This window comes from Centroberyx gerrardi, chromosome 5 (genome assembly GCF_048128805.1).
Source record: "Centroberyx gerrardi isolate f3 chromosome 5, fCenGer3.hap1.cur.20231027, whole genome shotgun sequence".
In the NCBI taxonomy this organism is placed as follows: domain Eukaryota; kingdom Metazoa; phylum Chordata; class Actinopteri; order Beryciformes; family Berycidae; genus Centroberyx; species Centroberyx gerrardi.
This window is the reverse complement of record NC_136001.1, coordinates 29,812,552-29,884,640: the sequence shown is the minus strand read 5'-3', so window position 1 is coordinate 29,884,640 and position 72,089 is coordinate 29,812,552. Positions and strand designations below refer to the sequence as shown.

The following is a 72,089-nucleotide window of genomic DNA, read 5'->3' as shown; positions in this document are numbered from 1 at the left end:
AGGAATCCGCCTCAGCTTAACCGGTGCGCTGTGGCTACTGAGGGGGCTGAAACAAACAAAAAAGAGCACTGTCCTGTAGTCCCTGACCTGAAGCTGCAGCACGCCACTGCACACAGCCTTGCATATGGAAACAAGTGGCATTTCGGAAGCAGAACACTTTATTTTAATGAAATAAATGTGAGCTTCTAACATCTTTGTTGACTTGTGATTTTGTATTCTCACATACACTGAATGTGCAAAATATCAGGGACGTCTTCCTGATATTGAGTTGCAGCCTCTTTTGCATAATCCACATCTCACTTATCTCAAAGCTTCTCTAACTCCTTCTCTAACTCGCCTGCTTGTCTTTATCTACACTTTGTGATTGGTACAGATTTAATAAGGGAAATCAATAAGGGATGATGGCTTTTACCTGGATTCACCCTACTATTTTGTACATTCAGTGTATATTCTACCAGAGTCAAAAAATGTCTTCTGCTGGGGATTCAACATGAAACGGTTATTGAAATGTATGTAGCTATTGATGGACATCATGTGCTTAATACAAGGCTGGAGGCCTTTCTCCAAAAAAACAGTCTGAAGCTAGAACAGTCATGTCTGAAGCAATAGTTGGATCCCTGAATGTTGTTCATTATCCAGTAAGATTCAACAATACTGCAGGCCAATGGGGTCAATGTGAACCGTCTATCATGCAACCGCTTATCCTTGAGGCATGTCTGAATTGGTGCGTACTGACATGCAGTAGCCTTTTGTCCCTAACAACTGGGAAAGCTTACATAATTGTTAATTCATTTCTGAGGGCCAAATGTCAGTGAACTACCACATCAGTACTGACGCATCCAAGAACCGGCATAAGTGGCATAATACGCATTGAAAAGTACAACAATAGCAAGGACATATGAGTAACAGCAAGGTCAGATCGCATCCTTTCTGTGGTGGCAGATATTTTGCCCTTTTGACACATGTAGATATGATTAAAATCACCTTTGAAGGTAGATTCATAGCACAGCATAGCAGGAAGGTGGCTTTTTGCCCTTCCTGAAGTATGGGTCAGAGCTTGCTGTGAGCAGAAGCTGGATGGAAAGGGCTCAGGTTCTCCTCGACGGTGGCACTGTGAGAGGAGCTGACCCGCTGAGACAAAGACATCAGAAATGAGCCAAACATAATTAGCATTGAAATAATCAGCATGTGGGGTGTTTTATGTGCAGAATGATACCTCATCAACATCAACAACAGCTATTACAGTTTGACGGAATGCCTCCATTGATGAGCACAGCCCAGCGTGGAGCGCACCGTAAATCACCGGATGATCCCTCTGAGGTTTAAATCAGCTCTTGCCTTCAGAGAAACCCTGCATGGTTATGCATATGACTTGACAAACACCTTAGTAAACATTGTAAATTCAGGTAAATTAAGTTTCCATATCCAAAAGGAGCTCTATGACTATACTGCATATTGCTGATACAATGTCAAATAAATTCTTGTTGACAAGGACAGTCTAAGAAGGGGAAATTCACCTCTTCAGAACAGCTTTGACTTGAAAATTTGCTGGAATTAACTTTTAAGTCTTTGGATAAGTGTGGAGGCTTTACCAGTGGCCAATGCGGCAATAGAGTTCTGTGCAGGAAACTGGCAAAAGTTTTTAGAGACAGGATTTACAACTCAAGGTACTTGTATTCTCACCTCACCAGACTCACTGAATCTTCTTGTATTGAGAGGATAAATCTAAGACACTATGATCCGTTTATGGCTCAGTGTCTCAGTGTTGCTGTAGGCAGCAGCAATGGGTGATCAGATAACACAGCAACACTGGTGACTTAGAAATTCTTGAATTTTAGACCTATGTCCAATCTCCCATTTTTGGCTCAAGTTCTAGAGAAAGTTGTGTGTAAACAATTCATTGCTGCAAAATGTAATTATAAAATACCTCAAACTACGTTCACACTGCCATCAACCTGGTTGATGGGTTAACAACTTTTGATACATTGTTGGGCGGTGCTGGAGTTCCCAACTTTAGTGTTTTGATTACTATTGACAACTATCCATTCTTATGCTAATTTTGTAATGTATAGGTGCTTTTTGTTTTGCTATCTTGTGCAACTTGTTGTTAGCTTACACACTGTATCGTAATCTGAATTCAATAGACTACAGTAATCACGTAGTAAAATGTAATATTTCAGCTCCAAATAAATTATTTCCCTCCTAAAAATAGTACACAAGAACTTATTATTAGCCCCAATAATGGAGGCCACTGATCTCCAAGCGTCGTTTTTAAATGTTTGATTCTTATATTAAGTAATAATAATCCAATGCGGGAAAACCCGATCACTGTGATCAACTTCTCATCATCCATTTTTTGAATTGGATTGCATTTATTTACAGAATTGTCGTCATGTTGGTAGGAAAAAGCTTTTTTCTGCAACTTAATAATGACAAGTCTGTAGTTGTTATTTTTGGCCCTTCAAATGCAGCTTCTACAATTCAAGAAAATCTTGGAAACCTAGCAACTAAAATTAACATTTAACATTAAATTCAGGTCAGTCAGTCAGTCAGTCAGTCAGTCAGGTAACACTTAGTGAGATGATGCGCTTTGTCAGATGGCCTCTAGAGGGCGTTTTTGACTGGAGATGCAGTGTTTCCCATACAGAGGCACAAACTCAAAAGTTGGTCAGTGTATATAAATGGTCTAAATCGATCTCTAATGCGCATCACGACATGTCTGTAATTTGGAGATGTACAGACAGCAGACCAGCAGACTGAACTCAATCCACAGAGTCTCTCGCTGTGAAAACAAAAGTGAAACTGAACATTCCACAGTCAGTGACGGGGATTTGCAGACAGTAACTCGTCTTCGGCGCCATACAAACTTTAACGGTAGGTGACGTCATCTTGTGGTATTTAATTAACGTTAGTGGAATTAGGTAATTTAACCGTGTTGCAGTGCTTCAGTGCATAGAATTGAACACGCGCCGTGGGTCTGTACAGGATCTGTGCTTGTTGATTTTGAGAAGCAAATCCAAACAGTTGTTCAGTCTTGCTTCTCTCAGTTAAGAAATATCTCTAAAATTAGATGATTTCTTTCTACTACTGACCTGGAGAAAGCCATGATGCCTTCATCTCATGGTGCATTGACAACTGTTATTTGTACCTGTATTCCAATTGAAAAGTTTTATCTCGTCTGCAACTTGTTCAAAATGCTGCGGCCAGGCTTTTTTAACTAGACCAATAAAGAAGAGATCATATTAGTCCCATCCTAGCCACCTGGCTTCCAGTCAATTTTAGGATTGATTTAAAATTTTTATTGATAGCTTTCAAAGCAATCCATGGCCTGGCTCCAGCATACATTTCAGAGCTGTTATCTCCTTCTGTGCAGAAAAGCCAGATTAAAGACTAAAGGGGATCCAGCCTTTGCAGTCTGGTCACCTAAACTTTGGAACAGTCTGGAATAAGTTTATCTCACTCTGTATCTTCTCTCAAGAGCCAACTGAAAACTCACTCTATTATGATTGTTATGATTATTCTGATCATTATTATTATTATTTTGATTGTCCTTTCAAATGCTTCTTATAACTTTTCCTATGTTCCTATGTATGTCTTATGTATGTCTATGTATGTCCTATTTGTGTATTTTGAGTGTGTTATTCTTTTAATTGTGAAGCACTTTGTACGTTGTGAAAGACAAGTGCTATTGAAATAAAGTGTATTATTATCATTATCATTATTATTGCTGTTGTTGAACTGCCATGTCAGCAGTACATATGGTAGTAGGTATTGCTGGCAGCCGAGGCCCATAAGCTACTGCTCCTCAGTCCATACGGCTAATTTTCCAATAGACTGCTTTTTCCCCTTCACATTTCTTTACAATTGATCTAGTCAAGAGGCGCCACTCTTGCTTTTCTGAAACGTCAATGAAATTATTTTAATAGCATGGCCTAGATAAATTGTGAGCACGAGTAGTGCCTCTTCACTAGATCTATTAACGTTGTTTTTTGGCTGCACCTTGGCTCTCAGTGGTGTGAGGCTGCCTTCAGTCTGACACATTGCTCTACAGCTCAAGCTGTGTGTGGAAGCGTTTAGCTAGTAGTTTCCTGATAAGGTAAGTAAGTCTTGTCAGTTTGTATACTGTGTCTTGTGCTTCTTTGTTGTAAGTGGCTTAATCTTTTGTTGAGGATGTAACTTTACTGTAGTAGGCCTTGCTAAGCGTATACAGTAACCTTATTTGTTAAGTTGTAGCAGTGCACTGTTATTGGTGATTGGTGATATTGGTGAAGACGCTCTGGATAGCACTAAGCTAGTTTTCACTTGTTCATTCAAATTCAAAAATTGTAAAAAACCGAGCTTTCTGTCAATAGTTGTGTTCTGTTTGGATAGGAACAATATTTTCTCAAAGACGCACTACCTTCTAAGCTGGTGTAAGCGTCCACGAGAGCCAGAAGAATGCCACTGTCTCCAAAAATAACTGCTGACAGAAAGCTCGTTTTTTTTACATTTTTTTTCAAGATAACATACTGACACCGGTATGATTATACTGTGAGCGTCGTGTTTTGCAAAACAACGTTTATCATAGTTTTCAAAGACTGTTGCGTATGCCCCTAGGTTTCTATTGCAGTAGAGTAGGAGGGGGCTTCCCGGTGTTACCGGGCGGGCGGAGCAGGCGGCTAGCGAAGTTATGGTTTCTACTAATAGGGATCATGACGGAAAACATGTTATTTGGGCCCAGGATTCAAAATACTGAACTATCCCTTTAATGTCTCACCAGAGAACCAAAGTTCGGGAACATTCTTGACATTGTTACCTGTCATCGACTGACCTCATTTCTCCTAAATTTTATTAGCTAGAATCCAAGAAAACATCTTGTATGCCAGCTAATTGAGGAAGTCTGAGGCCGGCCAAGGTTGTGTTGAGAAGCTCTTTCTGGTTTTAATTAATACCAGAGGGCCTCCGAAAGCTCTGAGTGAGAAGTCATGGAAGACAGGTGCTCATTCAACCATATTGTTACCGTAGTGTAAAATCCACGGACACCAGGCAGACTTATTGATCTTTGGTAGAATGTATACTGTATGTGTGCACCACATGAGTATGCTGTATTGACGCTTTGCTATAACACGTGATGTACTGTAGAACACAGAAAAGTTTTTCTGCCGCATTACACTGCCGGCTGCCAGACTCCCTTCATTATCTTTTGATGGATAACATCATTGAACACTTATTTCAGTAATTAATGCTGAGCCCAAATCATTTTGCAGTTATGCTCTGCCTTTTGTCCTCTAGTTGGTTCCATGTGGTTTCTTCTGAACAGACAAATGTGCTGTTTCCAGCAGGGTCAGCTATTCCATTAGCCTACTGTTATTTAGATTAATGTTGTTGGGATTGTTATTACCTGTACTAATGTTACGTGGGAGGGGGTGTGTGGGGGTGGAACTTACACTTGCGCCTCCTGGAGGTTTTTGTGGGCCTAATTCAACACAACATCTGTGATGGGAAGTGTCCACTTGTTCACCCCGGTGCCCTAACCCCGCCACCCACCACCATCTCCTCCACCATCCAAGCCAGGTTTCCACATTTCTACATAGGTTCTCACCGCATAGCTTAAAAACAGCTCGCAAAAAGCTTACAAAGGATAGATCTTGTGTTTTGGTCTGCGCAGACATATGCTTTGTGTCCAGGTGTGCAGTATTGTCTGCTGAATTTGGCCCAGATCAGTCAGCTTTGCTACAGGAAAATGTTTGAGACTTGAGGTGATGAGTGTCTCTCTCCCTCTCTCTCTCTCTCTCTCTCTCTCTCTCTCTCTCTCTCTGGAAACTTTTCAGTGACTGATTAGTAACAAGAGGATTTAATTGTCACTGCAAAGACAATAACAGAGGACCGCCTCCTGATTCACTCTATGTACAGGAGACTCATGTTGAGTTATTCTTTGAATTCTTGTTTCTCCAACTTTTTACTGCTAGAGCAACACATACAGTACAGACATGAGCAGAGATCATGGATGAACAGCTATTCTCAGCTTCACACAAAGCAGTGGGGCCCGAGGGTGAGTGTGTGCCCTTAATAGATGGGTGGTGATATACATAATATTTCAGTTTTGACAGCAAATCTGTTCTTAAGTTGCTGTGACAACCGCTCAAATCCATGCCAGAAACCTATCAAAAAGAATGGATTATTCTCTGCTTTCCTCGTCTACAAACCAAGCTGACTGGGGCTCGACACAGTTCCTCTGGCAGTGGTTTGTTGGGTGGCACGCTGCCAAGGAACAAAGGCCCTAGCTTGGCAGGGCCATGTGATGGAACAACAGGAACATCTTCATAGCCCGGCTCAACTTTCACACTTGTACAGGTAAAGAAAAACAGCTGTGCACAGTCGCAGCTACCGAGGATCACACTCTCACTCTGCACTTAGCTGGATGTGAGAGCACAGCTGTTTATTGTGCTCGGCACCGGAGTGAATCATACCTCTTAGCGTCCTCATGATCCTTACTTCCCCGCAAATTCAGACAGATGCTGCCATCGGCTCTGTCTTTCCCTTGGAAGCGCTCGCGTCTCCAAACATCAGCGTGTGAACATCTGAAGAGAAGGCCACCTGTAATCTTTGTGAGAGGCTCTCAGCTTCCTACACTGTTTATGCTTCTTGCTGAAATGTTTCTGCTCTTGTGACTTGTAGGTTACCAAACTGAGTCAAGGGACAGCGATGTCAACTTAACATTCATGGAAATACATTCAATTTAGTCACAGTAATCATGATGAAAACTTGCATTATTTTTTATCAAACCTCTGAAATGAAGATATTTTTGCCCCAACATGTTCCATCATCACCTTTAATACAAAACAATTTAATTAACATATGTGTTTCTGTATTGCTTCAATTCAATTCAATTCATCTCATCTCAAACTTAATTGTCCCATTAGGGAAATCTGGTGTGCACACACGGTTTACAGTACACATGCACAATAAAAACAAAATAAAAAATAATAAAAAGCACATAAGATAAAATACATAAGGATTGGCCACAACAACCATACAGACAAGCGTCAGTTGATCAGACTAGACAGGGAGTCACTAATAAAAACGTCACTTTACACATCACATCACTGCACGTGTAAATTAAGCGGTCTAATTGAATCCTTGGTTCTTTGGGTGCCTCCTAAAGTGGCACCCAGAGGGCATCAAGGCAGGACACAATAGCATTAGCCTTCCTCACTACATGCCTCTCGAAGACTCCAGTTACTTGTGCCTGGTTCACACCAGTAATCATATTGTCGATTTTCACCAAGCTCCCCAGTCTGTTTTTTATTGCCTAGGCTAAAGCAGCCAAACCAGGATACAATATTTATCAAATTCAGATAAAACAAGTTCATCATTTTACCGCACATGATAAAAGAGTTGGGCTTCTGTAGGAAAAACAAATGCTGCTGTACCTTGGTTCTCACAGAAAGCATCTGTATTTGTCTCAAAGCAAAGTTTGCCACCCACAACAGCTCCCAGATATTTATAGTCCACCAATTCAGTTTCCTTGGCTTTTATTACAGTGGGTTTGGGAACGGGTTGCAACCTTCTGAAATCAATTGCCATGTCCTTAGTTTTGGGAACTGTCAACTCAAGGAAGGGCTCATCTCACTATGGCAGAAAGGCATCAGCAGTACGGCCGTGTCTGGTTTCCCTCACCTGCAAGAGACTGAAAACGACTAACTCATCCGCAAATGTCTATTGGCATTTTAAAATATACAAGAGTGGGGAACCTGAGGGGATGAAAAGAGCTGCTCCGAGAGGATACACAGATCCGAACACACTGAGATCTGTCAGTATGAAAGTCCAGTATGCAGCTTAATAAAGCACTGTATTTATTTATTCCTCACAATTTTATCTAACTCCCCATAAAGGCTATAGGAACCATCTAGTGAGTCATCATCTCCACCTCTCCGACCAAAAAGCTCATTTCCAAACTTTATTGTGATGGTTTTTTTTCTTTGCTGTCTCTCTGTACAATTTCCTCCCTCTAATTCCAGCGGCTGCCTGCAGTGAATTAGTTTGTCGACGGCTGCTCGAGGTGTCTAATGGCTAATGTTTTCTAGGCAGTCTAATTTGTTCACATTTTATCTCTATCACCAGTCTTTATCCCTCTCTAACCTCCCTCTAACCTCCTAGCCCTTTCTTTCTACTTCTCTCTCTCCATCGTAGGGGGCTGCAGTGTCTGAGCAGCATGACTCTGCAGTGCTTCATAAATTCAGTGTTCATAAAGTGTTCGTCAAGTTCATGCTTAGGTCAGTGAAAGCTGCAGCATTCTTGTATCAGACTTGAATATTACTCTACCTACATTAGTGGTTGAGGATGCTCACTTCAATAAACAGTGACCACTGCTGTTGGTAACACTTTCTGCTAAGAGGATTATTATTATCATTAATTAAAGTATGAATTAATGCATGAATTATTGTGCATGATTTAAGGCATGAACTATCAGCAATTGATGTTGCTACAACATTAATATATGACTGACATACTGTATATATATATATAACCGATACAAGTAATACTTTGTCATTAGTAAGCAGTCGGCAAAAATATGTAATAATGGCCATGAATTAATTACTGATATTAATTCATTAAATGAATTAATATATTAACTACCTGGGGGCATCAAATAGGCCATGAATCCACTCTACACAGCAGAAAAGCCTATGAGCCCATCGTGGCAAATTTCAAAATAAATAGTAATTCAGGTTCCCTTAATGGAAAGTGTTAATTCACAAAATTAGTTAATCGTATACTGTATCTGTAAATGACTTTAGCCCTACAAAACCCATAGTATTTAAACATACACATGGCACTGAGTTAGAGTCGCATGACTAAGTTCCAGCTTGTTCTGTCAAATAGTGCCCAATAGTGACGACTGAACTATTAGTTTGTACAGTATAGTGGTATTCTACAGTTTAACCTTAAGATGTCAAAGTTTGAATTTCTCTCAGTTTTGGTAAGTTTGTCCTTCATTCCCTTCTTTATAGATCTTATTATGTTTTCTCTTTCTCACTATATATACATATGAGGTCCTGATGTGGTCATGAAAGATCCACTGGCAATAATCACAAGATCGGGGCTGGGGACTGTCGTGTCCCAGATATCCATTTCTATTTTAAACGGTTGGTAGGTCATATGCCCCGACCAAATTTAGCTACAAGACCATTTAATGTCCCCTAAAATTTGGACCTTGTGACACAAAGTGCATTTCTGTATCAAGGACCAAATGTGAACATGGTCATAACGCCGTGTCTGGAGCTGTCTCCGGCAGCAGCAGAGAAACCATATGGAATCTTCCATACCCGCTTGCTTTTGAAGTGATAAATCCCAGCAGGTAGCCCACCAGATGAGGAACCGAATTCTGTTTGATGCTTTCTCCCCCAACATCTTATGATAAAGTAAATCTTCGAAAATAGTTGTGTGGTGCATCCGTGGGTAGCAGATTGCTCAGCCCAAAATAAAGCTTTCCGTTTATTCACTTAGGGAGATGAAAACAAAGTGGGTCACAATCTCAGTGCAACGAAGGTGACTATATGATCAACTGGATAAAATATGCAGCTATACAAGGAGACCAAATGAATATGCTTTGATTCTGTGAGAGCTATTACGTTTCAACTGTAATAAACTTTTCAGGATTGCAGATACAATCCTTAGAGGTCCAGCGCATAGTGTTCCACCAAAACTGGTCAATGAATATGTGGAAAACACGGATGTGGACACTCAGACCATTACTGAGCCAATCAGGTGCTGTATTCTGTGCTGCACCGCAGAACCACAGGCCCCTTGCCCACTGAACTGCATTGCAGTGTGTGATGAAACAGTTGTCTTCCATCAATACTTGCAGCAAATATTTGCCCAGTTTGGGGTGAGGATTATTTCAGCATTTTAAATATGAATTCTGACCATTTTTGCTGCTTTATATTGCACGCTACTTATAGTGAACATAAGCTTTATGTAGCACCTATAGTTGATGCCTCGGCATTTTGATTTATCACAGGGGCCCTCATTTACGAAACGAACGTACGACAGAAAATTGGGCGTACGGTCATTTCCACGCAAAGCTCGGCATTTATCAATTTGGACGTGAGCGGAGGCTACGATCAAATCTCACATCAAGTCTCAACTCGTGTACGCAAGTTTTCGAGTCAGCGTGGACTTCTGGTGCAGCATAGTAAATCTGGCTGAGTCGGAGAACTGTTATTAGACCATATATTCTGACTGGCATCTAAGCATATGCAGCCACATATTCATCACTTAAAAATATGTAGCCTATGGCGAAATATTCTATTTTGTAAAGACCTACATCGACTATGTGTCATATAGCCTATCCCTAACATAAATAGGTATTTTCAAATTGTTTGAAGTTAACGGGGTTAACAGTTTTCTGGTGTAAGATTCATTTCTCTTTCATTTTGAGATAGCCTACTTGTTAGGCTAGGCTACTGGTGACATAATTACAAGCAATTAAAATTAAGCAATTAAAAGCAATGGGTAGGCTAACCGATTTGCAATGTGATAGGTTAGATGCTTATTCAGTCACCTATTTAAACAAGAGCTTTGACAGTCATCAAATCTCGGCAATGGCAGATCTGGCTCTGTTGGAAGACCTCTACGTGCCCGTAAGACGCGAGAGGGTTTTTCGGGACCGCAGGGATCTTTTTATGGAGAGTGATGAGTGGCTATTAAGTCGCTTTCGTCTCCCAAGGCATCTCCTTCTGGAATTATGCCACAATTTGGAGCCTCGGTCAAGGAGAGAAACCCGACGCTCGAATGCCATACCTGTGCCAGTGCAGGTGCTCTCCACGTTGGGGTTTTTGGCCACCGGGACCTTTCAGCGGGAGATCGGGGATAGATCCGGTATGTCACAGCCAACCATTAGCGGAACGATGCCAGCAGTGTTGGCGGTTATCAAGTCCCTTTCTCGTCAATACATCAAATTTCCGTACAATGATGCTCAGCAAACCGTGATTAAGAGAGAATTTTATGAGATTGCTGGGTTTGATTGTACCCATGTGCGTCTGAAGCCACCATCCATGAATGATTACGCATTCATCAATCGTAAAAACTATCACTCCATAAACGTTCAGGTCATTTGTGATGCCAGGCTATCTCTCCTAAACGCGGTGGCCCGGGGGGACGGACGACGACTCCATTTTGCAAAATAGCAGCGTAGGGACACGGCTACAGGAGGGCGCACTGCAGGGCCGGAGTCATCTCCTCGGTGAGTAACTACTGCGTTAAATTAATATTCTAAAAGTATTCCAATGACTAACATTTTGGTGTGATTCATGTACTAGGTGACAAAGGTTATCAGCTCACGGAATACCTGGTAACCCCACTGGCAAACCCTGCAACAGAGCAGGAGCGCAGATTCAACAGTGCGCACATACGCACACGGGCCAGGGTGGAGCGCTGCATCGGGTTGCTTAAGGGCAGATGTACGGTGGCCGAGACGTGTCGAACGAACTGCATATCCAAAACGCTTTGCAAATTCGAAAAACACAAGCGCATTAACGGAAAACACAAATGTAAAAATCACAACACAAATGCAAAAACCACAACGGAAGTGAGCAACAACGGATGTTGACAATGAAACGGGCCGACTATTATTGCCGGTGTTTCCGGTGGACTATTATTACCGGCGGACGTTCCACTTACTTCTCAAACGGGCAAGAACTTTCCTCTTCCACATGTGCAGGCAATAATAGTCCTCCGGCTAAGTGTCGTTGATGGCTAGAAGTGAGCGATTTATCTCCGCCATTGACCGACACATTTCGGTTTGTTTTTCCAGGACCTCTGCTGTCAGAATCCAGGGTCGTGGTGGGGCAGCACGGGGGGCGGAGGACACGCGCTCTCTCTCACAGCTCGCGGTTGCCTGGCTCTGTGGGGCTGACTCCGGGCCGGTTTGTGTAGCCGAAGGCTGAACAACACCACTGGTGCCTGGCTCTGATTTATCTGAAACATCATTAAAATGAAGAAATAAATAGATGAATTGTTGAATAAATGAATTGTTGTTCAACCGTGATCATTTAAATATAGGCTACAAAAAATACTAGTAGCCTAGGCTATTACATTTTTATCATTATCCAGCTTGGACACAGGTGGTGCGGCCACACGCTCCTCAGTCTGCGTCAATGCAAGGCTCGGGTCCAGCTAGCCTCTTCCAGTCAGCGTGGTGCTGCGCCTAAGGGCCGTAACACGCTTTTTGGTGGCGAGTTTGAGGTCTGACCATTTTTTCTTCACCTAAATGTAAAGAATTGCGATATAAGCTATTATATTACTATTATATATATAGGCTATACATATCACGGATGTATAAATGAAATATTCAAACCTCAGCTGGAGTTTGATTGTCGACGGCAACGCTGTTGACCGCAGCAGTGATTTCTTTCCATACTGCATTTTTCCGACTTCCTTTGATGCCACTTTTCAGGCTGCCAAATAGAACTAATTGGTTCAATTGGACTTGCGACGTTAGAGTTTCTATTTCGAGGTCGGAGAAGTTTCTCTTCTTGGACGTATTACGCATCTCCATGTCGTAAACTCTAGGGGCGAGGCCTCTAAACCGAGAATATCTAGGGGCGTGATATTTAAATGACGATTGTTTTCAGCCGCCACATTTATCAACGCCCGATCATTCTTACGCTGTGATTGGCGAGATACGAACGTTTCATGAATCACACGCGAACCCTGTCGTAAGATGATTTCTGCGCTCGGATCTGCGCTGGTTTCTACGTTAGATTGATAAATGAGGGCCAGTGTGTTGGAAAAGTTTACTTATTGTAAATTCCATTAACTAAACAAGTACAGATTTTTTGCAGTCCCATGGTGCATTCATGGGTCTATACATCATATAGACCTGATTAATGATCAGTTTATCTGAATGTGATCTCAGCTCTTTGGCTTCCTAGTTGATCAGCTGCCTTTATCTCTTCTGTGGAGAATACAGTAGCGTTAGGAAACTTCAGTTGCTAGTTCACGTTAGCAAACATAGTTTAAAACATATTACATACACAAAGTACATAGAGCACTGCTTATACAACAATGTGCTTTGTTATAAAATGCCAATGTGTTCTTATGACCATAAAAAGATCACCATCCATCACTATATGGCAGCAGTCCATGCAAACTAATAGATGAAGAGCCAAGAAGTGATTTCTCCCATTGTGAGATGTCTGGTGAATTTGAATACAGGAAGAGGATTGTGGGAGTTGTGTGAAAGCATACTAAGCTGTGAAGATTCACAAACATTCACGTTACGGTGAATGCCCCCTGTTATTAATTTGATACTGCTCAATCAAGAACAGAACAGAGATGATTTGTTAGATGTATTTTTCTGAAGCGTTGCACACTGCGATAGCGCATAGATATAGGCGACTGAAGTGTCACACCTATAACTGTGAAGCTGGAGGGGTAAATGCTAAATCTTTCATCAGAGTAAGACATGAGCCTGGCAAAGAATATACAAAATGTAAATGTATCTCTTTAACATATATAATAACATGCTTAACATTCTATATAATGACAGAGACCAACACTTAAAAAATAGCCAGCTTGGATTGTTGTTATAAATGGCAAGTATGAACAAGATTGAAGAGCAGTCAATATGAAATACTAAAAAGAAAATTAAAATACATTCATCATCTGAAGTATACAGTATATGCCTATTTAATAAAAAATTTAAAAAAAATACCAGAGAGTCTAGCGGACTAGTCCTTTTAGAATAAGTGTATCTCCTAAATAGTTTCATGTTTTCTCACAGTCACACACTCAAGTCGGCCTTGAATTATAGACAGCCACCCTACATGCTTCACAAACACAAGTGAAACCTGCATGGTCAGCAAACGGATAGTCACGCCATATCTCACCCAAAGAACATCAAAGGTGATCATCAAATCCAAGAACACCAAGTCGATACTCGTGTCCTTGTGGAGAACGCTCCTCCCAAGTTGTCTTGGAAAGAACCAGCTTCTCAAGAATGCAAGAACGGAGAATGCGTCTTTACAGTAAGAGATGGGTGGCGTGCTTGACGCCGTTCATTTTCCCAGCTGTTCTGCTGCTGTAAGGCGTGATGCGTCGTTCTTGCGCTGAAACTTTGGGCGAAGTCACTATCCAGTGCATCCTCAGCAAACTTCTGGGATCTTTAGTGGTCCTTGCCGTTCTTTTGTTTTGTAATCGTATTGCCTCGAACATGTCATGGAGGACAGAAGAACGCACAAAACGCATATTGTGAACAACCTCAGATTTGTCCATGGTCCAGCATCAGTAGAGTGGACTTGTCTCACTCTGTGACTGGTATTTCAATGTATGTAAGTTCACTCCTGTCATTCAGGACCTTCAGATCGAGTCCTAAATGCCCAGCTTCATCTGTTGAATCCTGCTGCAAGTGTTGGGCACATTTTGTTGAATAAACTCCCATATTGACCCGCTGTGTGCCTCCGCAGCTCTTTATTGACTGAACTCTGTCTTAGTCAGAATTAGTTTCTCCCTGGGTCTTTGAGTCTGACTGAGCTTTGAAAACCCTTGAACCCAGTTTTCGAATCCTTTGTCTTCTAAGAAAAGTGGAAAAAGTTCTTTGCATGCAAATGTTTGAAAGGATCCTTGGCTACCTCGCAGTGAATTGAATCAACAATCACACAAAAATCACTTAAACCTGTGTAATACATCAAGGACAATCTGGAAAATCATAAGTAATGATGTTTCAAGTAGGTCTCTACTCAAGCAAACTACTTAAAACATTCAAGCCATTTTATGTATTTTACTATTTTTCCTCAGTTATACTTTCCAATTACCTTATTCCAGTGTATTATGCTGTGTATTAACCTATGAAAAAGTATTGTTAAGTACATAATCATTAATCCACTATTAATATGCACTATGGCCATTTTGTTTCTTAACTTAAGTTCTGAAATAAATGTGGGCATTTGCCAACTGGGTGACAAAAATTATTCATTATTCAAGAGTGCTTCAACTCTATAAGTACTTATTTTAGTACATTATGTTTGAATACATTGTGCATGCATTGCCTTGTTACAACCTTGTAAGCACATTATGTATTAGGGAGATTTTCATTAAACATTTGCAAAGTATTGCTATTACAAAAATTGTGCACCATTGTCAAGGGTGGAAGTAAGGAATTACATTGATTCTTGTTGCTGTTTCTGTTTGCTGAACTTTTTTAGTATTTTTTGAAGTCAGTCATTTCACCTTTTTCTTAAGTACGTTTTGCTGTAAGTATTATAATTGCATCCATTAACAATTTTGTAGCTACTCTGTTACATCAGAAGTCTAGTCTTTTTTTTTTATATAGCCCTTTATCACAGTCAAGTCTCAAAGGGCTTTACATACCATCATATACCATACTACATCATACATAATACATACTACATATTTATACACATCACATACATCATATACATACTATACATTATATACTACATCATATACCATACTACATCATACGTATACATACATACTACATACTGTATTTATACACATCACATACATCATATACATACTATACATTATATACTACATCATATACCATACTACATCATACGTATAAATACATACTACATACTGTATTTATACACATCACATACATCATATACATACTATACATTAAATACTACATCATATACCATACTACGGAGATTCGAATCCACCATCTTCTGGCTGTGAGGTGACAGTACTAACCACTGAGCCACCGTGCCGGCAAAAAACTGGCAAATTGTAAGTTGCCCATTAGAATTTTATACCAGTAACTTTACTTCTGCTTTGGTAAAATTTCAGCAAAGTAGCAGTACTACTTCTACTCGACTAGGATATTTTGGTACTCTTTCCACTCCTGACAATTGGACAGTAAAAGTGTTGCCCACAACTCTCTTTGTTTCAGCGCAAACCCAAAGTGCGATGATAAAAAAAAGAAAAGAAAGTGCTATTCTCACAAGTGGGTGCTGTTACACCTCAAGCACGCTGCTTTACAGAGCCACGAACTGGCAGTAACACCAGTAAAGGGAGTACTGGATGCTGCCATGCCTAGAGCTCACAAACCTGCCACTCTCTTGCTCTAAACTGTCCATCACCCCGTACCAAGTCCAGCTTCAGGTGGTTCTATTCTTCTGACCACGTTTCTCGTCTTCTTCTCTCTACCTGTACCTCAATATATGGTGTCATTTTTATAATAAAATGAGTGCTGCTGAAGTACAAAGTAGCATGAGCCTCAAAGCGTCAGCACTCCGGTAGGGGTGTCAAATGTTCCTCGTTTGGTACAACAGCTGCAACCAACAACTTTGTACAGCAATTGTAAGACGTCATGGGTCTTGAGAATGACTTTTATAAGCGATAATCGAAGATGGAAGATGACATGCCGCACTCTTCTCTGTCATTATCAAAAGGCGAGATTCAGTGCTTATATGTTTACAGACAGAATATTGCTACATACTGTAGAATAAAAGTTCTAGGTGCTCTGCGATGATAACACTTGTGCAGATGTCGCCGCTGTAGAACTCCCACTTTTTTGACTGCAGTCATGCTGAACTAATGCTGACACTTTTGCTCCGTCCCCAAGAGGAATCGTTTGGGAAGATCCAGTTATGCTGGGGGGGTTTTCTAGCTGTTGGTTTCAAGGACTGGTCTGGTAGCAATTGAAAGGCATTAGAATTCTACTTTAAGATTTCACTAATTTGCTTCCACTTAAAGAAATTCAAGAAAGAATTGTCTGGAGTATTAATGTAAGGCAAAATGAGATACTTTATTATCCCCAATAGGGAAACTGTCTGTTGTCTTGCCTCCTCTCCACAGAGAGGTCAAAGGTCAGGTTCTGCTACAGAACAACAGTCCTGCAGTCAATGTGTTGCTCAAGGACATTTCAGCGGGCTTATGCTTGCCGAAAAGGGGGCTTCAGCCTGGGCCCTCCTGGTGCAGGACGATCTCCCTGCTCATTACGCCACCTTGTTACTGAAGGATAAAGGGGGATTTCTACAATAGGACTATATGTGACCTTGAATTGTCTTTATTCCAAACACAAACCCCCACTCCCACACTCCTCTCTAACCAGTAGGATGCCAAATGACCCTAATTAATGAGGTTTCAACCCTGCTATATTCTCCACCAGTCCCCCTAAAAAAAAAACCCATACTGCCCCCGGGAACTTTAAATATTAACATCTCCATCATTTTAATACTAGAATTAATCAAATGGATCGTACCAGATAGAACTAACAGCAATTATCTTCACAGTGATAGCAAGATTTATTTGGCGTGATGAGTGGCAGTTGGTGAAACACGAGTCTGAATGTCAGTCTCCCTCTCCATCTTTCGCACCTATTTTCACTTGACGACTTGTTCTTTCAAGGCTTCCCTTAACTTGAAAGAGAATCACTGGCACATAACATATGAAGAGCTTTGGAAATTAGATATCCACCTTTTGAACAAAAAGTGACACAGGCTTAGAAAATCACTGACAGCATTAGAATTAAATCAAATTGTGAAGGATGGTAAATAGATGTGATTGACAAAATGGTTAACAAAATAACACTGAATCCTAACAGACTGAATCCTAGATATTTTAGAGATACTGAATGATGATGTGTTTTGGAAATGATCTCTTCATACGCTGTACTGTTAGATATTGTATATTAGGCTGAAAGGAGGCTATAATAAGGTGGCACTTGAGAATTTCTCCAATAATCTGCAGCTATATGTTACATGTCAGAAATCAAAGCCTGGCGATTTAATTATGTGCTTTTTTCCCTCATATGAAAGGATGTTAGATCTCTGTAATGGAGGAAAAAATATTAGATCTCAATCAATTTTGTCCAGTGACCCCAAACTAATGGCCTAACTCTCAATTAGTCTGAAAAATGATGGATTGGATTGGTGCTCGGTATCGATGACACTTACAGTTTAGTCTTCTGTGTCCATATTGATGCTGAAAAATCGGGCATACATCCCTATATTTGGTACATACAGCACATCATAACAGGTTAAAACGAGATGTGACACATGATTCTTGGGGTCTTGAAGTTCATGGAGATGATTTGCCAGATATTTTCGCAAAAACTTCTGCATACATTTCTAGATGCACTTGATGAATGTGATTTTTTTTACCAGGTATATTGTGTTTTTAGGTCACTTGGTAGATTTTAGGTGTGTATTTTTGAGTGTGTGTGTGTCTATTAGTGTGCATGAATCCATGAATATGCATATATCAGCTCAAATGTGTGTAATAAGCCTGTGATAAACAGAATAATGGCTACCCAATGGAGTTTCACATCGTCTGAGTTACCCTACAGTGTTTATGCAGCACCCGCCAATTACTGAATAGCATTCTCTGAAAAAATAAAATGTTAAGGCCTGCCATTTGTGAAGCAGCATGTCCTACAGCTAAACTGTGAGCTGATAATATCAAAGAATTGTAGCTGCACATAAATGGCCTCAAAAGTCCTAAATTGATACATTAATTCCTACCGTTATTAAGACCTTGAAATGAGCTGTGATAATGTTCACCAAAACACTGTCTGTATGATTTCTGATGGTTGCATCATGAAAACAATGAAAGCTAATTTAGGTGAGATCCTCTTCATAGACCAAAAGGCACCATAGCACCTGTCTACGTGGTGCTCTACCTTGAAGTGCTTAAGCCTAGCCTTTCAGACCTAACAATGTAGGATGAATCCTATTAAAACCTATAGGAAGGCCTTAGCTGAAAACATTTAATGCCAAAACCATTAACGATGATCCTGCCTGTAGGCAATCTAATTTCTGCCCAACATCCCATAAATGTTGATTCGATGGATCAACCTCATAATAACCTCTTTGGGTCATTTCTGTTAATGCACATAATACATCACTTTTTTTTAATTCTTTTTTTTACCACGCTCATCCTTCCTTTTCCGTTTACTCTCACTGATTATAAGCAAAGCCATTGGCAAAGCAATGACGGTAATTCACTAAAGCCTATGGCAAAGTCCCCGCATCTCATATCATTTACCACCAAAACTTCCCAAATTCGCTTATATCGACTAAATTTCAGGTGACAGAGTGGAGCAATGACTGATGACAAGATATGAGGCTATTATTTATTTTAAATGATTAGACTTAGGTCAGGGAACATTAGTCCTGAATGCTTCCCTGATGTGATTTTTGTGTAGATAGATGGCTTCCGAATAGATTTCTGGCAATTTTTACTCGATTTCTGCTCTCCACTTCAGAAAACTCAAACAAGATCAAATGTGGATCCACTTAAAGGAATGACCAGTGCCCATAGGTTGGTGGCGCATTAGGGCTGCGATGGGTGTTTTCACGCGTCACCAGTGGGCGCTTCTTCCTGCGCACAAAGAGACCGGAGCCCGGGGATGCGCACAATGTGAATCTCAGCTCAGAGGCACCGCTGTGCTCTTCTTCTTGGCAGCGTCTTGTGGAGTGTAATGCGGGGCGGTCGGAGGTCGAAGAACAGTCCGGTTTAGCGCCTATATCATCTTAACCCAGCTAATTCACTGATCGGGGAATATACCGAGGTGCATATCCTCAGTCACAGACCGAGAGGCGCACTTATAGCCGGGGCTCAGAGTAAGTGCAGAGCGCACGGACTGCAAATACTGGAGCAGAGAGAAACCTCTTATTTGGCTTCTGAGAGACCAAGAGTTGACGTGAAAAAATGTTATCCGGCCACTAGCACCCTATATTCCACATCTCCATCTAACGGATATTGGAATTACAATCAATCAAATTTAATGAAGAGGAAAAAAATTGCATCCTAAAACAAGTAAGTACACGGCTCCGGTTTTCATCAGTCCCAAACGGGACTTGCAGAAATCATCTTTGGCACTGTAGCCCATCTACACGTCTTTTTCGTGCCTTTTAATTTTGTCATAGGATCTATACGCTGCTAAGTTTGCTGCCTTTGATTTCCAGTGCAGTATTGGACTATGCAACTTAATTCGACTCATAGGATGCACACCAAAATAAAATACCCTATAGTGGGATATCCGTATCTTGACACATCTTTATCTAAATTTGTCCAAAACCGGCGAAAAGGGCACCGGGACCGAGTGTGTGGCAGAGAGTGGTCACACACGCATGATGCTGATGATCGCGTTTCTAGACGAGTCTCAAACGGTTTGTATGGTTCTACTGGGATTCCTACTGTTGGGGCTCATTTCCCTCATCTAGGACACAAGTCCATATGGTGCTGCTCTGCTCAGTCACACAGAGAAACAGCATCAGGATTGTCCGCCTGTAGATAAGCTCTCTGACTTGCTCATTATTAAAGGTAATTACTTTAGCCTCTAGAAGAAAAAATGAGAATGAAAAAAAAAGAGAGGCTTATTTCCCTAACGAAAAATCATTATAATAGTTCCATAATAATCCTATGGGGACTTGTAGTGTGTCTATGATACTCAGTAGTGAGTTTATAGTGACCTTATCGTACTTTATGGTATTTTTATGCCCTATGGTGTCATAATATTCGTAATTTTGCTGTGATATTTGTATAGCATCCTTCCAAAATGTATTATAGGTTTACTATGGTTCTTTTTCATGAGTGCCTGTGTTATATGTTCTGATTAAAGCAATGATGTTAACCGCCCAGCCTCACCCTCAAATATTGCCCCACCGCTGGTCTGCACGCAAGTATGCTGGCTATTTTTTTTTTCTATTTTTTTTACCCAGACAGAAGGAGAGACCCAACAGCAAGAGAAAATGCTCAGCATGCTGCATCTTCAAAGTATCCAACTATTCAGCAGGGATTGTAATCGTTCTCCCCTCTATTCATGTTTATTTATAGATCCCTTGCACATATTTTGAGAATAACAAGCAGTAGCCAAATGAGAGGTGAAAGCATCTTTGAAGCCATGTAGTGAATTAATCTCCAACGCAGCAATATCAGGTATATGCCTGGCAGTGGCGAGGATGAGCTTTTACCTCTTATTCCTGTGTAACCTGCAACTGCTTTGAAAGCCCCTTTGATAGAATCAGAGTGGCAATTACATTGTGTGACCGGTTTCTGCCCAGGAAAGGCTGTGTGCCGTATATGTGGCGAAGTGGATTGAAGAGCACACAAATATGTAAAGAGCCAGCCGGAGAGCATCCACAGCGTTCCCCTCCTCATCCTTGACCTCCAGTCATGCGTTTGCGGCCGTATCTGGGATGAGGGTCTGGGGATGTGCCACGCTGATGATGGGGTTGAGAAATGGATCGCTGCTCCCATCTCCCTCTCCCTCTCTTTTAAGTGCACTTACTCTCCTGCCCTGTGTTAGGCAGCAGCTGAGGGATGCAGCCTTGTTTAACATTGGAGGGAGTCACTGGGGGCGTCCCGCTGTCTTCCAGGGATTCGATGATTTTTCGCCTGAAAATACACAGCTGCACAGTTGTCTGCTGTGGCTGCCGAGTGTCCGGCCCAGATGTTTAGTTGTTTTGCGGTAAACAAACATTTCATGGGTTAAAAAACGGGTTAATGGCAAATTATAGTTTTTAAAATGCTGCGTTTGCTTTGTGTGGGAAAAGCACCATGTTGAGCGTTAACGCGGTAATGCCATAATGTCACAGGTGTTCATTTGAGGGACGCGTTTCAGAAGCAGTTTTTTCCTTTGGAGCTCCCACTGCTACTCGCTGCTCGATGTTGTCCTCTGCCATCCGTATCCGGCCTCAGTCACCGTGCGTCAGCCCTAATCACGTTATCTTATTCATACTACACATGCACGGAGGTGACATGTCAGCCACACGTGTGAAGTGGCGACTTTTTCCACGAGCCTTCCGAGGCTGTGCTTGAAATGGGAGAAGCTTTGTGCGAGAGGAAACGCATTCAAGCAGTCCTTTCATGCATGTAAATGTAACAACTGTTGAGATGGGGAGCAGGGTGGGAGGAGGGGAGGGGGGCGGGGTGGTGGTGGTGGTGGTGGTGGGGGGGGGGGGGGGGCGCATTTACATGGAATGCCTTTTCATTTGAAGCCTTTAATGCTTAATTTGTCTCAGCAAGCATCCTTCAGTTACCTCAGCAATGATGCAGTGACGGTTATGGCGCAATCAATACCAAACAATTACTTCGCCCTTGTTTTCATCTGACAAGTATTTTCGAGGCAGACAAACACACCTGAGCCGTGGAATACAGATGTTAAGCCGCGCTTTTATTTGTTAATTACTTGAGTTATTTCGCCGTCCTCGCTGCTCCGTGTGAAATAGACTTCTTACGGGTCTTCAGTGAGACCAAACTGGCAGCAGGGCACAGCCGATTGTGAATTCCTCGTTCGCTGGCCAAATCACAGAGCAGCTGTGTATTCAGATTGTGTCAGTCCCAAGTGGTGGCTCCTTCTCTCCTAGGTTCTCCTGCTGAGTGCTATAATGGAGATGGCAGCAGACAGTCATATCCTTTGTGGAAAAAGACAATAACTCAATGTGAATGAGTGGGCCACAGAGTAAACATTACCTGTATGCCACCGGTGTTGTATTTTGAGAGCGCGACAGTTTTGGCTTCATCAGATGTAATTGGTTCCTCCCGCTCGGTGCTGCCTGTGTCCTGCATGTGATCTGAATGCAGACCCTGAGTACACACAGCCCTATGATTGAACCTCTCTCCTTTACTCCCTCCCTTATTAGATTCTTTTGCAATTATGCTGCCCTCGGGGGGAAATGGATGCCTTTAACCACCTCGCCTATCAATTATGTGCCAAACAACAGTCCCGCTAACCAAGAACTCATCTCATTTGCTCTGGAATGCGTTTAGCCAATGACTTCCATTAGGCTTAGCTACTGTGGAGGTGAAAGTGTGATGCCTCATTACATTTGGCAGAGCAATCTTGTGCTCATCGTGTCAGTTCGGAAAGCCAAGAAGGAGTGATACCTCACCTTTATCACCGCGAGGCCCAGGAGGAGCTAGGTCGTCTTTAGCTTTCTCAGTGTCCTCAATTTGGCTTTTTTTTCACACTTAGCTAAAACTTCAGTTGATATACAGCATTGTAGGGATTGACTGATATAGATTTTTGAAGAGTAATACCGATAATATTTCTAGACTGAAGCTGAGGATTTACAATATTGTCTGCATATTTGAGCATTTTCATGCAAAAAAAAATGACAAGGATTCAGAGTTTCTCCCAGAATTTCATTCTTGTCAGTGTGGAAAGGCCTGTGAAACAGCATTTAAAACCATCATGGGACACCACAACCCAGACTGATGAAATTCTTTTCGGGTTAGCAGCTCCTTAAGGCAGGGTGACCCACCGAATCTATTCAATAGTAGGGAAACCTGCCTGAAATTCTGTAAAAGCTGAAATAGAATTTCTGGGTTTTACAGACTGTTTTTATGTAGCTGTGGTCAGCGAGGAACGTTCCATCATAGCAGCAGTGGGCAAGACTGACTGGTTTTATGAAAAGCCAATATGGGCAAACCAACATATCGGTCTAACCCTGCAGCACTGTACTGTTTACTGTATAACGCCCAACTTGCAAGCAAAGTCTTTTGAAGGAGATTTTCCTCCCAGGATCTTGACGCAGTTTGGACGGATGGGACGGGATGGCGAGGTTGGATCCTCCAGACGGCGGATGGCAGTTAATACCGCACTCAAACTGAAAAATGTAGCACACATTTTTCCAGTAGAATCTCAAACCGTGTAATCCAATGTGATGGGTTTTTAGAGTGGCAAAATGCCCCTTAAATTTTGAAAGACACCAGGAAATCCACTCTGAATCTCGCTGTGCCTGCAATTACAGCAGATGAGGAACAATTACTGGCACTGGGACTGTTGAGCTAAGCCAGCGCTGGCCTGACCATTATGTTATGACTAGGCAAATGAGATGATGTCCCCCCCTGTAGATTCTACTGTGCGGCTGCTCAGCACCAGGAGGCCGCTTTATAGGTTTCTTGCAAAGATGTATCGCTCTAAGATTACGTCTTAACATCAACGACTACTCTTCACGTCAAACCGCAGCCGTAATCCTGCAGTTACAACTTGGTGAAACAAGTCACTGGTGGTATTTTAGGTCTGTTTCAAGGATTCCAAAGATAGTGCTGGGTTAATCCACACAACAGGGTTACGTTGTAGGGATGAGGGGATGGGTTGAATTCTTAATCCTGAGAGGCATATCACTTTCCACTTACTGTGATGTAGGTCGAAGCTTCAGCAAAGCCCCTTCTGCGCCACTGATACTGCAATTACAATGCTGGAGCTTTCTGTTCTTCCTCCATGTTAGAAAAGTTTTAATGGCCATTTAGGTCATTGATCAGCCTTTAAAGACGAGATGAAATGAAAAATGCCTTTTTAACCCTTTTAGATCACATCCCCGGTCATACTGTGCACCTATTTAACAATATATGCCAAAAAAATACCAAAAATCAATTTCATTGTATTCTTATATCAAAATTCAATCATGTTTTCTTCCTGTAAAACAAAATATGCCGTGTGCTTACGTAAGCATGCCCGTAACTAATTTCAACCAATAATATCATGACATCCACCCATCAATCAATCTTCAACTTTTAGCGCACAGAGCTAAGAGGCTAAGATTCATTAGTTAGCTAGCTAGCAACAGCATGGTACTTCAGTGTGTCTTCGGGTGTTATGACACACCCACTTTTCAACGTTCAAATCAAATTCCTCCCAACGTTATGTCCCGCCTGTCTTTCCTGTTTCACTCGGAAATACGTCACGATACGGAAGTTAGATACTCTCGAAATGCCGTTTCATCTCGACTTTAAAGGGGACTTTTGACGCAGCGCTTTGTGGGTGTTCGCCCTTTTGCCAGCATGACACGAATGAGTGTAGTGCGCCGAGACACTGAAAGATTTTGAGAGTGACAGTGTAATGTGACACGTTGAAGATGGCTCTCATTAAGTGGTCATTCTCACAGTGAAGTTGTGATGTTTTTTGGTATATGGAGCCCACCTATAATTTCTGTTGATCTAAGGGAGTGTGATGCATGTATACTAAAATGGAAGCAGTCAGCTCGCAAAGATTCAGTTGGCCACCAAACCCTTTGTTGTGTGAAGTGGCATTTTGCTGCAGAGTAGAGTACAAGTACACTGTCTGCCAGCTCCTATTAATAGTGAGATAGGGAGGGAGAAGTATCTTTTGAGGTCAATCATTTCCTTCCTCACTTCTCTTCTCTTTTGAGAAGCCGAATTGAGCTTGTTATGCAGGAGGAAATGTGCATGCTAAAGGAAAACACACTCATTTAGCAGCTGTTTCTGAGTTCCTGGGTTGTATCCTAAAGTTTTGCCTGCTGCATTTGTAGTGCTCCTTACTTCTTTAGGATTCACTTTCACTTCACTCACAATAACTCAGAAATAATGAAAAATAATTATGTAACTTAGCAGTGCTGTAATCATGTTTTTGCTGTTGAATGCTTGTCATATTTGGCGCAAAATGTCATATTTTAATTATATCCATAATTACTTTCCCTTCAGATTAAAATTCGGGAATTCAAGGGAGAGCATTCCATTCACAAGCAATTGGATGAGAGTCTTATTTGCCCTCAGCAACTAAAGATGATGTTACTATGGAAACGAATTGTTCTGCTATCAATCACTGGATGCCTTGCAGGTAAGATGTTTTACCACATATTTCATTTGAGACTGCATTTGCTATTACGCTTATATGTGTATTAACTTCATCATTTCAAATGTGTATCGATTCCAGAATAACATTAGGGTTGGTTTTATAATAATCCCACATGGAAGAAATATCACAGACTAATTCCATGTCTCTAAGGTGCGAGTTAGAGGATTTTGCAAAAAAAATACCGTCTCATAACTGATAACCAGTGTCCACATAAAATATATATATATAATATACAGTCTCATCTGCTGGGTGAGGAAGAGACAGAATCAGAATGGTTGTAAATAACCTTAGCAAAGCTCTTCTTCTTGACCAAAAAGGTTACACTGATTAAGTTGCAGTCATTACATGTACAGTATACCTCAGTGTCCTTCAGCAGTCCCCAGAGCGGCCTCCTACTGTACATTTACAGTACACTGTCAGGGACTTCTGGGATACCAATCCCATTCCTGTTTATGACTTGTCCAGATCATTATCAGGATCCTTGGAATGAAACTGGCTCTGCATTTTAGCACAATCTACTTGCCACCGTGCCTCGCTCTGCCCTTGCGGCCACCTGGGATTCGAGCCGGAGAAATACAGACACTCTACCAGAATGTCAACCCTTGTGCAAATGACATTGTAAATCCCAATGAATGTTATTCAAATTGGCTCATGGGTAATTCACACCCGGCTCTCGAGGGAGCGAGTTCCAAGCGAACTCACCTTCCAAGCGGACAACAGCAGCATTTTTAACATCTAGGTTCTTTGGTGTTGCCTATGGGTGCTAGACAATACATATTCATCATCGCGATAGTGTGCTTAAATTGTGCCTTAAAATGTACCTTAATGAATCCAAAAACCCTTTGAAAACCACATTTATAAAATAACTTTGACATCTGCGGGGTCACGTTTTGTGCAAGTTTGCTTCCCGTGAAGAAGAGGTGGAGGAGGCTCTTCCTCAAAAGCTGTATTGTGGGACAGTGCATCAGCTTCACAAAAAACACTGACACCTTAGATGTTAGCCTGGTGTTTTCATCAAATTAATTTCCATCAAGTCATTAGGGTAGGAATGTTTAACCAACAGTCCAAGTGATTGAATTTAATGTTTAAGTCAGGCATTGATATCATTTATTTACAAATGTATTAATAGGTCATTATACAATTTATTAATAGGTCATTGTACATTATCTTATTGGAATATACATTAACTTCTGACAGTGTCTTCCTGTCACATTTCTCCCACTTTACTGCAATTTGGTTCAAGGTTAATGAATTTCCCCATATTTCACAACCGTTCTAAGTGTTCCTCCTCAATTCATGTTCACATCTTGTTCCTCAGTTATCGACGATGACAAAAAGTGTTGATTCGTTCACGTATTACTCTGCCTAAAACCGTTTGTGGAGTTGATAGCCACATGCTGCAGTGTGAGCAGTAGGATATTAATTAGGGCTACTATGGCCGTCTGTTGACTTTACTTTCATTTTGCACCAGACTGTGTTCCACATCCTTTCCTTTTAAGTCGCTGGCAAATGAGTGCATCGCTATGGCCTCAATTAACTAGTATGATATACTAGATGTTCTGAAAATCTACCACCGCTTTAATAATCGATTCACCCAATTACAGGAAATCAGTAATTAATCTGTGAACTTTTTACTTAAGGCCTCAACATTGACTGCCTCAGTTCAATCGTAGCACTCAAGCAAGCACCCAAAACACAGCCATGCTCGCTGACTTGTTATAAGTCAAGATGTTTTTACTACCGCTCCATATCATCTTGTGAGCGGTCTGTGCAACTGCATAAAACTCTCCCAAACTCCTTAGCCAGCTAAATATTTACATAGTAATCAGAGAAAAATATTACTTATTTGCAATATTTTTTATTTACTCGCATTTTTACCAGGGAGTTTTGAGGAGGGGAAATTAATCACATCTTGCCTACTAACAACAGTGTGATGATTTATCATAATGATGAAGCGACTGAGTGAGGCCTGGCAGTCCAGCATGGCAAATGGACCCTGTGTGCCACACTGGAGCAAATACAAACAGGTTTTTGTTTTAGTTTTCTAGGTGTCTATATATTTTCAGATGAAGCCTATGGCAATGTTGAAGCAGCATACAGCGAAACAGATACCAAATATTTCAGCAATGGAAAACAATGGTCGGTGATGTTTACTCTTCTCAAGGCGAGAAAAACACTGGGCCGACATGTCAGATCGCAGCCACTGTCCTCATGCATTTCCTTGTTTTTCTTGGGATGGAGCAAAACTGTTCAGAGAGTAGCAGTTCCATATACTGGATCATAAAACTAATATGTGTTGAGGATCTGTGGGTGTTGAGTTGCAGTATTTCAGTCGCACTGATTAGATTTTTTTGCTGTTGAATCATCCCTTCAAGGAGAGGAGCAATGCATTATAGAAAAAACCCCTCCAGTAACCATGCAGTTTGGAGAATGTCTGTTTACCCCCATCCACTTTTTTTTTTGTTTGTCCAGACCCTGGCTGTAGCTTTTGGTGAATTCTTTCAGTATAAAGGTCAAAGAGACAATTTTTTTTTCGGGTTGTACTACTATGGACTTTTTCCCCCTTTCTCCAGCCTGTACAGAGGATGTCATATTTCAAGGGCCAAGATGGAAGACGGAGCCCAGTGACCTCATTTCACCAATCAACTCCCCCGACCAGCAAGCCACCATTAGATGCGAGGCGGAGGGGAGCCCTTCTCTGCAGTACAGGTAAATTACCGACCAAGTCACGGAAACCCGTCTACCTGATCTCTGCTCTCCATCGCCATCACATCATGAAAATCCACTGCTGCTTAATTGCTTGTAAATCTTCATTGCTGCTTTCCGCGAAAATCAAACAGGGGGCTACCGATAGCGTTGATTGCTATTGATTTGGTGAAGAACAACGTTTTCTGGACGTGAATGCTCCACAGAGATTATGTACCATCCAGCAAAAAAAGATAGGCTTCAAAGAGTAACTGCTTAATTGAGCATCCATTTCTAATTGAAAAAGCTTAGAGTCAATTTTCAGTCTGAGCTGTGATGTAGAGGTAGAGTCAGGGAGCCACCGCCGTAGCTGATGAATATGCTAACACCCCAGATATGAGTGAGGTTAACTTTATTAATGATAAGATTTAAGCCGCTGTATGATTGAAGCTGATGACTTATAATGTGGTGCACGGCTTAAGAAATCATTAGGAGGGTAAAAGAGATTCCAGCGACTAATTTGCACCGCAGATCCTTTGATATCTCCCCGGCTGTTCCCCTCGCAGCGGAGCCGGCCTGGAAATGGCAGCCGGCGCTGTTTTTGTGGTGGATTGTGTTTCGTAGCTTGGTCAGCATCATGTAAATGCACAGCAAGCAGTGGGGAGCGGCAATAACCTTGTGAGTGACATTCCGTTAAACGCTTACATTTCCTATAATGTGTCCGCGCTGAAAACATGGTCTAAGAGCAGCAGCAGGGGGTATCATTATACTTGTTGTGCAACCCGAGCTATCCCAGGCTGAGGTCTGAACCGTCGCTCGCATCCTAAGCAAGTGAAACCGTTTTGACATTCACTTCCATCGCTCATGTGGTTTTTCTCTTGTCCAGTTGGTTGCGTTGCTAGTGCCATGGTAGTAAAATGTGCTGTTGTCGATGTGATCTGCAGCCTTTTCCCCAGCTGCGAACAAGCTGAGGTCCAACTTAAATTATAGTAGCAGTTCTCCACAGATCCCTGCTGTGAGAGCAGAACATCTGTTCCACACATAAGATACGGGTCTTTGATGTGATTTTCTAATAATGTGAAGTAGTATATAAAACGGTTCAGTTGCTCATTGTAACTGAAAAAAATGTTGGTTTGTTTATTGATAACACAACACAAAATGAACTTGTCTTTACCCTCAATTATGGATTAATAATGTGAAACTGGGTTTAAAAAGACAAATTGATATTTGAGTGAGCAAACAGCGCAGTGGATTGGCATTTCTGGTAATGCTTTTAAAGACTAGTGCTTTGTCCTTAGTTTTACTTTGAGGAAGGAATCATTTTTTAGGTTTATTTGGGTTGCATCAGTTTTTTTTTTTTGACACTGATTGTCTTTGACTCGTTTCCCTTTGGGCAAGGAGAGGACTTTTTTGTCCTGATGATAAAATACAAAGTGTAAATGCTCAGCAATATATTTCACTAACACTGAAATTAGAACCTCAAATGACTGCCATGCATTCCCCTAGGAAGTGGCCATGCTGTGACTTTCACCAGCATCTGCAGACTATGCATAGCACCAGACCATGCAAATGACTAATATTTGTATAATTAGATAGGCCAGGCAAAAGGGTATAACATTCTGAATTTTATACTTAATCTCCTCAGTTACTGTAAATATTAAGAAAAATATATCCATTTGGCTAGATATCTATATGGAAAATTGGACCTTAGAATATTTTGTATGTAGAACTACCTTTCAAATTGTACTTCCAACAGTTTGGTCAGTGTTGTGAATTTGTCAGCACAATTGATGCTAACCCTTGCCAGCGAGCCACGAATGGGCTATCTGCATAATGCATGTCAGTCCAGTCAGAATGAGGTTTCAGCCCTCCCGGACGTCCCGCAATGACCTATATAGCATCTGGTTAAAATGGAAAAATCCACCCTGAAACACTTTAACACTATTAAAACTGGCGATGTGCCTTGCATTCCTGGGTCCGTTTTGTTATTCGGCGGTGTGTTTTTCTTATTCCCACGAGTAACTGGAAAGCATGGACGACATGATATCACGTCCAGATATTTCCACCGGCTACAATGGAGTTTGATAGCAGAAAGTCTAAAACATCAGCAGTAAACTTCAGGTTTTGGTGTCAGTCCCTCAGCATCTTCTTCTGTCTAGAGCCGCCATTTTGCACCGAAGTTCACCAATCATACAAGGAGAAATCCCTCGTAGAAGACGTAGATACCAATTTCCATTTTAGGAAACACAGGAAATCACTAACTGAAGTAGAAGTGGACGAGGCAGGTTGAGGGAAAGTGGGTTCACCAAAAATGTAATTACAACACTTCACCACAAAATAACCCCTGGAATGCATTGAACATCACAAATCGACGGTTAACAGTGTGAGAGTACTCAAGGGTGGAATTTTCCTTCAAAGGGCTGTTGGCCATGTTTGGAAATCCCACTCCCATTTGAAAAGAGAGATTGTTGAATGGGTGCAGATGTGAAGAAATGAAGATGTCAAGGTGTCATTGTCACCGGTCACACATTTACGCTAATAAACCTTATGGGTTGCAGTTGAGTGCTGAGTTAGTTGTCTTTTGAACGCTCAGATGCTCCGCTCCACCCGCACCTCGCCCAGGGTGTGCTCTGAACGCTCTGACAGGCCGAATATAGGAATGGGAACTCTGACAGTACTTCAGTTGACAAATAGCCCTGTGTGGTGCCAGAGCACACTCGGGCGCTCGGAGTGGCGGTTTATGAATACACCTGTCATTGTGTTTACTATGAATCTACTGTAATACAGAATCAAGGGCATAGCAGTGATTGGAAAGGAGGAATAAACAGTTCTCTGCTGGTGTCTCCTGTCATCTAATGTGACTTCAGGGAGACGGTGTGACTCTGCTTTTGTTTATGGGTTTGTGCAGGGTAAGAGGGACATAAATAGCACTCCGAGGATATAAAGGATTAGCAGATGCTATTTTCTCAATGAACTGAGAGACAGTCACAGCATGGAGCCGGATAATAGCATAGATCCTGCAAATTCTTTCAAACATACACTTTCAGCATATTCACTTAAAGCAGTTTTCTGCATGTATTAGGCCTGTTCACAAATGTATGTGTGGGTGTGTGTGTGTGTGTGTGGGTGTGTTTGTGTGTGTTTGTGCACAAGAGTGTATCTGTGTGTGTGTGTGTGTGTGTGTATGGGTTCATGATATTTGTTAATATTTATTTTCAGCTCCCGCAGCCTGAGACACACACACACACACACACACACACACACACACACACACACACATACACACACACACAGTGATATAGGGTTTTGGATTATTTATTGTATTACATTTGGGTTGAAAACCAAATGAAATATCAATTTAATAAAAAGCGACAGCAATAAGTACTAAACTTAATTGTAGAGAGTACCCTGGTCAGCAGTTGAATTTCCATCATAAGCTCTAAGCTCTGCATGTGTGTGTGTGTGTGTGTGTGTGTTTGTGTGTACTCACTAGCATCTCTGTGGGTGTCTGGCCTCAAGGAAACCCAGGTGAGACAGTGCTGCAGCACAATCCCTAGTCTGTATTTGATGAAGAGACCTCATGCAAAATTGATGTGAACCTCAAGGTCAGGCAGAGTTCATTCAGAGCATGCCCAGATCAGCCTCCGCCTGCAGCACACCGCGGCAAACAGGACTGTTCTCTGGACTCTCTGTTGGACTTAAGCTCCCCTCTGCCTGATGTGTGTTAGATTCAATATACTCAGTTTCTGCACTAATACTAAGAAGACCTCTGTCTATTGCAGCGTCTCTTTTTTTCTGTCAATTCTGTAAGGAATTGAAAGGAGATGAAGGTAAATATCATTGGACATGCAGACAACTCTGTGTTGTTGTGTTGAGTTGTGCTCTTTAATACAGTAAATGGTATGCAACAAGTTGGAAGAAACTACCTGTTGACCCAGCCCTCTTTTTTTAAATGAATGATTAAAAAAATCTAAATCATTGTTGATGTGATTATATTGTTTTAGTTTAATTTTCTTTTTCCAAATGGATGTAGATATGGTATTGAACAGTTGGGATATAGGTGGGTAGGCTGAAAACATTTTAACAGATGATGATGATTAATTAATGAAATCAGTGAAAGCTGCTATTTTATAGGGGTGAGAGTGGGAGGTCGTCTCCAAAGCCTGAAGATTGTCTGACCATTCTGACGTCTAACTAGCTCTGATCTTTGTACAAGAACAAACATTGTTTGCAACTAGCATAGCTAACATTATTGTTGAATCCACTGGCATAGTAGCCATTTTGAGAAATGGCAGGATATCAGATTTTTTCTGTATATAAAGATAGTAAAAATATTTATATACAATAATAGCTTGAGTCACTAGCAAGTACTTTGGCTGTTGTTCTGGAGTTGGCTGTGTTCATTGGCAAGATTTTTATGTAAAAATAGATCCTCTGCAGCCTAAATCACAAAGTGGGGCTGCAACAGATGAGATTGAGATGCCATATATTTATCCTGTTTCCCCAAATGAAATCCTGGTGCTGTGTATTGTCACTGGTGGGAAATCTTCTCCACCCACGGGAAGTGTTGAAACTTAAGAGCGAAATCCAAACTGTCTCCTAAACCAGTGGTTCCAGGGGTCCCCAGCAAATTGATGAATTGTTAAAATTCATCATTATTTCATTTACAAGAAGTTATCACAATTAGAGAATGTAGAAGAATGACTGTTTTGATCACAGTTTCACCTTTATCTCTCTACCGACAATACAGATAGTCATGACAAAATCATATCTAACAAAGAAAATATTCTCAGATTTGGGTCTGAGAGACAAAATCTCATCAAATGGGGGTCTGTGGCCCTAATGTGGACTAAATTAGGGTTCCTTGATATGAAAAAAGGTTGAGAATCAGTGTCCTAAACAGCAGTGAGCAGCTCTTCGTCCAGAGAAAGCTGGACTCACCGTTAGATCTTTTCTTCTCTCATCTCTTTGGTATTTTTGGTATAAAGCTTCACAGACTGGCCGGGTTGGTAAACATGAGCGTGCTGTGTGCAGTTTATTGCCGTTACATGATTTCAGTTACAGTTACCTCTGTTGCCGCCAATGTGCGAAGTTGCCTAGTGCGGATTTAATATGTTGTTCACAACTGGTAAATCCTGATCTGGATTGCAAAACTGCTCCTTCTACATAGGAATAATCCTTTGAATAGCTCAGACTGCATGGATGTTAAGTGGCTGAGGCAATCTACACCGTAAAAAAGATCTCAAATTGTGTAACGAAAGCCGCTCCTTATGGTAGAATGACATCAGCCTCGCTTTGATCCCCTTGATCTTCTGCACTTTCGCTTTGCTCATCATCACCTCTCACACAACCTCCGCCAGAGTTCACAGCGAAGGCAAATGAGGGGTGTTGGTGGCAGGTTTCTCGTGTCTTTTAATACTACAGCAGGCTGGCCTTTCTCAGGTGTTCCTGCCGCAAGAGTAGGTGGCTCACCGATGGTGTCAGCGGTGCAAAGACACCCTCACACCCAGCCAACTGTCTGCTCCAGGGGTGTGTGTGATCTGCTCCGGCTGCCCACCATCCTCTCCCATTAATTTCAATCACGCTGTGTGGCTGCAAATACATCCAGCTGCCCCATCCTTTTCCATTCCATCTCCTCCCCAAGATCTTCCCTTCTGCACAGACCCAGAGGATTATGTCACCCTGAAAATGGAGAATGGAGTTGAAATGCAGACGAAGAGTGATTTCCTCAAAGGGAATTTAGATATAATAGTATTGTTTTATTTTAAATATTCCTATTATGTATTATATATGTGTTCCTATATATGCGTTCTCAGAAACATGAGCTTTGCCATGCGTCTTCAAACATTGGAAAAGTAATTCAGTGCTTGGAGTGGTGACAAAATCAGTCAGATTAAGTGAATGGCACAGGCTGTTAGATGAATAATGCAGGCGACAACATGAAAGACAGTATCATCTTTTGTAGTCTGTCAGGCAGGAAACTGAGGGGAGTCATGCCTGGTTTTAAGACTATACGTGAAGCACCATCCTAATGGCTTGTTAGTTTGCCGAGGGGGAAAAATAATATTGATTTTTTTTTTTTCCTCATTATTATTGTCATTTCACAGTCTTCAAGCCACGCTGCTCAAGCAGACTCACACATGGCATTCCAATCATGCTTCACTTCTCACATTCCATAAGGAAAGAGGAAGGTAACGATGTCCATCACGTCTCCGCTAATTCGCCCCACTGTGATCGCTGTTCATTCAGCATGTTCTGGGATGGGTGAAATCCCATCATCCCCCGCTCCTGTAGGATATCGCTCTCACTGAAACGCCATCAAATATGCTGCTGAGAGACATTGTAAATCTACATTGAGGTGAACCGAGTGGTATTCACTTTATATAGACGCACCGCACTTACTGTCAGGCAATGATGCTTGCAGTGAATTACCTAATGAGTTGCGTTTGATTGCTCAGCATAAACCATATTCAGTGGTTTCTCTCGATATTGATAGCTGTAATTGATAGCTGTCACTTCCCTAGGTTTTTATGAACTCATTTGATTGAGTATCTCATGACCTTTCATTAAAGGGAGCAGAAAATGGTCTGTTAGACAATGCAATATAAAGGTGTCATGAGGGCAATGAGTCATAAAGTGAAAATAAAAAAACAAAACGCTCCCTGAGATAAAATAAGTAGGAAATAATCCACACTTATCATACCACATGGCTAATTTATTTTATATGATTTGGAATTTGCCTGAATTAAAATAAAGACAAAATATTGAGTTTTAAGTTCTAAAAAACCCTCTGAAGAGTTAGACTGTGAGCTTTAGCTTCCCTCATAGTCAGCTCCTGTTCAATCATTCTCTTTTCCTTACTTGCCGTGGGGGATATTCATGACATTTTACTTTGATTTCTCTGCATGAAGTTGGTTAATAATATAGATCCCGGCTCTTATTGCTCACCTTTGTGTTCTCTGCGTGACGTGGGCGAGCCAATCAAATCGATCCCCGCGACAAATGTTGTGAGTGCGCATCTCCAGAGGCCCGGCTGCTGATTGTGTTTGCGTCTTTGCAGATGGTCACTAAACGGAACGCTCATTGATCTGGGGAACGACTACCGGCGTCACATGTCTGGGGGCAACCTGATCATTAGCAGTCTGGACAGGGACCAAGACACAGGGATTTACCAATGCACGGCCTTCAACACGTGGGGGTCCATCCTCAGCCGCAGAGGCAGCCTCCAATTTGCATGTAAGTGATCCTGCAACTGATAACATGTTTCTGGCATTAACCTTCAACATATAATGGTGCGGGCAGACACGTGATTGTGCAATCAGGTTGTGGATGCTCTATGTCGCTCTGACATGCATGTAATATGGTTGTGGCCCAGACCTTTTTTCTTTTTTTTTTTTTTTTTTTCATTTAGCATTTGGATTGCCTGGGAATAGATTTTCGAGAGGGAAATGGTAATCGAATGAAATGTCAGATGCAACAAACACAGTGGGTGAGGCAGCTTCTGACTGCCTCTGAACTCCATTGATTCTCATTAGCGGTTCCAACTCTGACAGCATCTATGCTCAGTCCGAATTGACTCATTTTTTGCCAAGCGATATGCCAGCCCCTGTGATCTGCACTTGAAAGGAGACCAACCCAAATAATGCTTAAGAAGTGTTTGTGTCTTTGTAATCAACAGCCAGTTTGTTATATATATATATATATGGCAGATAGTGAACGGATCAGACAGTGACGGGCTGTCTGCCGGTCTGCCAGCCTACTGGTTGAAAGGGGAGGGGGGGGGGTGGAATGTGATGCTGTGGAGTGGGGTCCTACCTTCCAGACAGGCGGTGTCGAGGCACCTCTCTCCTCCCCTGATCAAGACTGCCGGCTATTGATCATGTCCCAAGGATAGAGAGCCTTTCACTTCCTCTCAGGAGATGGGCTGCCATTATCCCTATAGCACAGTAATGAATCTCACTTGTGGGGACTGGGTGAAGAGCAGAGCTGCTTGACATTTATTGTCTTGCCTAATGCACAGTGAGGGAGGTCTAGGAGATCAGCATGGCTGATACTCTGACTGTTTTTCCTTGTAATGAGGCCACTGCCCTAAGATAGAAATGCCTTGCCTTCTTCCTCGCTTTGCCTGCCTCCAAAATTCAACTGCAACTACTGTAAGTTAACAAAGGCATCCACAGCTGTTTTGCTTTTAAAGAAAAAACAATGGAAGCATATGATTAGAATTAATTCCTAACCTGCGCACCTCAGCATCAAAATACATATTAATGATGCATTAATTAATGATTCCCATGTTGGTATTTTTTCCATACTGCCTTAAAATAGCCTATACACATTCAGAAGGTTCGCTGCACTGCAGAGTGGAGCCTCTGGGACGGGTCAAACTCCAATGCCTTGCTCAAGAACACGATAGCAGTGCTGGTGGACATTGTACATGGCAGGGAATGTCTATCCCTTACAGGAAAGTCACATGTGAAAACCCACATGTGAATTCAAAGCACATGTGCTTTCTGGACACATGTTGGTTTTCATATGTGAACAGATTTAAAATTTTCTAGATGATGTGGATTTTTTCCACGTGAATTTTTTCACATTTTCAGCTGCCATTAGATATGCTGGATATTTGTTTCACAATCGATAACTTCATTTCACATGCAAAGGGAGATTTGGGAAAATGTCAATGGGAAATTTCACATGTTCACGTATGAAAACCCATGTGTCCAAAAAGCACACGCAGGTTTTCACATGTGACTTTTTTCCAAGGGTTATGCCATCGCCATCGACCAGACCAATCATCCTCAAGCTGTAATGGTGGGCCAGCCATTCTTGTGTGCTCGAGACTGATTCTGCTTAGAGAGGCATTGCTGCAGCTGGGCCCGGCCTGCGGCTCTCACAGTTTGAGTGTGTGGTCAGTTCACCCCGGTGAAGCCCATTATTCTTCTGCTCAGAGACGAGAGAACTGTATCCCCTACAGCACCTTCCCCCCCTCCTCCCCACCACTTGGTGAAATCCGGGGCGAAGGAGTCACCCTCTCCTCGTTCCCTAAGTAATTATTAGCCGCTCTCTGATTCACCTCCCGCTGTTTCCAAAAAAGGAGCGCTGTTGTAATTATCAACGGCTGTTTTAATATGCTTTTTCTTTTCAATCAGCCGGGTAAGCGAGGCTCGCTCCTCCGCCGCCGGCGCCTTCGGAATCATAAATGTCTTTAGGAGGTGGACTCTGTATTTACCCAGGCGGCCTGTCGAGATCAGAAGCGGACTCGCCTCTGTCCGCATTTCAAGTCGGCCATCTCCTCCTGTGGCCTCCTCCGTGTCCCGCCGCGACTTGGCTGTGTTTGATTCCGCCGCGGTCATCAGAGAGCCGCTCATTAATCTTACCCGCGCTCTGTCCCACTTCTCTCCATAATCTTCCCCCTCCTAATTTCTCTTATCGGTCACACTGACTTTCTTTTGTTTGTGTTTGGAAGGCTCACTCCAGGCTGCTCGCCAGAGGGTGCAGACAGAGTACAGAGCGGACTGCGGCAGCTCTCTCCCCCCCCCCCATCAGTCATGAAGCCAGGGGTGGTTTATCATCCCAGGTTTAGGTTTTGTCTGCCAGCAACTCCTCATTCGTTTGCAGGGGATAAATTGCGCTGAGAGTATTGATGGGGAAGCTAATGCTTTTAAGTGCAAGATTACACCACATTTAATAATGATGTTGCTTATTGCTCCTGGCACTGCAAACTGTCATTTGTCACGCACGCTCCCCTGTGTTTGTTCAGTCCGCGGAAAGCGTCCCCCCCCCGTCCCGATTCAGCCTAATCTCTTACTTGCACAAAAGTGTTGTGTTGCAGGGTAAACGTCACCAAGTGAGGGCCATCTATTTCATCAGCACCCCAGATGGCTTTGAAAGCATTGGAGGCTGTCAGGAGGTGTCCCAAGGCAATCAATGATGCCCTATTAGAGTCCCACAGCTCAAAATGTAACATCAAAAAAACTGCCTCAATGAAGCAAGTTGAGGAAAAGTTATGTCCCCTAGATATAGATTTTGAACTCTACTTATCAAAGACATTAATGAGAATCTTTTTTTAAATTTCATTTTAGCTGCCTGATATTCAGTCCTGTGCTGTTCGTGATCTTACATTCTTTGAGCTTTCTGTCTAATCTTATTTGATTCTTCAGACCTTGATAACTTCAAAACCCAAACAGTGAGGAGTGCTGTCAACGTCCGTGAGGGCCAAGGAGTGGTTTTGTTATGTGGGCCGCCTATGCATTCTGGAGGTAAGTTCACCACATGGTTTTGCATTGTACCAAGCGTGATCTGAGTTTAACACATGTAAATCATATACTCACCATCTCTTATTAATACATGACTCACACTCTGCCTGAAGAATTACCCCCAATCTGTTTCCCATGGCAACCTTTGATAGAGGATTACCTCCTTACTCACAAAGCTAATCTTGTTTTTATAGCCATTTATGTGTAAACATGCTTTTAGTAATCATTCCCTTATTTCATACAGAAAGCTACTAAGCAAATCCCTGCTTGGTTGTTTTTTTTCCCCTTCATTTTTTCATTTTGATTCTTTGCCTCATTCGAGCAATATGTTCCTCAAATTGGAGTCTTAACCCACTGGTAAGGCAATGTGGTCTGAATCCTGGATTAGGTAATCAATTTCAACTTTTCCCAGCTAATTGGAATGCTGAACATAAAGGAATTCAGACCTTATTTGCACTCTACCCCAAGAGAAGTAACACAGGGAGAAACTTTTTGGATTTTTGCTTTGTGCATGACTCACCAGTCTTACTTAAACATATATTATGTCTATCTCTATCTTACTTATTACTTTTTGGAATAATAATTTGGTGGTTATACTGCATATTTGGGTAACCCTTTAAATTACAGGCCAAACATTACGCAGTTATGACCGGAAATAACTAAGTAATATCCAGGTAAAATAGATGTAATCACTAATTATAGCATTAGAATGACTGGTAATTACTGAGTAATATACAAGTGAAAAAAAGGTACTTTTAGCAGTAATTGTATTAGACTGGCACTACCACACACTTTTGAAAACTTAGAAAGGTGCTGCGGTGAAGGATAAACTAGTTGAAAAAGGAAGAAAAGCTGCAGACTGCATTGATTTCTCTTCCACAGAGTCATTACAGAAAGTGACGACATCTGTGCAGAAACAATCAATGTTTTTTCATTAGGTTTTCATTTGCTTATAATGTAGAATACATACAATAATACATTATGTATTTTAGAAAAAACATACCAGTGCTGACTATGTACAATATTCACATAGGTGTACAAACGTACTTGGTAGTAATTCTACACAAATAACAACAGAAACCAACAGAAACCCTAGAACAGGCCTATAGCCTGGTAAAAAGCACCTTTTTTTACTTGTATATTACTCAGTAATTACCAGTCATTTTAATGCTATTACATCTATTTTACTTGGATATTACTTAGTTATTTCCAGTTATTACTACATGATTAATGGCCTGTAATTTAAAGGGTTACCCATATTTGTTTTCTAAAGTGCCTGTATTAACATCTTGTTTTATGCATATGTTATCCACACAGAATGATGTTCTAATAAGTCCAAATGTAGTTTAGAATTGCATATCATCTACTCAACATACTTAGAGCCCATCCAGATATTTGTTGGGTACAGCTAACTGGCTTGCATTGCAGCAGGTATTTCTTGCCCATGTTTATTAGCATCACAAAGTAATATTTTTTTCACCATTATACAATCTGTAGACAGCTAAGATAGACAATAGCTGCCATCATGACAGGCCAACAAAAATCCAAAATAGATCTTTAGATTTCAGTCACTGACAAGCTAAAAATACATGGTTTGAACGGGAGTCTACAAGTGGGAGTAAAAGGTGTACGCTGTTGGTGTGTTCTCTCTGCTTGGCCCCGCCTCTCTGTGTGTATCTACAGGAAACTGAGAACATGGACAATGGCTGCTGCCAAGCTTGTCACCCTCTAGATGCAGTAGCTTGCACACTGGGATGGCCAATTGTCTTCACAAGAGTACAGTTTGTAGCGCAGTGTATTGTACAGCTGGTCTATGGGATAATGGGTCAGAGTACCTTGTGTGAAATACAGTTTGACAGCTTTCCATTCTGGCATAAGCGTATACGTGGTTGGCTGCTGTTACCGTAGAGCTATTGTGTTTTCTCACATTCTCAGAAGTGAATGAAAGTAAGGCAGTGCCCAACATGCTCTCTCTCTCTCCTCTCTCTCTTTGTCTCTCTTTCTCCCCCGTTCCCCCTCTCTCGCCTCCTTTTGCATTTTGATGCATGGGTATTGTACATAACCTTGAACTCCAATGAACCTTCATTATCTAACAACTGTAAGGCATCCCTGCAGGTCTTCATTCCGCCTCACTAGCTTTGAAGCCTGCAATAGACTTTGCCTCCACTAGCACATTAGTTATCACATTACATAGACATGGCCACAAATGAAATATTGTCGCAAGCTAAAGTGATTGCATTACTTTTGTGCTCCATCATAAATATTTGTTTACTCTGGAGGGCTCAATTACGAGATGTTTCCTTTCTTGTGTCACAGCCATGGCACTTTAGGAGCTTTTTCTGTTGCATAAAAGCCATTGTCAACAATAAGTGAGGTTGTTGCACTGTATTTGCCGTCCTCCCCTTGACTTACATTTGCTTGACAAATGCTATCACTGCTCATTACGGCCACATAGCTCAGAGTCAGGGATACCCTGCTCCTGCTTGCTTAATCAGAAGGAGTTTGTATCTGCATCACTGCACCCACCTCCGAGACTCAATCCCATCCAAACCCCGGAGGCTCGCTTCCTCGGGGGAACGGATATGATTGACAGTCATTGCGTACACCTTTTGACTCGGAACCCCTCACCTCCAAAGTGGTAGATTACACAGAGCATCTCCTCGCTTCTGCAATTCTGCGTGGTGTGCTCTTCTCGAAATGTAATGCATCATGGCAGGCCTCTCCTTTCTTAAATTAGACCTGCTGCTTGAGAAGGGGCATGGCATGAATGAGTCAGATCTTGAGGACGCCCCCACACCCACCTGTCCCTACCGCTGTCCACCCATCCATCCATCCATCCATTCATCCATCCATCTATCCATTCGTCCATTCGTCCGTCCGTCCGTCTGTCCATCCGTCCATCCATCCATCCATGTACCAAGTCACTCAGGGACCCGGGGAATGGAGGCCATGTGTCAGGGGAGGGCCAGTGAGGCGCTGTAATCCGTTTTGTTTCGCTCCCTTTCCTTAGGTCCGCTCTTTCTTTTGCACCGATAGCTATTACATTTGCCATGTCTTGGTATCTCTTCCGAAGAAAACTGAGATAAGGGAAGGCAAATTGTGTGATATGCTAACATTATATGCCCGCAGTGGGGTATGTTTCATTCTGTTCAACCATTTCCCAGCCATAGAGGCTGATGTATCTAATATGTGTGGAATTGGTCGTGCTTAGAAAGAGGAATGAATGTGGACCACCACTGCACTGAATTTAATTGTGTTTCTCTCCATCCTAGAGCTGACTTTTGCGTGGATCTTCAATGAATATCCATACTTTGTCCAACAAGACACTCGTCGGTTTGTCTCCCAAGAGACTGGGAGTCTGTACATTGCCAAAGTGGAGACATCAGATGTGGGAAACTACACCTGTGTGGTCAACAACACTATCACTAGGGAGAAGGTCCTCAGCTCTCCCACACCGCTGGTCCTCAGAAATGATGGTAAAAACAGTGTGTCCAGTACTGGGACGTCTTTTTCCTTGGATTTTCTGTTGATGAAGTTTTTCTTTGTCTGTTCAGCCATGGTGGCTATCACTGCTCATGCTAACTACCCAGTTCTTCTTCTATTGATTCCAAACAAACCACTGCTGGAAAAGACACATCACTTCCTGAGTGCCAGAGGATTGCTTGTAAAGACCCGACACCGGGTGTTTACAACAATAAATGTTAAGGCTTTCATGAACTGAGCGCAGGCAGAATCACTTGTGTTATATCAATCAGAGACAAAGAGCAGTAGAATTGACTGCAGATTTATTTACATAAAAATGTCACAGATTATTACCTTAAGCATTCAAATCACTGAGACATGGATTGTGTTAAAGGGGTAGAGAACGTTTTTTACACTGAGTGTAGATGTCATCACTTATCACAGCTTTTCGAAGTCTTTAGTGACCTTTAATCTGAAAACATGCGCATGCCCCCAAATCAGCTATTACTGTCAGACTGTGGGGTTGTAATTGGTAATAGTAAAGGGCATAGTACTGTCTCTCAAAAGAGAAGTCTTTGCCCTGTTGTAGTGATGTGAATATGAAATACAGTCTGAAACGAAGTCACATTGCCACAGGTGATAAATCTCTACCAAGCACGCCTTTTCCCTGGTGTGTTCTCTGAATCTTTTATAAACCACTTCCGATTCTCTCTCTTTTACCAACCTTTCAGTGGTCACTTCTGCTCCGCGCGCACACACACACACACACACACACACACACACACAAAGACCTTTGTGTTGTGTTTGCTGGCTCCCTGTGTTATTGCTTTGTCTTTGATCCAGGGTGTGAGGAATATATGCCATTAATCATTGATGTAAAAGGCTGTTCTTCTATTGTCTCCCTTTTGTAGGAGTAATGGGTGAATATGAACCCAAAATAGAAGTTCATTTCCCTGATTCGGTTCCAGCTGCGAAGGGATCAGTGGTGAAACTGGAATGCTTTGCTCTGGGAAAGTAAGTCAGCGTCAGTGTGAATGTGGCACCAGCTGCAGGCACATTTATGCATGAATTAGTGCTACTCAAGACGCTTTGAGGATGGGAAGGTGCAACCTGTTTGATGCGCGAACATGCAGTAGCGTTACTAATCACGGTATCATCAATCCATAGGAGAGCAAGGACTACAGTGTAAAAAACACATGGAAACAGAAATCAAAGTTCTTTTCACAGCTAGTGAAATCTGAGCGAGTGAAAATGGATGACAACCCCGATTTGTCGGGAACAATAATTCAAAAGGCTTTTGCCTCGTAGACTCCTCTGCATGCTTTATCGCATTTTGATCACTGGGATTGACAGTTGTCATCATGGGGACTTTTTGTTCCTCTGTTGCAGCCCTGTCCCAGAAATAAGCTGGAGGAGAACCAGCGGAGTCCCTTTCCCCAGCAAAGTCAAAATGAAGAACTCCAACGCCGTCCTTGAAATCCCTAATTTCCAGCAGGAAGACACAGGGACCTATGAGTGTGTGGCGGAGAATAGCCGAGGCAAAAACGCTGCACGGGGTCGCATTTCTTTCCATGGTAAGTGAACCATTTCAAATTGCATGAGAGAGAATCCGTAGAGACCCTCTCTCTCATGTGTTTCTGTAACAGATATCCATATTTGTAAAGGAGACATGCATGTGACCAGCAGCTCCAATGTCACTTGTTGGACAGAAAACCTATAGCTGTCTATAATGTGTTGGTGTGAAATGACGGGATATTCATTTAGACTGTAAAGGTGAAAATAGCAAATTTCAGAGGCTCTCAATAATTCATTTCCACTCAGTATTCAGATTTTCCATCTCTGGTGAGAATACAGTTGATATTACTGTTTACCAAGCCATATTTCTCATTACGCTGATAATACAATTGTTGAGTTCGAACTTCCATGATGTATTGTAAGGCTGCTGCCTTGCTGTCTGGCTGTATGATTCCTGATATCACTAGGAATCCAGTGCTTGCAGATTTAAAATGCAATTGTCTTTGTAAAGGCGATCCTTTCATTTATTCACAGCAAAACCTCACTGGCTCCAGACAGTGACTGACACCGCTCTGTCCATTGAGGAAAACCTCTTCTGGGAGTGTAAGGCCAATGGAAAGCCTAAGCCATCCTACAGCTGGCTGAAGAATGGAGAGAATGTAATGGCTGAGGTATGGAGACCTGTTAGACTGTTCATAATATGGATACACATGGGCCGTATGGGTACTTGCTTAGTACAACTAAAGCTTGAGTTGCTACCAGTCTCTCTTTATCCCTGTTTCCCTGTGTTCACATAGCGAACAGCTTAGCTGATGGGTCGCTCCATCCTGACTGATTGTGGGCGGCGTGAGAGGCTTCAGTTGCATCTATGTGTTAGCCTGCAGCTACAGAGTTTATGTATTTTTTGCTGCTTTTGGTATTGCCTTTTAAAATGTTGCATTGTTTTGATGGGTTAACAGCTAGCTAGCAAGTACTAATGGAACATTCAGTGAAAATAAACAGAAAAGAAATCAATAAAATTAATTCAGAGCTTAACATTGATCCCAACGATGGCTGTAACCGTCCTCCAAGCATCGTTTTTGAGACATTTTTCCTGTAGTCTTTCAAATTAAAGTTATAGAGAACCGGGAAGCTTTGAATGGCTGGAATCAAGTCCTCGCGATTTTGCGCGTGCCAGAGGGAACTATTCTTTACAGAACGTAGGCAAACAAGACTAAGTTTCCCTGGTTACTGATCATGTTCCTCTCAGTGTTAGCTTTATAGTTATTAATTCTTAAAGAGAGAGTAAAATATGTCAATGCTGACATGGCTGTTACTATACGACAGGCTATAAAATCCAAAATAGATGTTAAGATTTGGCTCACAGTGTTTACATGGTATCTATGTATGGAGGGCAGGTTTGTACCTAACTAATGTATTTTTCCCACTAAGCCCCACCTCCTCATGTGCATCCACAGTGCCGAATGCAACCTGCGAAACCACTCCCACTGACACATCAAATTAGCATCCCAGTGTTGTGGTGTGCTGTGTTCAGGATCTCTGAACAGCTGATCGGGTTAAAATTCACTCCTAAGACATCAGCAGACCTGTCCTCGTGGCTTTTCCAACTGAGTAGCCACAGCAAATAAATGACTTATTAATGTGCTACTGCTGCTATTGTCAACATTGCTTTTTTTCTTTGTGTCTATGTTGCTGGTCAGCAGTTTGGTTTTTTTTGCCACTGCCTCCTCATCCCTTCCCCCGCCCCAATCTGAACGTACATGGAACGACACAAGGCTATAAAGGCCTTTTTTCTATTTCTCCTCTCCCGCTGTCCTCATCCCTTCATGGTGTACCAGTAATTGCCCCTGTGCCTTTGGACATAATAGACTGGCCTAGCACTGGATATGCAGAACTGCCTCTCTCTCCTCTGCAGGGACGGATACAAATCGAAAATGGGGCCCTCTCTATAGCTGCGTTAAACCTGTCAGATGCCGGGATGTATCAGTGTGTGGCTGAAAACAAACATGGCGTTATTTATTCCAGCGCCGAACTAATGGTGTTAGGTAAGATTGCCTTCCTCCCTGCTTTTATCCTCCTTATCTGTCTGTGCGTTTAATCATCTCCTTAGATAAAACCACCAGCCTGCTATAGCCCTCCTCAGCAATCAGTCTGCAGACTCATTTGATGTCACTATGGGCTCTGCCAGCAAAAATATGAATCTGATGGAGTGTCTCATTTTACTTTCAATCGTTTCATCATATTGATTTGGATACTACAAACGCATTTCTTTGTGGCATTGCGCAGGCTTTCTCATGTAGATGGTGTATTGATTTATTTGCCGAGCTTTGATGACTTCTATCTGACTGGCTCGATGAGAAATTCAATTCTGTCTTGATATGCGATGACACTTGGGGGTCCAAATGATGGCTGACAAAATGTGATGATGGCAGACAAAGTCTAGTGTAGACACCCATCGGAGCCTGCGGGTCGGAGGCTGGGTGGGGGTTGGGTGTGTGTGTATGTGTGTGTGTGTGTGTGTGTGTGTGTATTGTGTTCATAGCCTTAAGCCCAGTAGGCATTTGTGCTGAGAGTCAGCTGAGATTTCGAGCGGCTCTCGCTGAGGGCCGAGGGAGAGTCACTCGCACTACAGCACAGATGATCTGTAAAGGTTCAAGTTGCCTATGTTTTTTTAATCTCTTGTGTTTTCTCTACCCCCTCGCACACAGCTTCACCTCCGAGTTTCTCCAAGAGTCCGTTAAGGGCCTTGCTGAAAGCTCGCTCAGGCAGCGAAGTCACTCTTGAGTGCAAGCCCCAGGCCTCGCCCCCAGCAATTAGCCTGTGGAAGAAAGGCAATGAGATCCTGCAGAGAACTGAGAGGTAGGATAAAAAGTCCGAGTGAATATTCCTAGCAGCTTTCATTCACATTCACCGCGTGTGGACTTGTTTGAATAGCATATTTGGCATTTGTGCAGACGCATAGGAGGAAAGGCTAATGAAGAGAATGAGAGCAAAGCACCCACTAGGAAAATTGCACACGGCTAACATACAGCGTGCCTCCCCTCATGTGCAAATAGCGTGGGGTGAGGAATGAAGATGCTGCCTGGAAGTATCAACACAGTATGCATAAAACATTGTAGAAGATAAAAGATTACCATATGAAGTGGCTGTTGAATAATGTCTGTCTGTCAAATGGCATTTATATATAGTGGGGAAATGAAAAGTAAAGCTAAAGCACATGTACCTGCAATAGAAGTAATGGGGTTCTACTTTATCATGATATACACAGAATTTGATGCAGGCAATCACTGAAGCAGCACAGCCTTGATATTTTAGAGAAAGCACTGTTTCAGATTGAAGAGCAGAGGTGGCTCACTAAACCAGAGCGAAATTGCACACAAATGACACGATTCAGACCTTGAGCAGACCTTAAGCATCACTTAATTATGTAAAGTGCCATAAAACGGTGCTTAATTTGGTGTGCTGTTCTTCTCTGTGTCTGTTTTCCAATGAAATAGAGAAACAGGTGAATTCCCAACGTTATGTCACTCAAAAGATTTCAGGCATCGCTAAAGACCCAGTTAAAGGTGGGAAAAGTCTAAAAGCAATGGCCTCAGCGGCAAGACATGACAAATTTGATCAATCCATCACCAGACTTTTCCATCGCCCCGACAGGAGGGACAAAAAAAAGCCAAGATGGTGACTAAACTCTCCTGCAAGCCGGCTGCGCATCGAAAATTCTCAGCACACACACCAGGCGGGAGGGATTGAATAGGAACAACCCAAACACAGGCATCCCAGTGCACTGAAGAAATGCGTAACTTTGTGCTGTTTGAATCGCTCCCATGCTGCTTATTCAAAAGGAGATCTGAAACAGAACAATATGAGCCGAGCATCTTGTCAATACAGTGCTGAGGCTCCTTTGTCGGATTCAGATGAGCAGTTGCATCTACAGCTATAGAAACTGGTAGAAATGCAAATTCCCAAGCTGACTGACATTTATGCACACGGCCTAACAATGGATCCACTGAATGTGAAGCCCACGTAGTTCTTCAAGGTGGACTACGGTATATCGGTTGGGAAATATTCTCTCACATTTTTACAACAAACTGTGTATGCATTTTAGCTTAACACTGTATCTGTATGAACATGCCAAGCCGGATGCACTGTTCTCGACAGAGGATGGCAATTTACAAGTATGAGCATTTGATAATCGATCACATTAGTGATTACATCCCATTAAAATTAGATCATTATTACATTAATTCGAATATATAAACATGCATACATAATTGTTGGCTTGTTCTATTCAATTGTTGGTATTGTTTTTAATCCTCTTTATCACTTATTTGTGTGTTTCTTTTTCCAGTGCTGGGTCTCACAACTGCTCTTGCTTGTGCAGTAATGTACTATATCATATATTAAGGTTAGACTGATGTATTGGGCCGATATTGGGATTTTATTAAATATCAGATATCAGCCAGTCAGTGTCGTCCACCTCTGATATAATGGAGGTTTCCGCCCTGACCACAGCTACATAAAAACAGTCAGTAAACTACATTTTATTCATCCGTTTAATTGTTCAATAAGGTTCTTTGTAAATTCATTCTTCATTTAAAGGCAGTAATGTATCCCAGAGTTTCCTCTACCGTTGAATAGTTGTGGTGGGTCACCCTGCTTTAAAGAGCTGCTCACCCTAAAAAGAATTTCATTAGTCTGGGCCTCAGTGGAGAGTTTTAGTGTCCCATGACAGTCTAAATGCTGATTCAGAGGCTTTTCCACCCTGACAAGAATACAATTTTGGAGGAAACACTGAATACTTATATTTGTATTTTGTGGACATGAAAATGCTCAAATTTAAAGATGCTGAATATTGGCACAAAATATCAGCTATCAGAAGGTTGGAAACATATCATGTATGGGTTGTTTTGGAGTGACATATGAAACTATCTATCTATCTATCTGTCTGTCTGTCTGTCTGTCTGTCTGTCTGTCTGTCTGTCTATGATTGCTTCCTTTGCATGCATTTGTCTTCAGTAGAGCAGTCTTCCTCTTTGACTGAACTGCAGCACTTCAGTCTAACTGTACCCACTCCACCTTAGTCAAAACATTGAAAAGCTGCTCTGCCTCCCTCAGGATTACCCTGCTTCCCAACGGGACGCTAAAGATTGCCAATGTAACCAGGCGGGATGCAGCCAGCTACACGTGCATCGCTAAGAATCAGTTTGGGACGGCGAGCACAACCGGGAGGCTGCTTATCACCGGTGAGCCTGTACAATATCCTGCTCCTCTCCCTCAGCAACGCCCTAAAATGAATTAGCCTTTATTGCCTCTCGGCTCTTCCAAGTTAAAGGTCAACCATTCGTCGTGACTCTCTCTGCGCTTCTGGCTCTTTTCCCGAGCCTATTATTAAGAGGTAGCTTCAATACAGTGCATGTGTAAAGTTATGCGAGGTGATTTTCAAATCAAAGTAACTCGTATACATTATACTAAATAGCGTTTAAGCAAGCAACAAAACATTATCCTTAATTTAGTGAAAGGTCATCATTTACAGATATGGCGACATAACAAGTTAATGTAGTCTTCCAGTTGAATCCGCTGCGTGTGTGTGTAGCTACCGCACTTATTTTTCTCATTAGCTTCTTTTCCTCTCATACACCGACAGCTGAACCATTTAATGTCATAGAATTTAATTACCGTGACCTTTCCTCGACTAGGCTAGCATACTCCGCTGCCTCCTCGCCACAGCCACAAACGGGGAATGCGCTCCCGTGGCCCGTAATCCTGTTTCAAACATTTTCTCCCCAATTGACCATGGAAAACACAAAGTGTGAACCCGGAGATGTCATTAAATGTTGTTAATGAACGGCCTTGGAATGTAAGTGCTTATTAAAATCAGGGAAGGCACGCGCGCCCGTGGCCGGTGGAGCTTGGTTTAGTCATGAACGGGAGCAAGATGGCGGTCGCGGCGGTCACGGTGGTGTTAAAGGTTCCCGTGGCAGAGACATTAACATGCGTACACTGTCGTCTGTTGTCTGGCCAGAGCCCACCAGAATCACCCTGAGGCCCACTAACATGGAGATTATTGTTGGCGAGAGCATCGTGTTGCCCTGCCAGATTGCCTGCGATCCAGCTCTGGATGTCTCTTTCTCCTGGGCGTTCAACGGCCAGCTCATCGACTTCCAGCGGGACGGTGATCATTTTGAGAGAGTGGGTGGGGTGAGTCATCTCGAGCATTAAACTCAACTACTCTCCGGCTATTCTGGGATTAATTGGGACATACTGTGTGATATGCTCCACTGCCCTGCTGAGGGCTTATTAGACACCAATAACACCCAAGCAGAGAAAGTTATGCCAAGACTTGCCCAGTTGAAAAGTTTCCTCATGGTCACTGGTGTATGGAATATCAGAAAGATAGAGATATCTATTAAGAATCGGTTACATTCCTCCATTCATATCCTGTAAAAGCCTCAGTGAATGGCAGTATGAGGTCAATAATCGGGACACTTACCTATTGAATTGGCTGTAAGAGCTGCCATGTGTTACATTTCTGAAAATCTATTGGTGAAATGCCATTTCAGGCAGAGAGAGGGGCCACATTAATAAAGGCTTTATACTTTTCATCCCTTCAACTTCTAATTTCCTCACCTCAAGGGAGAACATTTTCTTATCGTTTCCCTCTGCTATAATTGAATTTGCATACCTATTTATGAGTCTTGTGCCCCGAAATAATTAAGTAATGAGTTGGCTGGCATTAACCAAGGGCAGGCCTGGCACAAGTAAATTTTCATTTGAAATCCTTATGCCTTGAAATAATGATAAGTGACGACTCTTTGTTGAATATTTGTTCCTTTTGATGAAGGGCAAAGTCAATTGTTCAGAGCTTGTCTGTACCAAATTACTTTACACAGCCTTTTTGTGTTTTTATAGTGCCATTTATCATCCAAGGTCAGTAGTCTGATCGCTCTGCCATCCATGGTTAAGGCTAACATCATAACTGAGCTCCCCTCACCATGATGTGGTCATGCTAAGTTCATAGCTGCATGGATGCAAATGGCAATTACAGATGACATTGAAATATGTGGATAGGCATATAATGAGATATAGTTTTCACAGAATCTGTTTCTCCTGCCCAGAGAGATTACCAGCCCCTTGCTCAACAGCTTCTGATGAATTAATTAACATAATTAAAGCAAATCTGCCTCATCACTTCCTGCCTGCCAAGGCAGGACGCCTTGCTCTCGACCGCTAGCTCTCGGCGCGGCCAGCTGGTGGCTGCCATTGGAGAGAGAAGCAGACGCGGTGACCTGAGCATATAGGCTGTCAGGCTAAAGGAGATGAAAGGGAGAGGAAAAGGGAAAAGAGAGGGGCAGTCCTTAGCCCATGGCCACATATAAATGCCATTCAGCTTTGCTCTGCTTTGTCAGTGCCTCAGAGAGGTAGAGATCCACAGGCATTCATGGCCAGTTTCTATAGAGCTGAGCTATGGTCACCGGCCGCTGGGGATGATGAAATCTGCCATGACTGCAGTGAGTCTTACCTGGCTCGCCCCCAGCTGACTCGTCTCCAAACTAACACACTCCATTTCGCAGGCTGACATGCTTTGTGACAGGCCACTTCAAGAGGTAACTTTTAGGATGTGGCTTCCCATGCAGAGTGAAAATGAGACAATATAGCCGCTTCAGGAGAATGATAGGGTCTGGATGGCATGTGCGTTATTGCACCGCCATAAATTACCTCTTCCCTCTGCATACAGTACGTCATTTTGAAATTCTCCTCCGTGAAGCCACACATAACTGTGGCACACATACGCAGACGAGAAAGTTAACAACATCTTATTATTTGTTGTGATTTTCTGCTTTCTTTCCCCCATGGCATTCAAGTGCATACAGCTCATGTAGAATAATATTTGCTCTTTAGACTGGGAGTTATACTCCTATCTCGCTTGGGCTTATGTAATTACAGAATAATTAGGATCGTCTTGCCAATTAACTAGAGTGTGTTTGTTTTGCGGGTCCTGTGTGTAGCTGGTAGCAGTTCGGTGGGGGAGGTGAGGGGTGGGGTGTGTGTGTGTGTGTGTGTGTGTGTGTGTGGGGGGGGGGGGGGGGGGGGGGGGGGGGGTGCCTGAAGGACAGCCAATAGCATTGTTTGTTCAGAGTACATCTGGCATATCTGTTGGCTTTCAAGTGACACAAAAATCAGCGGCTTGGGGACGGCGTGATAAAGTGTTATAAATGTTATATATTCCACAGCCGAAAGCAGAAAATTCTGGTCGAAGATGATGAAGATAAAACTATGTTGCTTACGTAATGGCGCTGTTCCATTATTTGTATTGACCTTATTTTATCTATGATATTATGCCCTACCAGAGTATATCAGGGGATCTGATGATTCGTAACATCCAGCTGAACCATGGAGGGAAGTATGTCTGTGTTATTGACACCGACGTGGAGAGCCTGTCTACCTCTGCTATTTTGGTTGTCAAAGGTAAGAGAACCAAGTGATTTTATGGGTATGCACTCATACGTTCATATTAGCTAGTGCATGAATATAGTATATTCAGATATTATAATGTGGCATTAAAGCCTCTGTAGGAGTAGTCAAACTGCTGAAGGTATACTTGGGAAGTTTGACATGGAGAGATCTACATATACATGTTCTTTGAAAAAGACCCTGAGGCATCCTGTAAATATAATGGTGCGGTAAAGAATAATGGATGTTACCTTCGTGACAGTTATGTCAGGTTCTGTTTTCATCATATTCGCGCTGCTGAAATTTAAAAATGGCACACACTGAAGACGTTGGTACGTGTGTGACTTCAGCCACAGCAAAGGCAGCTTAGTTGATATGTGTTTGGTGTATCTAGCACACCATGGTGGCTTATCTCTGGTGATTTACATTGGTATTCATGCCCTTAACAAACTGTAATAGCTGTCCCAGGTGCTTAGGGAAGGCAATGTTTATCACAGAAAATGGCTATAATTGGCTCATTTACACATCGGCAAAATACCATGGAAAGCATCTGAATAATGGAACAGTAGAGCTAACAACAACAATGCGGTAATGCCACTACATGTAACATTCATAAACACTTGCCTCTCTCTCTCTCTCTATTGCCCCCCCTCTTTTCTTTCTCTTTCCTCTGGTGCCCCTTCCCCTCAAGCCCCATTCCACCCTCTTTCCCATCCAATATCTCCTTCCAGTGTTGCTAGTTCCATGTTCAGTAATCACTTCTTAGCCCCACGCATCACACACAGAAATCGAAAGGTCCCTGCACGCACAGACCAAGGACTTCGGCCTTAATTATAGGAGGTGTGATGGCCTTGATGCGTACCAAGGGGCAGAAGTAGAGTCTGATAAGGGGGAGGCGTCTAGGGATGGACGGATAGAGCAAGAGGATGAGGCATGACGTGAGACAGGAAGCTCACTCTGCTTATTGTCTGATTGAGTTAGGTCCCCCCGGTCCTCCGGACAAGGTAACGGTGGAGGAGATCACAGACAGCACAGCCCAGCTTTCCTGGAGTCCCGGCAGGGACAACGGCAGCCCCATCACCGGTTACATCATCCAGGCCCGAACTCCCTTTACTGTGGGCTGGCAAGCTGTTGACACAGGTACCCTCACCTGCTGGAGTTAACATGAACGTAAATAGTAACGGGGCATTAAAGGAGAAGTTTGGTGATTTTGGACCTCTATATCATTTGTCTCTTGTAATAATACTGCTTTGTCATTTGCTTTTTTGGCTCGAGAACAAGGCTTATTAGCCTACATGGTTGAAATGTCTTGCCTGTAGCACCGTCCTCCATTGTTGAGCAGTAAAAGCATTGTAAAGCTTCACTGGGCAACTTTGGTGATTCCAAATAGCAGTGAGGCAACTGGTTGAAATTTAAGCACTTCAATACCCAGAAATTACACAATGTGACATCAGTAAAATGCACACACCATGCTCATGTTTACCAACCAGCCGGTCTGTGATGCTTTATACAAAAGAAAACCAAAAGGACAAGAGAGGAAAAGATCTAACATTGGTGAGTCCAGCTTTCTCTGGACGAAGAGCTGCTCACTGCTGTTTAGAAGTTTCAATTCGTCACTTCCTTTGGGTGGAGAAGTGTCCATACCAGAATTTCCTTTTGGGCAATTAAGGCAACTGTGCAGCGTCTCATTAGCGGGATGGGACACGCTTCTCTATAGCAGCCCCACTTTGTTAATTGGGCTGATAGGATGGGTGTGTTTTTGCATACAAATTTTGCCTAGTGCAGCTTTAAAATTAGAATGCATTCCCTATTCATCAGGCAACATGGTAATTTGATAACCCTTCGATGAAAAAAATCGTACGTGGAAATTTGAGTTGTGTTATTTGTGATAGCGGTGTACGTGGTGCTTTCTTTTTACGATGCGGGTCCTGTGTTGTGACAACCGCACTTTCTAAGGGTCTAATTTCCACTTTGCAGTGCCTGAGGTGGTAAACGGTAACATGCTGACAGCCACAGTGGTGGGTCTGAATGCCTGGGTGGAGTATGAGTTCAGGGTGGTGGCTCGCAACACTGTCGGCATGGGAGAGCCCAGCCCCGCCTCAGCCAAGACCAGGACGGAGGATGCCAGTACGTGAAACTCCCTCACAACGATAAAAGAAAACACACACACCCCTACACACATACTCCCATACAAGGACGCTAGGCACCTGACATTAAAAGCTGCAATTTGCTGATTTGACAGATTAAATGTGATGCTCCATTTACTTAAGGATGCCACACACACACACGAGGATGTGCACGAGTGCTCCTCCACTTACAGTATCCGCGGTGCCATCGCACTGCAATGCACAGATAGTTGAGTGGGAACGGGAATGGAGTGGGTTGAGTCGAATGCCATTTGCAAAATATTTTACCAGACAGATCTTGGCTTGCTGTTAACGCATGGTGACATTTGGGCGATATCAGTAAGTCGCCGCACTCTGAAATGTTAGTTTATTTGCACAGGGTGAGGGATTTGTGGGCTGTAAAATAGAAAACAATATTTGCAGCATGCAGCCTTGTCATAAGGCTACAAGTACAGTGTAGGCTTGTCGCTGAGCTTTGTAAACTGTGTTCTAATTGCTCCCCTCTGGGCTTTACCTCTCAGTTCCTGATACAGCTCCCACTGATGTCGGAGGTGGAGGCGGCACAAAGTCTGAATTAGTGATAACATGGGAGGTAAGTCATCTGTCACATTTTACTGTTCTCTCCATCGCCGAGTAATGGTTTTGCTTAATTGTGCAGAATTGAATGGAGCAATTTTATGACCCGCATTAGAGCGAGACACCTCCCCTCTGGCTTAGCCTCCGAGTGCCATTTCTCCCTCCAAATGGGATTCTAGTCAGGGATACAGAGCATTTCCTCTGGAGACATCTACACTTCATCCACAATTACATACCCATGCAGGAGGAAAAGATAAGGCGAAAGGTGATTCCGGAGCGGTTCCGGGTGGTGATGGAACGAGAGCGGTTGCGTCTAATCACGGCGGCCTGTGTAAAGGCTCGTTTGGCTAATGTGTTTGGCGCAGAGACGGGCCCGTCTGTGTCCTCGTCTGTATGCGTTTTAATATCACTATAGTTTTGTGTTTTGCTCCCAGCCTGTGCCGGAAGAACTGCAGAACGGGGAGGGCTTCGGCTACATCATCGCCTTCAGGCCGGTGGGCAGCGTCACCTGGACGCGCGCGGTGATCTCCACGCCGGGGGTGTCGCGCTACGTCTTCCGCAACGACACCATCCCGCCCTTCGCGCCGTTCGACGTGAAGGTGGGGGCGTACAACAACCGAGGGGAGGGGCCCTTCAGCTCTATTGGCACCGTGTACTCAGCGGAGGAAGGTACAGTAAAGGCAACACAGAGAGTAACGCTTAAATAAGCCATAATCTCTCTCCTTACAAGTACGACCTTGAATAGTAATGATGAAATAAGTTTTTTTTTTTTTTTTTCTCCAGCGCCGCTTTTTCCCTCCCCTCTCAAGCTGGGAGTGTCAACTTGATATTAGTTATTGCGGCGGTAGATTACAGGAAATCCTAGTAGACACTTACCACACCGCGCTGTCAGGGAGGTATCCTGTTAATTGAATTTGCCGGGCAGATAGTCTTCCCTTATGTCAGTCACAGATCCCATTAAAAGAGAGTGGTGGAAATAGCTTTTCAGTGAAACTACAGGTCTATTCTGTGCCTTCTTCTCATTGCTATTAGTGTGTGTGATGGTGTTGGATGAGTCTCTGGGATTCTCACCAGCGCTCTATTTCTGCAGTCCCCAGTGTGGCTCCTAAGAGGGTTAGGGCTAGAAGTGTGTCTGCAGCTCAAATTGAAGTGATCTGGGAAGCTCTCCCCACCACCCCTGAAAGAGTCCTTGGATATGAGGTACGTTGTGATTCACTGCATGGGCAAAATAAGATCAAAATCTGTTTTTTTTTGTTTCAAATAACATGGTAATGGCTCTATTCCCTATGGTTTGTTTATCAGCTCATAATCACTCTTTCATCGTTCTTTAAATTAGATTTCATGTTTGTTTTTTTTTTAAGTTATAATATACTACTATATCTTCGCATGTCTCCCTACAGAGGTTTTGTCTTATGAGTAATAATATCATGAAATGACCTCGCCACTTCAGTGCACCAACAGCAGCCCACAGAGGAGGGGGAAAAAATCCCTCATCCTTTTAAGAATGCAAAGAGAGCTTTGCATTTTCTCCCAGTGCTCTTTCAATATCTGTCACCTCTGCCCCTCGGCACAAAGCTCCCCCGGTTGCCATAGCGCTGGCCACATTGTCCTTTTAGAATAGGGCTCATTTCTCCAAACACAACCCCCGGAGTGGATTTAACCCGCCGAATCTCGATAGGCGGCCGTCAGCGTGGATCTGGAGCCTTAGACTGCACATGTACGCCGCTCATGACGCTCCTCCAATTGGATGTTCTCGCAATTGCCAATACAATCCAGTTTCAAAATAATGTAATCACTTATTACTCTCCATTACTTTAAATTGAATTTTAGTCATGCGATAGTCAATCCTCATCACGCACCGTCTTAATTGATAACAAATCTGAAAATAATTTATTGCAGATGCATCGAGTACATGGAATCGCAGGAGTATCCCAAGGGTGGACTTCACATTTCTATTTAATTATTTATTGACTTAACTCTTATGTCACTTAATACCAGACACATGAATATTGAATATGACCCAAAGCAAGCATTGGATTACTTCATTTGCTTCATTAAATACGTCTTCACCTGCACCCTTAATTGGAAGTTTATACCCTGAAGGAAAGCAATTAAACGCTGTGCATCTTGTTTGGGAGAATACACTATCCTGCCTTGCTGTAGCGTTGCATTGTTAGTGCAGGTACAGTATGTCTGAAAGGCACGCATTTAACCATAACCACTGTACTTTCAGCGCTCAGCCTGCTGAGACAAAGGTAAGAACTGAACTTGTGATAGCATACCACAGAACAGGCGATAAATCATCAGTTTCCCCTCTGGGGTTGGTTATCGTATGGCCCACTAATGACCTGTTTATATGAACAGGATGGGGTTGAGAGGATGTGCATCAGCAATTGAGAACCCAGTAGTGAAAGATTTATTATTCATCAGCTCCCCCCTCCACCCCACCCCACCCCCACCTTCCCCTTCTGTAATACAAACAGCATTTCAGATTGGGCGATGGCATATGCATTTCAATGATGCGGTGAAAGGCATCACTTACAGGATCTTATGTTTCACGCGCATCGGAATCTGACTGTTTGTGTCTGTGGTCCGCGCCTCCGGGGGGTGTGACTCGGTTAACAGGTAGTGTACTGGGAAGATGACACCAAGCCCGACACCGTTGGCAAAGTGAGAATATCTGGAAACTACACTCTGGTTAACGTCACGGGGCTGAACGCGAACACGCCGTACTACCTGGCTGTGGCCGCTTTCAACACCGCCGGCTCCGGGCCCCAGTCGGCACCCATCAACACCACCACAAAGAAACCACGTGAGTGCATCCCCTGGGGCATTGACATCATTTTTAAACAAGACCTTGTTCGTAAACCTTGTCAGACCTTTTGGATGATGTCATTCAGTCCTCAACGCGCTCGCTGTAGCGTTTCTTCAGCCTTGTCGGTTGTGCTCATAAAATTCAATCTGACACTAGTATACAAAGTGAGCACTCCATTACCTTGGAAAAGAGAAAAAAAAAAAAAATCAATGTGTCGGGTAGAAGCTAGCTGAAGTGCCAGCTTATGTATTTAAAAGGATCAAATGTGTTTAAAAAAAAAAGTTATGTTAAAGCTGCACTAGGCAATAGTAGCCAGAGGTAGGTGTTTGAAATTGAAGGACTTCAATACCCAGAAATCCTGCAACTTGACATCAGTAAACTGCACACAGCACGCTCATGTTTACCAAACTGCTCTGTGATGTTTCATAGCAATGCATACCAAAGGGATGGGAGAGGAAAAGATCTAATGATGGTGAGTCCAGCTTTCTCTGGACAGAAGACGGGTGACAGTTTGGATTTCACTCTTAAGTTTCAATTCATTAGATCCTGTGGGGGGGAGAAGATTTTCCAACGGTGACAATACCCGACAGCCGAATTTCATTTGGGCAAAGAAAGTGAATCTGCTGCATCTAATGGGACGCTCCTCTCCGCTGCAGCCCCAATTTATGATTTTAGACTAATAAGACGGTTGCATTTTTACATAAAACTCTTGCCTAGTGCAGCTGGGTATTTTGTATTAGAACAACACTAAATACAAAATACCCTGTACTTGGGAAATGTCTGCTGATATCATTACCTCTGGATCTGTTGTAGCACCAGGTCAGCCTCCGCTCAACGTAGAATGGACCATGATTGGCTCCACCCTCACCCTACACTGGGATCCTGTCGTAGCCATGGAGACGGAGTCAGAGGTCACCGGATATTTGGTAGGTCCCACATCACTGCGACGTTCTGATCCTTTCCTCAAAAACAAAAAAACAGCCGTTTTTGCATCAGTTCATGCATTTCTTGCGCTCGGCCTCCTCTGGTGCAGGTGCTGCTGAAGAGACATCGCTACAACGACATCAACACTATCTTGACCAACAAAACCACCGTGGAGCTCAGCCTCTCTGCCAACGACAACTATCTCATCCAGATCAAGGCCCTGAGCGAGGGGGGCGAAGGCGTGGGCAGCGAACCCATCCACATCCATAAATTAAGTGAGTTTGCCCCTTCTCTCTCTCTCTCTCCCTCTCTCTCTCTATATCAGCTCTCTTTGACCATTGATAAAGCTTTAGTGATGATTCAATAATTTGAAAAAGAACATTTAATTTGGCTCCATTGCATCCCTTCCCAACCATGTGTAATAGACTTATTTCGGGTGCGAGAAAAGCGACCTTTTTAGAAATGCGTGCACGGTGTCATCCATCTCTGCCATTGGGTTATTATTCCTTGTTGACTGGCTGCACAGCGCTGCAGCATATAAAGCAGTTCTGTGCTCCCATCCCCCTGCTGTGCGAAACTGTGAGGCGGCTCAGTTTGCCGCTCTGCTCTTTGATGTGATACAAACCTTATCTTCTCAGTGTACTTTAATGGCCTCTCCTGTTGAAAGCCATTAATAATGTAGATATGGGAAAATTCACAGTTGCCGTTTGATTTATGATGACTTGTCAGGAAATTTAGAGGATGGCTTGGCGAGGCGCCGCTTTTTCCTCGTGTTGATCGGTGGGGATATTTTTGGTTCTTCAAGATGCCTCTCTCTGCTGCTTGTGGTTTCAGGCATGGGAGCGCGGGGCTCGGGAGCGGGCCGCCTCAGCCCGTCGTGCCTCTCCGCAGTCCTAATCAGCGCGCTGCTCCGCTCCTCCTGGTGATGTCTAATCAGAGCCCTTGGAGCGCCCTCCCTCCCTCCCTCCCTCCGCTGTCCCTTCAGTCAGCCTGTCCTCCGTTAACCCTCCGCTGGACTGGCAGAAGGCCCAGACTTCAGTGGGCACACCGGGACGGAAAGGGACCGGAATGGACTTGGCCGGATCGAACTCTTAAAGGGACCACGCCGCTTATTTTGAGGACGGTCAGATAGAGACATGATGATTTGTGTGCATGATATCTTTCAGTATTTCTTCCAGCGTCATAAGTGCCACCATGCTCTAGGTACATTTATAGTGTTTTTCGTTTTGGCCCATGAATATACTTCCGTTTGGAAGTTATGATGTCTACATGAGCTACGTTCGATGAGGATCCTTGAAGATACTAATGCCTTAAATCCATTTTACATATACATACCAAAGTAGGTGACAGAGACATTTGCTTTATGAAATTGTAAAATTCAGTTTTCTGGGTGATCAGTGTTTTTTTTGTATCCTATATTGAAGTTAGAAAAGGTTTTGCAAAGCAGAAGTGTATTCAGAAGGATTTATCTTCTCAAGGTCAAACTCTCAACAGAAAGGTTAGCCTAAATTCATGGCAGATTGTCTTTCAGGAGGCCAAAAATGAATCTCGTTGCTTAAACTAAAGGCAATTCCATCCACAGAATATCTCGATTATCTAATATCCCCACTTTGCAAGATGCACTGTTGAATCATAGAATATTTTTGTGATTTTTCCACCTGCTGCAAAAAAAACCCTTCCCATTGCATGCTTAATGTTTTTAGCTGGCTTTGTCAAATGGACGGGGGATGCATAGCAAATTGATCAACTGTGCCTCAAACCCACTTATCTCTACATATTGAAATAATATTAGCCCTCTTACAGAGCCACGGGCTCTTCAGCTGAAGACCCTCTCTGCAGTGCGCTGATAGGTCTTGGCATTTTGTTCTCTATCTCATGCTCCTCTAAATAATAAATGCCTATCATACTCTGCTTTCTCAGTCTAGAGAAATGTTAGGATTGCAGAGAATAGAGTAGTGTGGTGTTACTATGTCAAGCAGATCCCATGTGTACTGTTCCTCCTCTACATTTAGACGACCTATGTTCTAGATACGTATATCATATTACAACAACATGTACTACACCCCAGATGACCAGTTGGCCCAGTGCACAAAGGACTACAGGATACTAGTGCCTTCACTAGAACTCACCTTGTTGTTTTTCGTTTCTTTTCTTTCCAAATGTCTTAGAAGAGACATTTATGTTTCAGAAGAGTCATTGTTTGCTTTTCTTTTCTTAGGAAATTAGACAAGGAACAAAGAGAGAGGAGTCTCAGTGGCAGAGTGGGGAGCCCATTAATGGAAAGGGTATGTTGATTAAATTTTCATAGAGACAAGTATGCAAGAGCACCTGCAACAAAAAGGGGTTGAAAGCTTTAGGAAAGCCGCAACGGATTGAGATATACGGCGGAAATTTGGGTCCTAATATTTATGGTCTGTGGCATAATAAATGTTTGATTCCATCCGTAGCATAATTTATGGGCTATTAAGGCATCTGAATAAATGATGCCAGCGCAAGAGCCCTGACTGGAAATGGAGCGAAAGGTAGGGCTGTCATTTTAAACTCCCCCCCCCCCACCCCCCCACCCTCTCACCCCCCCACCTATTGGACATGTACCATACTCAGAGGAACATTGCTTCTCTGCTGAGGGAGCCACTTTTCCCTCTCTTTTATCACGCGGATGGCTCTGTCAAAAGTCACCCAACTAAGAGCCGAGGTGTGATTATCAGAGACCCGACAATGTTCGCGGGATCTTCAAGGATACAGTCAACCGCACCGCTACACATTACTGTGCCTTTGCCAAACACGGGGGGGTGGGGGTGGGGGCAGGGGGGGTCGCGTACGGCCGTTAGCTCGGAGGCTGTCACCGTCTGTATTTTGCGCTCCCCTCCCTCCCTCCCAGCCCCAAAGTCGAATGAAAGCACAAGGAGTTGATGCAAGGTGACTGGATGTCCTCGCTTAGCCGTCGGAACAGGTGTGCGGACCCCAGAGGCCTCGTAAAAGTCCAACCAGCCGACATAATCAGGCTGTCCTATCTGCTCCTCGGCCGGTTTCATAAAGCTCCGCGCCCGTTGATTAGGCTGCTGCAGACCAGTCAATGGGATATTGATTTTCCTGCCCCATTATTACAGCTGTCACAGTTCGGCTGCTTGATTGACTGATGGCCGCGTTCCTTATTGCGCTTGGTTTGTTGTGTTACAGGCAGAGACGTTTGAGATCTCCTCCGATACTTCAGTCCCTATCAGATCATTTCATATGGTGTTTTCTATTTTTTTGGTTTGTTTGTTAGTTAGAAGGCAGACTGCATTTGCTCCATTACAACTTTGGAACTGAGCTTTTCCACAGGTTTTAACAAGCATTTCCTAGTGTAGATGGTGAATTTGAATTTTGGTCATTGGCCTGAAAACTGACTGGCTGTTTAATGTTATTTGAAGTTAAATCTCACACACAACCACTCTAGGGATGTACTGCTCTGTTGATAGAAGTATCTTTGTTTCATAAAGTAGAGCCAACACTGTAGACGTATTAACTTGTTTCTTCAAGAGATGAGAGCGCTTTTGAAAAAAGTACATTGGAACATAAGTTGATCCAAGTGGTGTAACATTATGTTTTTTTAATACTATTCAAATAAGCTAAAAGCATCACTGAATTTGCCAGCTCATAAGTAATTAGTTTACAGTGCTTAATTGTGTGGCAGTTTCTCAAAGCTCTCCTATTTTTTACATAGTTCTAGTTCTCAGTGTTCCTTGTTACCCATGCTCACATAAGAAAAAAAAAAAAACGCTATAATTTTCTGTCCCTGTGCTTTGATAAATGCCACTGAGTACAAGCTAGAAAGTGAAGGACAAGATGGTAACCACCAGGCTGACAGAATGGTTAAATGTATTAATCACAACACAGCAACACACAAGTCTATTTATATCCACAAAGTCTACTTGTTTAAATTGGTTTATACTGTGGATAAGGTAGTTGTTGCTAAAAAGGAGTGTACTTGGTGCAATGTAAATAGCTTGCATATATTTTTTAAACATGGCCAGCAAAGACAACCTATTGCTTTTATATAGTGTGTTCCTCGACCTTAATACTGGTGTATTAATCAATGATCTCTGTGAGATACTGACATGTAGAATGGCATTTTCATATTGAAAAGTAACAGTTTTGTCTTGTATACTAAAATTGTGCATGTTAATCATTGTTTTGTGAATTTGTGTTGACTTTTCTAAAACTATAACTTAATAAAAATGTTTATTCCGGCAAGTGGTCTGTTCACATGCCACCCACCCTCACCTCTCTTCCATTCAGGATAGGCTGAGGTTCGCCTTCGCCACTTGATGTTTTGATGGTTGTGTCAGCAGGCTTGTAGTCAAGACCACATTAGTCAAGTCCAAGTCAATTCCAAGACCAGGTCCAGTGGAGTTTGGGTCAAGACCGGGTCCAAAGAGGGTCGAGACGGACTCAAGACCCAGACCAGAGCAAATCAAGTCCTATTCAAGACCAGAATAGGAAATACACTGTGTACACGTTTTTCCATATGTAAAAATAATGTTAAGGAGTTTCCTGATGAACAGATGTAGATTTATCTGCAGGAGCTCTGCACTACACCCTTCAACATCCAACTGATCAATGCATAGGAACTGACTAATTAATGCATATAAGTTTGAGGCCCATTACATACACAGCTTTTTACAGGTGAAACTGTTTGTGGCGCTGGGGAGAAATTAAACTAAACATCAGTAAAATTTAATTTTTGTATTTTTAGATCAGCAGTCAAAAGTCAAGTCAACATCCAATAGAGGCCGAGACCAAGACAAGTCTGAGTCAAAGTCCACAAGACTGAAACAAGTCCAAGACGCCAAAAAGTGGTGTTTAGACCAGACTCAAGTATTACAACGCTAGTCGTCAGCATCCACAGTTGCATAACTTGCCATGACTTTAAGAGACCGACTGAATTCTAATGTGTAAATACTGTATAATGCAGTGCTTTTAACACATATGGTTACATCACAGCAGTGCTTAATTGAGCCGAACGTGTTTCCTTCCATAAGGCGAGGCAAGGAGCGGCGTGTTCAGTAAGTATTCAGAACGCTCTGCTCGTGGGATTCACACATCAATGGGAGGCAAGCCTTTTTAGTCAGTGGGATCCAAACAGGATTACTTTATGTCATAGCAGTTTGTAGAGCAAAGGAGTGTTTCAGTATATAATCAACTGTTTCATCAAAGTACAGCGTTGCGGTGCTTTCTTTATTGTGCATTTTACCCATCATTAGCCCCACACAGGCACAACGGTATCTGTGGAGAATGGATATTTATATGTATATATCTGACCTGAGTTAGTTTCTAAGTAATGCATGAGCCATATGATTTGAACTTGTTTACGTGCTTCATGCAAGGTTGCTTTTTTTTTTTTTTGTACCCCTTGTTGACCTCCTTGCTTAGTTTTCATCCACTGAGAGATGAATGAATGATGATGTAAAATGAGTTGAAAAAATATTCTTATACACTAAAAGAGGAGGGCTGAACATGGTGCATTCATAACAGTTTCATAAAATGCTTAATGCTCAGGATTTCAAAATAAAAGTCCTGTAAAAACTTATTACTTAGCATTTACAATAGGAATGTGTGCAGAGCACATTCATTACAGTTTCATGAAATGCTTATGAATAACTTAGAGCAAATGCATGCTTCCTTATATATTTATGTAATAGGTTTTGTAAATAAAAGTCTCCTGACCTTTTCACATAAAACGTAGCAGTGGCAGTGATATTAGTGGCAGGAGTAAAAGTCGTAGTAGTTGTAATATTTTCATATCACAACAATCCTTCACTGTTCATAATAGCCTGAAAAGATAGAAATGAAAATATTTTGCTTAATTCACCTGTTGTACACTACTGTCAAATGAGGAGAGGATACAGTGACAAAGTGAACATTGATTAAAACCAGGCGCAGTGTTTTTCTGCTTATATTTCACGCACTTAGGGAGATTCCTGATGATTTTGAACTTGTGTCTTGGGATCAGGTCATTCTTATCAGAAGACGGTACTTGCTCCAAATGGTGCATAATTAAGGGGGTGAGCGACACTGAGCGTTTCGCTAATTAAGAAGAAATGTCAGCCTCATCAGACAGTGTCCAATGTAAACCACAGACATTAGTGGTAAACACAGTGTCGGATTAAAGTGGGACACTTTTTCCCCACAGACTACAAAGGCGCGTTTTGTTTTGCTTTAAAATGCACCAGTTTATCAGGCGCTGCAACGTCTACCGCGTGCCGCAATGACACTTTATCATTATTTAATAGCATCGCAGGACGTGGGATTGTTGAGTCAAATGGTTATTAAAATCTAAAGGGAAATCCTAAAAATAAAATCATGGGAGCATCCACCAGACTTCAGGTGTGAAGCTATAAATGGGTGAAGGATTCTGCCACAGCGAGGATTCATGGATTTCTTTTCAACAGTAACAGCGCTCCTTGGCTTTGTCCCTGGGCATTATGGATGCTCCATCAGTGTTCGCTAATTAGGAGGGCGCCTTTTCAACAGATGACAAGGGAAGGGACACAGGAGGGAGGTGTGGAAATTAATCACTGAAGTTTATTAATGAGAGGGTATCTGGCCCTGTGTGGCCGGAGAACAATATGAGAAGGAGCGATCAGAGGCGAGCTCCATCCATCACTCTGGAAACCGGAGACACAGACGGAGCGAAGCTTTCAGGAGCAATCTTTAATGTGGGAACGACTCGAGAAGAGAACACAGGTTGTTCAATAACAAACACTTCAGAGAGAGATAAAGCACATTTACTTTTTTCCCTTTCATTCAGTATCAGTATTTCTCCACTCAAACGTGGACTGTATATATAATTTCAGAACCGCTGTGTTCCCTCCGATATGTTTGCTATTGGCGAAAAGATGAATTTATATCTTCAATTTGAGTGTAAATACACAGATTTCTGTTCACCCTGTTCTCTTCCCCTTGCTATTTTCACCTATATTAAAAAAAAAAAAAAGCAGGTCTTCAGTGTTTACTCTTATCACAGCTGTTGGATACGAACTGTTGGATCCGGGAACCTGATGTTTCGCACCATGCAGGTATAAGAGGACCAACACAGTAGGCTACTATCATAGAGTGAATGCATTTCTTGGAATGTGCTCTCCCTAAAATAATTATATCTTTCCACCTGACTAGACTCCAGCTTCCCCTGTTTATAGCATCCAGGCACCACAAAATCAGCAGTATGAATTACATTAGGTTACTCCCTGACCACATCAGCAAGGGCCGATCCCGCATAGATTGTCCTCTACTCCGATAATGTACACATCTATAAATAAATAAAGACGAGGCTGAACGACACTGTGCAACATCTAATGATCTACACTCAGTATGAGGCTTATTATTCAGTCCGTCCACCCATGTTAAAGCTGCACTAGGCGAGATTTATATGCAAAAATGCACCCACCTTATCAGCTTAAATCACTCCCCTAATTGAGACCTTATAAATTTCCCCTATGAATGAAATTCTGGTGTCAGGTATATGCAGTTTGCTGACGTCACCTTACAGGATTTCTGGGTATTAAACTGTTCAAACAGATACTTCTCGGTGCTATTTGGAGCTGCCAATGTGCGAATTTGCCTAGTGTAGCTTTAATCATGATTAATAATTCATTAGGGCAGTATGTATAATAAACCTTGCTGGAGAGTAGGGGATCATGCAGGATTACATAATGTCTCAGCACACCTTTCAGTGAACTGGCATGGTGGCCAATGGGCTGGAGACACCAGCCATACAATATTATTTCAAGGAAGGGTGCTTTTCTTTAACTGGCATTCATGGTGCAGAAAAGGCAGGGATGTGTGACTCTCGGGGATAACATTAATTACTTATGAACACATCCCCAAGATCCCCAGTTTACTCACACCACACTGCGGAGGAAATACGATCTAATGATGAACTCATGGGTGAGTGAAAGCCCACAGCCTAGCTCACTGCTCGTCTGTGTCTTATTTGGAAGACTTTGGTCAGAAAGGGCTTTCTTTGGCTTAAGATGCGAATGTTTTGAGATTAGTCCTAATATTTCTTAATCAGGAAATATATATAAGCTAAGGCAAGTAGATGCTACAATTTGAATGTGTATTTGTTCAACCAACCAAATTATTGTATTGTATTTGTACTGAGATTAAACCTGGAAGTGGGTGTGACGTAGTATGAAACATTACAAATACTAAATATTTAGGGGTTTTTTTCCCCTTGCAATCATTGCCATTGCTATTGTTGGGATATTAAAGCATTAAATTCATATAGGTTTATAGTGACTTATAAATAATAAAGTTTAAAAGCATAGTTTGCTTTTTAAAGCTATATTTAACACACAACAACTTTGATGTTGTGTAGCCATAAGCATAGGCTTTTATAACACTGCCATAAACAACCATAACCATAAACAATTAAACTGAGAGAATGCCTTTATGAATCAAAATATATTCTCACTCTGAATTACTCTATGCAACTGGATGACCCACGCCCCTCACACACACACACACACACACACACACTCACTCCTAACTGGGAGACACTGCACAGTCGGTATTAGAAACATCTTCATTATGAACTACCTTATGTTATGAACTGCACAACCCCCATCCCCCACTGGGGGACACTGAACATTTATGAAACAAAAAAAAAGAATAGAAAAATGAAGTGCAAATGAAATAGCATACTTTTTTTAGTGTTCATACTAAAACTCTTTTTCATTTTATCTCTACTTTTTGTTTAATTTGCGTATTCTAGTATAAATAAAAAATGAAGAAAAAGCTTCCTTGGGAGGAGTAGCCTATATCTGTGGCTACTGTGCCCCTTCTCAATTTCCTCTAAGTTGTATTAAGTGAAGACCAGTGGTGTGGAGCGATGGGGAGACACATCGTCCCTGCTGTACTGAACAGACTCAGAGGACAGGGAGTCTTCATACCAACTCTGCCTCGCAAAGTCACTCAGCAGAGCAGAAAAGCAAACAAGCCGCAACAAGAAAAAGAGAAAAAACTGGCCCCGCAACGAGATCAATGAGGAAAAACAGTCAAGTTGAAAATGTTTTTTCCACAATTACAGGCACACCATTAAAACTTCCTAACAATATTGAAAAAATTTGGAATTCAGAAGTAAAATCCAATTTTGCATGTGTTGATTTACATACCAGGCACAAATCAAGCTCACCTGTCTACACTTGGTATGTCTGTGTGTGTATTTGGTAAGGGGGCTCTGCCAATCACTGTCATTGAGTAGAACTAAAGGAAGACGTTGGATCTAGGCCAAAAGAGGCAAAGTAGAGCCAGAAAACACAATGTCAGGTAAAGACAAGGCAGGATATATGGATTCTCTTTACTTTTTCAAATGAAGAAGAATGGTAGGCTATGTGCTGGGTTGGGTTAAATGAGTGATTGATTCGGAATATGGAGAGACAGCAAAAAGCATCCAGCTGTGTGCTGGTGAGCTGACTACCACAGTGGCCAGATGGACACTTGATGCTAGCTTGGATTGACACTTGACTTGGCTGAGGGCTTCATCCTTCTGTGCCTACAAGCTACAGCTGAACTCTCCATTGTTTCCGCACGCAAAATGGCTTTTCAATGTCGCACTGCTTTTGCTGCAGTCAATATAACGTTGGACCATTTTAACCAAAGTGTCTCTCGTGTCTCCAGTCTAGCAGCTACTCAGTTAGCTACTGAAGTACGGTCAGGTTCAACCTCCCATTCAGCTTAATTTGTGTGGGCTGCTGAACATTAGATGCATAAAAACTGTTACCCTCCACATGAAACGATATTATTTTCGGCTTCAGATACTGGGCCTCATACAAGAACCATGTGTATGTACAGATTTGATTTTAAATTGTGAGAACAATATGAATTCGGAGTGGTTTAGACCTGGCGTACGCAGATACACACAGTTCTGTTGTTCAACCACATTTTTGTATAGAATAGAAGTCCATAAATCACTTGTTTCAAGGAAACACTAGTTTTAATATAGGTAAACATTGTAGATATCAATAGATATAAACAGATACAATGCACGTCAATACTGCATAATCCTAATTTGATTATTTTAGGGTGTTAGGGTTAGATAATTGTTTAAATCGTTATTGTAATGACTCAGAAATGCTACTGGCTAAGGTGAATTGATCCCAGTATATAAGACCTCATACTCTTTACTGCTTCTAGATGCCTTGGTTAACTGGGCATTGGGGAGAGATCATGAGTCGTTTTACATTGTCCAGACATGTGCTTTTGGATCTCTGCAACACTCTGGAGCTTCAACTCAGCAGAGAAACACAGCAGATAAACTCCGTTCCTCCACATCTCCAAGTACTGAGTGCGACTGGGGTTTCAGATTCCTGAGACAGAGAGAGGTGGCCGCTCACAGTCCTTTGTGAGTCATGCACTCTCCTCAGACATAAAAGGTCTCATTAGGCTGATGCCCCTGTATGTACAATTCCCTTCCACTGCCGCCCAACAGACAGGCCATTGCTGGTCTCCCAAATGTCACCGGAGCAATAGACGGCGCCCATGTATGTGTCAAAGCACCAAATCCAGATCCATTCCCATTCCTCAACCAGGAAACAGTATCACTCAATCAACATGTAAGTCATCTCAGATGCTAAATTCCACCTGCTTAGCGTCCTGAGGGATCGCACAGCTCATTTGTACTGCAGCGTGATGCGTCTGGATCATGGAGACGTATGGCTCCTTGGCAAGTGCTTTGTCACTGAATGGAATCCCGATCCGTTTTAGCCTCGCTGCATAACAACTAATCCACTATTGTTGCTCTGCTGTATGGTGATGGGGGGTTACGCTCTCACCCCGTGGCTTATGATACCACTTGTAAATCCTCACACCAGACAGGAGCTACGCTATAATGAGCGCCATACGCACACTCGCTCTGCGGTAGGGCGCACACTCGGGGTGCTAAAGGCTAGCTGGGTGTGCCTACACGCCGCAGGTGGCAGGCTTCTCTACACAGAAGGGAAGAGAAGAGAAAGCACAGCGGATTACCTTGGCCTGTTGTGTTTTTCACAACATTGCTGTGAAACGTGATGTACCTCTGCCAGCAAATCGAGCCCCTTGCAGAGGCCATGCCAAATAACTGTCTACATTGGTTTCCATTTGAAATTATTTTCTTTATTGATATCAAATCGTTTTAGAATTAATCGCGACACAACTGAAACAATTCCACACAAACCACACAGTTAGGCTACATTTGTTTTGTATTGACTGCGAGAGTTTCTCTCCAGAGTTCTGTTTGTGTCCATGAGTCTTGTAACTAATGAGTTGGGAATCAACTGCAAAATTTCACCTTGATCTCTGTGATGAATGCAAATGTTTGACTCTCCATTTTAAATAACTTTAACGAATAAAAAGGCATATTATATAGGAGAGATTAACGGGGCATAGATTCAGAACGAAAAGGCATGCACAGTAGTGGGAGAACTCGCAACTGGGGTTGTTACTAAGGGAGGTGCCTTTGCTAATAAGGTACATAAACACAAAACGGTGCTTGATTTTAGAGTAGATTTCCATCAGCTGTAGGTCAGCTTTGATAGCTGTGGAAAATGATGTCCTTCCTTTTTATCAGCCACAATTGTCTTCATTCAGATTTTGCACAAAATATTGTTATAATATTGAGCTGTGAAGCCAGTATCATGTATTGAACCGAACATTGAGCTAAATGTATTGTTATATCCCTACTTTTCACCCAAGCTTTGGCTTAATGATCCTCTTTACAACAGCTAGGATGTAGCATAGGATAATGTTAGCTTTCTAAGAATATGAGAGGTGAAATCATTTGCTTTTCAATATCTACCTCCAGTATCTCCATATCTACCAAACAAACAAAAGCAGCTTGCTATTAGGTTGTCATAACATTATAAATTGGTGAAATACATACAGGCACAACCTTTGATTAAATGTACCTCTTGGTTTTTGGATTGGATTTAATCAGTTTTCTTACAGAGTAAAGACACAGATAAGGAATGATGAATACATGCAGTGTATATAGCACTAAAGTTTTATATAATCATTGATAACGGTGTCTCTGTTTATCAAGAGAGAGGAGAAGAGGACAGAGACAAAGAGAGATGAGAGGAGGAGAGGAAAACAAGCAGAGGGGGAGGAGTGACGAGACAGAAGACAGGCAGACAGCACACTACAATGCATCATGTATAGAGTTTCTGTTCAAAGTGTTTACTATGCTGCTCCATTTAAACCTATGTATGTCCACGTCAAAGTGCACCAGACTGATGCATTTTGCTGTTGAAATATAAACAAAAAATTCTCCCATGCGAGGATTCACCCAGAAATGAAGATGATGTGCCCAAAATTTGAAACTCAGCTGTTCCATGACACTGAATGACTCTAAATGTTGCTAATGTTTGACTATGGCAATTACTAGTGAACCAAATCGTGTGTTCCAGTTCCATCTGGCTGTTTGACTGCTCTCTGTATGCTTTTCACATAAAACGAAGCAAAATAAAATCAAGCGAATCAGGATTTGTCCTTCAACTACTATCAATGCAAGAATGACATCGGAGTCACATGTTAAAAACTGTGATATTTTCTATCAGACCGAAGCAGACAATTACAATTTGAGAGTTTTTTTTTTATCAAATGCAGTAGGCTGCATCATCATTTACATCAGTTCATTGGTGTTTATATGTGTATCATCTATGGCAATAGTCTGGTCTCTGGGCATATAGAGTATACCTGATCAGCTTAAATAGTTTTGACATAGGTTGTGGGGGTCACAGTATCCCCAGCCCTTCTACAACCGCATCAGTGATTAGTATTGCAATTGATTCGAACAGCCTCTCCTCAACCACATCATTGCTTTCAGATGGATGGCTGTCGCAAGTTGTGTTGATCTGAGTTGAACATAAGAGTGTAACAAAGACGCTTTAGACAATGAATACTAGTCTTACTGCATTCAGGTATAAAATCGATAATAATTATGCAGCAGAAAAGGACTGATAGCCATAAACCGAACCAGCCTCATGAATTCAGAAGCCGTAATCACAGTCCTCTTTTGTTTTGTTTTTTCTTCCGTGGGGGAGTGGTAGCCTTGAGGTAAGAAAAGCAGGCTTGTGACTGGAAGGCTTTCACTTCAAATCCCAGACCAGCTGGGAGAATGTGAGCAGGGGAAGTGAATGAGAAGCGCTTTCTCCTCTCCCTCAACGACTGCTGTGGAGCTGCCCTTGAGAAAGACACTTAACCCCCGTTTGCCCCGGTGGAGCTCAGGACTGTGGCTGCACTGGGCAGTGTTCAGCTGTGAATGTGAAAGTGTCCACAAGCGTCTCTAGATAAATATGTGATACAAAAAAATAAAAGGTTTGCATACGCTTTTCAATGCTAACAGACGTTTCTTTTCAAAGGTGGACCTAGTTCAATGAAATTGCTTTTTGTGTTTTCAAAGCACATGAATTGTGACCAAGAGAAGACTTCAATTTGGTTAAAAAGCAGTTTCTGAAAACCTTCTTGTGATTTCTAAAGGTGCAAAGATTTTTGAAAAAAAAAAATCGCAATCAATAGCGGAGTGCAGAGTGAAATGAAACATTTCAACTCTGCGTCCAGGCTCACATCAGTGTTTGTCAGATCTAGTATTCTCTTTTTTTATTTTTCACCTTTTGATGATACAAATAGCCCTGAGTTTGAGAAGTCTGAATGTGTATTTTTTTTGATCCACCTGCAGATAGCTGAAAGAAACCAATAGAACC

The 72,089-nt window shown here is 42.4% G+C and overlaps 1 protein-coding gene across 3 annotated transcripts; it reads left to right on the top strand.

Annotated features, from left to right (window-relative positions):
• The first annotated feature begins 25,485 nt into the window (after positions 1-25,485).
• cntn3b (contactin 3b) lies at positions 25,486-59,335 on the top strand. Of its 3 annotated transcripts, XM_078283440.1 has the most exons (23): positions 25,486-25,540; positions 26,756-26,764; positions 28,132-28,267; positions 35,304-35,479; positions 38,401-38,499; positions 41,769-41,972; positions 42,870-42,972; positions 43,348-43,532; positions 44,008-44,144; positions 45,389-45,518; positions 46,182-46,332; positions 48,589-48,716; positions 49,496-49,671; positions 51,822-51,939; positions 52,906-53,064; positions 53,902-54,051; positions 54,572-54,642; positions 55,061-55,295; positions 55,717-55,826; positions 57,252-57,438; positions 58,255-58,367; positions 58,475-58,640; positions 59,200-59,335. In XM_078283440.1, exons 1-23 carry the CDS (start codon positions 25,486-25,488, stop codon positions 59,289-59,291), a joined length of 3,090 nt encoding a protein of 1,029 aa, XP_078139566.1. In that variant the 3' UTR covers positions 59,292-59,335. The 3 variants fall into 3 exon arrangements, with proteins under 3 accessions (XP_078139566.1, XP_071776062.1, XP_078139565.1); XM_071919961.2 differs by lacking the exon at positions 26,756-26,764; XM_078283439.1 differs by lacking the exon at positions 26,756-26,764 and having other exon boundaries at positions 55,717-55,830; positions 57,256-57,438.
• Positions 59,336-72,089: the final 12,754 nt, after the last annotated feature.

Bases quoted from the DNA above. Each gene is read 5' to 3' on its own strand.
- cntn3b (XM_078283440.1), top strand. From the start codon at position 25,486: ATGATGTTACTATGGAAACGAATTGTTCTGCTATCAATCACTGGATGC. The intron at 45,519-46,181 runs GTAAGATTGCCT...CCTCGCACACAG, and splicing joins CGCCGAACTAATGGTGTTAG to CTTCACCTCCGAGTTTCTCC. The intron at 53,065-53,901 runs GTACCCTCACCT...TCCACTTTGCAG, and splicing joins CTGGCAAGCTGTTGACACAG to TGCCTGAGGTGGTAAACGGT.